At 35.3% G+C, this 59593-nt stretch overlaps 4 protein-coding genes across 9 annotated transcripts; 2 read left to right on the top strand and 2 right to left on the bottom strand.

The window, feature by feature from the left end:
• The first annotated feature begins 4079 nt into the window (after window positions 1–4079).
• On the top strand, window positions 4080–10610 carry LOC132191947 (BTB/POZ domain-containing protein At3g05675-like). Of its 5 annotated transcripts, XM_059607090.1 has the most exons (5): window positions 4080–4176; window positions 6991–7039; window positions 7555–7619; window positions 7978–9292; window positions 10447–10536. In XM_059607090.1, the coding sequence occupies exons 3-5, from the start codon at window positions 7608–7610 to the stop codon at window positions 10521–10523; spliced, it is 1404 nt and encodes a 467-aa protein (XP_059463073.1). In that variant the 5' UTR covers window positions 4080–4176; window positions 6991–7039; window positions 7555–7607; the 3' UTR covers window positions 10524–10536. The 5 variants fall into 5 exon arrangements, with proteins under 5 accessions (XP_059463073.1, XP_059463074.1, XP_059463071.1 ...); XM_059607091.1 differs by lacking the exon at window positions 6991–7039 and having other exon boundaries at window positions 10520–10610; XM_059607088.1 differs by having other exon boundaries at window positions 6991–7619.
• On the bottom strand, window positions 10567–12272 carry LOC132162248 (BEL1-like homeodomain protein 1). Its single transcript, XM_059572510.1, has 5 exons — window positions 12260–12272; window positions 11853–12132; window positions 11583–11643; window positions 10699–11294; window positions 10567–10633 (listed from the first exon to the last, which is right to left on the bottom strand). The coding sequence occupies exons 1-5, from the start codon at window positions 12270–12272 to the stop codon at window positions 10567–10569; spliced, it is 1017 nt and encodes a 338-aa protein (XP_059428493.1).
• Window positions 12273–17631: 5359 nt separating this feature from the next.
• Window positions 17632–23167, top strand: LOC132192055 (BTB/POZ domain-containing protein At3g05675-like). The gene is made up of 3 exons (XM_059607247.1): window positions 17632–17721; window positions 21077–21141; window positions 21505–23167. The coding sequence occupies exons 2-3, from the start codon at window positions 21130–21132 to the stop codon at window positions 22834–22836; spliced, it is 1344 nt and encodes a 447-aa protein (XP_059463230.1). The 5' UTR covers window positions 17632–17721; window positions 21077–21129; the 3' UTR covers window positions 22837–23167.
• A 1233-nt stretch (window positions 23168–24400) lies between these two features.
• On the bottom strand, window positions 24401–28722 carry LOC132191473 (BEL1-like homeodomain protein 1). 2 transcript variants are annotated; one of them, XM_059606500.1, is made up of 7 exons: window positions 28508–28722; window positions 27982–28026; window positions 27564–27695; window positions 26645–27468; window positions 25987–26360; window positions 25821–25881; window positions 24401–25560 (listed from the first exon to the last, which is right to left on the bottom strand). In XM_059606500.1, exons 4-7 carry the CDS (start codon window positions 27422–27424, stop codon window positions 24709–24711), a joined length of 2067 nt encoding a protein of 688 aa, XP_059462483.1. In that variant the 5' UTR covers window positions 27425–27468; window positions 27564–27695; window positions 27982–28026; window positions 28508–28722; the 3' UTR covers window positions 24401–24708. The 2 variants fall into 2 exon arrangements, with proteins under 2 accessions (XP_059462483.1, XP_059462482.1); XM_059606499.1 differs by lacking the exon at window positions 28508–28722 and adding an exon at window positions 28179–28320.
• Window positions 28723–59593: the final 30871 nt, after the last annotated feature.

Consider the following 59593-nt stretch of genomic DNA (forward strand, 5'->3'; position numbering starts at 1 on the left):
TATCTTTGATCTTCTCTCTCTTGCTGCAGAATGGCCGGTGGAAGTGCAGAATGGCGGTAGAGAGTTCTCTCCATCAGTCCTTTTCCAATGTTTGAGTAAATTGTTTTTTATTTCTATTTGTCTGCCACGTCGGTACGTAAGTTTCTGTTTGTAAAAGCTGTTTGTATCTGTAGCATTTCCCTAAACAAATAAGAAGCAGACTGCTGACCAGCGTCGTTTTTATTATAAAAAAAGTATATATATATAAATAGACGAGTGGATTGAAAGCATTTTACGAGAATTTGACAATCACATCTTCTAACCATTGAAAGATAAATAAAAATAACATTCAAGTTAATAAATTGTGACAGAGTTTTTCTTCAAATTAAGTTAGAGAAAATTATGTTACTCTTCTTATTAAACTGTCATTTGTCTTTAGAGCATAAAAATTGATTTCAGAGAGTAAACTGTTATTTTGGCCTACCATGAAAACCTATAAATTATTTTTTATACCACAATGAGTGATTTGTAATTTAGGCCAACTACATTGGCCTATAAATTATTTTAAAATCTTAAAATAATAAAAAAATTTAATTATTTTAATTAATATTTTAAAACAATTGTGGTTGTAACTCATTGCCAAACTAAGGTACTTTGTGGTCACAAAGCAGTATCTTTTCCATACCAGTGGATGAGAAGTTGTACACTTCCTAAAATTTGTTTTTAAATGTTAGTTTTCTAATGATGTGTCACAATCTCACAAGATTTATTATGAAATAAGGAGGAAAAAAGTAAATATTAGTAACAAAAATGAAAAGTAAAAGTGATTATGAATTTCAATTTTGAGAAGATTAATGCAATAGGTTTAGGTGCTTTAAAAAAAGTACAGTAGATTGTCTACAGTTTTTCAACCGCACATATTTAAGAAGGATAAATATAAAATTCGTCCCTATGGTTGGCCTAAATTACAAATCACTCCTTATGGTATACAAATAATTTATAGGTCCTCAGGGTATGTCAAAATAACAGTCTACTCCCTGAAATCAATTTTTGTTAAGTAACTTAAAAGAATCCGTTACTTTTTTCACGTCATACCCAATAAAAATGTGACACATGTTATTATTAATTTATGAATTTAAAAAATGACAACTAGGATTTTTCACATCATTTTTGTAACGCCTCAAAACTAGCATTGGCAAGCCTGGCAAGGTTACTGGCAATTGCCCCAATTAAACCAACTTGTGGCTAAATAAGGAATCGCTCATCTAAACTTTATCAGAGTTAATGCATAGAAATGTGAAAATATATCTGAGAAACTATTAATCATTATGGGAGAAGTGTATTCCTCGAAATTCAAGACATGGAGCAACTAATAGCAATATAAACAAACATGATGATAGCATGAAGATTCTTAAGCAAAGTCCGTAGTGGCATCCGTGCCACTCCTGGGTTCTAGAAACATATTTCCTAAGAGAGTAATAACAGCGTAAGTCTAAAGACTTAATAAGTAAACCTCACAATTAGGTATAACATGAGCTAATTATTAAGCAGAAATAAATGTGCAGTTTGGGTAAACACTTAAAAGAGGTGTTGTCTCCGTTAATACACCTTGAAAATATCGTTTGGTTTGATAAAGGGTGGTGTACTCCCGACAGCAATCACCTAAGTATTTTAATGTATAAAAATTAATACTTTATAGGTCATAACTCTTATGTATAGTCTTCCCGAGATATTACCCTTTCTTAGCAGGGTTGGCGCTGTCCTAAGAGACTTGTAATACAATACCAGTGCCCCGGATATTGTACGCTACCATCCGTAACACTAGTGGTACGACCGAGTCCGACCTTAGGTGGCCCACACCACTAATGATGTGCATCATGTAGTGACTGGACGTTAAGGTTGTGCCAGTCAAGAAACAACCATTGGATCCAAGGCCCCCCCACACACACTTGACTATAGAATCAAGTATATATAGTAAGCGCATGGCCATTATGCCGCACGTACCGATGTACCATGTCATATGATGCATCTTATAAATATGTTATTAAAGCAATTACTAAGTTATTACAAAAATGTAGACATGCTCATATCATACGTGTGGTTAGTCAACAGACATATCCCACGTTTTTAAAGAAAATGTTCGTAAGCGTTTACTTACCTCGTACACTCGCTTAAGTTTTCCAACATCGCGAATCCCTGCTATAATAAAACATGACTCATTGTTATAAGCTATACTAGTGGATTCTACAAGGGTCCATATGATGAAAAAAAAGGGGGTTACGACCTTGTAAGCATTTATGGGGCTAAGGAGCACAATAGCCGGCCTCGGGTCGAGCGCTCATTTCCTAGGACGAGCGTTCATCCAGAGGCTATGGTTTAGCCAAAAGTGACCAAAATGCTCCTAGGCTCCTATTTAAAGTTATGGGTTGATTCCTACTTCCTAAGCTCTTAATAAAGCAAGTAAAACACAAGAATTCAAGAGGTGTTAAAAGCTTTTGAAAACGCTTCTTTGTTTATAAGAAATATGTTCGTTTCAAGCACAAAACATATTGCAAGTGTCCTTAATGGCGGCTTTTGAAAACACTTTTTGAAACAAGTCTTGTTAAACAAAGAAATGGTGCAAAGGCTTGCCGTAACACTAAAATGCTTAAAACATTGAAAGGAGTAATCATAACTTTAAGAAAACATTTAGGCTATTGTAAAACAAAAAAAAAATCAACATAATAACAAGAAGGCGTAAAGATTATCTCAACAAGTAAGTCTCCTAAGAGTGCTCCTCCTTCCTCCAATGTTACTTACAAAGCGCACACACACTCAAAAATGAAGGCAACATGGTTTCTCTAAGGCTTTAGAGGCTAAATGAAGGTTGGGGTCGAATGGGGATATAGGGTATTTATAGGGGAAGAAGCTGGGGGCAAAATGGGAAAACTTCTGAAAAAGGGCGAGCACTCGTGTACTATTCACAGCTTTTGTCAGGTGATTTCTGAAAAAGGTGTGAGCGCTCGTGTGGTCCACAGTGAAGTGCTCGTGTACTGTTCACAACGAGCTAAAAATGCTTTTCAGGTGTGCGTTTCAAGTATTAACCAAGAGTTTAAAAATGGTCAATGAGCGCTCGTATATACTATTCATACGAGCACTCATATACTATTCACAAAATGCTAAAAGTGTTAAGAGTACGATTTCACAAGGGTGGCGTGAGGTTCATACGAGCTCATCCAGTGAAGGTGATCTTAGACTTTTGCTTGCTAAAAGGGCCAAAGAAGGTTTTAGGGTTTTCTGTTTTGGGCCTGTTTAGAAGACTAATAACTTGTTGAGTAAGGAGTTAAAATTCTTTTTAAAACGATTTAAAAAGTTGGGATATTACAATTTTAGGACACTAGCTAAGATTACACATCAATCATCACTCCAAGTCATGCTGCTTCAATAAATTAATCTAATCTCTTATATCCCCAAAATTTTAGTCTATGCATAACCTTCTCTCATTTTCATCTTCCTCGCAACGATTTGAGAGCATTTTGCGAGAATTTGACAGTCACATCTTCTAACCATTGAAAAATAAATAAAAACAACATTTAAGTTAATAAATTGTGACAAATTTTTTCCTTCAAATTAAATTGGAGAAAATTGAGTTACTCTTTTTTATTAAACTTACATTTGTCTTTAAATCATAAAAATTGATTTCAGAGAATAAACTGTTATTTTGGCCTACCCTGAGGACCTATAAATTATTTTTTATACCATATGAAGTGATTTATAATTTAGATCAAGTACAATGACCTATAAATTATTTTTTATACCACATGGAGTGATTTGTAATTTAGGCCAACCATAATGATCAATTTTGCATTTATCCTTATTTAATAATACTATTTCTCTATTTTTTTCAACCCAGAGCAAATTGGGCTTGGGCCCACTTTTGTCATTTGAATAGAAAAAAGAGCAAGTTGGGCTTGGGGTTATGGGGGCCCAACGTTTTTAGGACTGTATGAGAGGCAATACGGCTCTTTCTCCATCCTGGCCCAACTTTTGGTAACAATATGTTCACCAGCAAATAAAACAACCGAAAAGCTCGTTGTAACCCACTTCACCCTCATCCTCACCCTCCGAGAGAGAAAGAGCTTTCTGGGTTGCTTTTCTCATGCGAAATATAAATAAGCTTCTTTTCAAGAAACGAAAAAGATTGAAAATAAATATGAGGTACCGATTCTCTCTTTCTAACTGGGTTTTAATTTGTTTTCTTTTTTCCTTTATTGTATTCTTTATTCAGTTTTTGGAAAAAGCAGCTATATTTAGCTTCACTTTGAGCTTCGCTTCTGGTTGATTTTGGCTTCCAATTGTTCTTCAAGTACTTGTTTTCTATTATACAATGGATGAATTTCAGGTTTTTTGTGTCATACATATTGTTTAGTTTCACATTGCTTATTAGGCCCAGAATGTGATTGCATTCTATAATTACTGCCTCCAGAAGTTGCTTATAAAGCCTGAGAATTTGGAAAAAAGCAGGATTATTTTGGTGAATGGTGCACTCAGAAGATAATAGGAAATCTAAATTTTATAAGTAAAGGCCGAAATGTGTGCCCACTTCCTGAAACTACTTCATTTGCCCTTCACCCACTTGCTTAATCCAATCAATTGTTGCATAAAATTTGCTGTTTTTGGTGCATCCATCTGCTTGTGCAGTGTTCTAACAGAGTCCCGGTACATTACATGTGTTCTTTAAAAACATTTCAGTTCCTTTAGCTTCGTAGAAGCTATGGCCCCAGAAATCGTCTTTTATCGGCTACTAGAGAAGTTGTAGGCAATCACATATTGAAGGGGATGCAAATATTCGTATTTAATTGTAACTGAAGAAAACAGAATATTGCTTGGAAAATTAGTCTAATTTTCGATTGTCAGAATATTAGCCAAGAAGAAAATTTGAAGGCTATGGTTTCTTATGTCTATGGAGAAACAAAATAAGCTGCTGGTTCGTTAGCTAGAATATGGCATCTCATGAAAGAAACAAAAGTTCTGAACACGAGTTTCCAGGGGATTTCTTAGAGATAGAGACTAGATTTTATGTGTCATGTAGTTCTGGGGTTGGATCCTTAGTTTCTTTCTTACCCAAAACAGAATAGGAAAAAAAAAAATTATACATGCTCAATAAATCCTTTGTAGACACTTGTTTGTGTTATAACATGCAAGTTAACTGCCTTTCTTTCTTTCCTTTATTATTATTTTTTTGTTTATTAAAGAGCGTGTATCACTTTTGGTATTGATGTAAAATTTTAGATTAATTTTAGCCTTAGAAAGACATTTTGAATGTAGATTTGAAGAAGAATATAAATTAATGATAAAATATGTTAAGCAATCCCCTATTTCATCTACTTCTCCATAAATCAATTCTCCTGTCATGATAGAGTCCGTTCCTCATCTTCCTTCTGTCCCACTTCATGATCCATGTTCTGATTTCTCTGTATTTGAAGACATTGCTCCTTTTCCATTTGTCTCTCAAACTAATTTACAACCTGAATCTGCCTCCTTGCAAGGGGCCCTCTCTCAAACTGTCTCTCTTACAAAGCTCATTCAGTTGGAGAAAGTCTATACTCTGGAGCATGGATTTGATTGTGATGACATTTTTGCTCCTGTTGCCTGAATGACATCAGTTTGTACCTTAATTTCAGTTGCTGCCTCCCGCAAAGGGCTATCATATCAAATGAATATTACAAATGTTTTTTTAATGGTTATCTTCAAGAAGTATACATGCAGCCTCCTTGATTTTCTTGTGCTCCTAACCAGTTTTGTAGACTGTAGTTGTTCTTTGTATGGTCTCAAAGAAGCACCATGAGCTTGGTTTGAGGAGTTTAGTCGTATGATGCAATAAATTGGCTTTTGTAAAATTTTGCATGACTCAAGTCTCTTTTACTCCTCGTCAAAGCATGGTTTGATTTTGTGGTTTATGTATATAGACCATATGATCATTACTAGTGGTCATAAAGTTGAGATACGTCACAGTTTTTTTTTTTTTGGGGGGGGGGGGGAAAGGATGCATCACTTGAAACAACATCTTTCCTAGCCTTATAAAACCAACTTCCAAACCGATCCATCTTAGGTTTTTTTTCCAACCACCAACCCAACATGGTTGGAACCTAGCTGATGTTGGTTGGTTCAGATGAGTGGGTCAGGTACTCGAATTCTTTTTCTTTTTTTCTTTTTTTTTAAATGAAAAAAAAAACTCTATATGCTAGTGAGATCACTAATCATGCTTGTTTATTTTATGAAAACATGTTAGTGATACACCTCCTAAACTTAATGTTAAGCTTTGAGTTACTGATAGATTTTCGTTGCAGTATCCCACTCTATGTTGGCAAATCATAGCTTGTCTTGCGTATCTTATGGTTGCCAGGCCTAATATTCTTTATGTTGCCCCTACATCATTGCATTGGGCTGTTGTTTGTATTCCACAATATCTTAGTGACACCTTGTTCTGTGCTTTGTTACTTCATTCATTCTTCTCCTAATTAGGAGTTGCATGCATATTACATGCTCTACTACAAGAAATTTTTTTTTTTTTTTTTTTTTTTTTTTTTTTTAAAAAAGACTCCCTCATATCTTGGAGAAGTAGGAAGCAAAATGTTGTTTCTCAATCTAGTTCAGAAGCTAAATACTTTCATGGCTCATACTATTGATAATACTACTTTTCATGGCTCATACTGTAGAAATTATATGGCTTAGATGGTTGTTTCAAGATATGGGGGTCAATCTATTCTCTCCAACTCCTATAACTTTGTGACATAAGCGCCATTCAGACTATTGATAATACTACTATTCATAAGCTACAAACAATATTGAAATTGACTGTCATTTTGTATGTTAGCACCTTGAGCAAGGAATTGTAAGCTTACAGATCATCCTCACTGCAACTTGCTAATATTTTTACAAGGTCCTACATTATTGCCAAGTTTAATGTAGTTTCATTTTATCATTAAGGGTAGAATAGTATTTTCTTACGTATTTTTATTCCTTATATAGTGTTATGAGGTGTAAAGGAAACCTGGAGAAATCCAAGATCATTCTGAAGGTTGTAACACCTATCTTCCATTCGCCGTGCAAGTCCAAATTTCTGCTGCTTGATTGTTTATATTAAGGAATCCCACATTGGTTGGCTGTATACTTGTTCATAGAAATATGTACTTTTTGGACCTCTCCACTTACTAGGTTCAGTTTTTGGATTGGATGCTTTAACAAATACACCTAGGCTGCATGTTACAACTTCACTATCCATTGGAACTATTATATTTGAAACATAACAAAACCTCCTATAGGTATCTGTCAGGTGGAAACATAGCAAATGCAGGAATTTTACAATTGAAAAAAAAAACTTTTAGACAATGTTGGAGATCTGTGCGTGACATTCCTCTGGGTCACTCATGAGGTCTGTTTTGATTATTGTGGATTATCTTGGATTTTATTAGAAACGATTATTTCAAGATTTTGACGTGTCTTGTAGTTCTGTAGCTGTTGCTTTTGCCATTAACGTGTTTGTAATTCTACAATCATATTGATTTTTCATGTAGATTCTTCTTTACGGTACAGGTGCCATAATGTTAATGCATAAAAGATAATACTCTTAGGTGCCCATTGCTTCAATGGTCTCTCCTGTAAGTTTATCCACTTGCTTTTTTTCATTTTGTAATCATGTCACTTTGTTGTACCATTATTAAATGTTAGACTGCTAAAACTTTCTTTCTTTTAGGCTCTTGGCTGTATAATTTACAATAACACACTCTAACTGAAACATTTCACTGTTGTTTTAGTACTGTCATTGTTTTGGTCCAGTACCACAATCAACTTTTATGAACGTTACTTTGTTTTGTTTATAATACGGCCTACTTGGAATTTAACTCGTCAAGTTAATGCCGTCTTATTCATTCCAAATGTGTCTTTTGACCTCCACTGTTGCCCACGAACTACTCAGTTGCCCATTCTTTTGTACCTCGTATCTTCCCTTGCTCTCAGGATAATGAAACACGGGTTCCTAGCAAGATTGGTGACCGGTCAACCAGTGATGTAGTTGTGAGACTACGAACACAGGATGGCCGAGATGACTGGATATACTGTCATTCCCACATACTCATAGAAAAAAGCAAGTATTTTGCTGACCGCCTCTCTGAGAATTGGCCAACGTGTCAGATTCTTGATTCACGCAACTGTGTTGAGGTTTACTGCCATGAACCTGACTTTGACTACTATGTCAATGTTGTACGCCTTCTCTATGCTGTCATAGATGGCTCAATGGATGAAATGTGGCATGGTGTTAGAAATGCCCTTGGCATACTGCAGGTGGCTGTCAAGCTTGGGTGCCCACAAATTGTTACTGCTTGTGTGAAGTACTTGGAAGCTGTCCCGTGGGAAGACTCTGAGGAGGAGGAAATTCTAAGAATCATACCAGGCATGGGATTACAAACAGAGCCCATTCTTGCCCGTCTTCAACCGGTGAATCCATCAGCTATCATGGGGTTGTTTCTCTCAGCCCTCCAATTTGCCACATCATCCCCTTCACCAATGAATGATCTTAAAATTTCAGCACAGGAGCAGCTTGAGTACATGATAACTGAAGATGATGATGCCCCTCTATTAACTGCTGATGACGAGATAAAATTGGAGGTGAAAGAATGCGTAAAGAGGCTATTGTCCAGATTCAACAATCTATTAGAAGCTTCGTTGCGTGAACCTGTAGAATCGGTTTGTGGGCCTGGAATAATGCAGTCATTTCAATCCTATCTCTCTGATTTGTCATGGGCTAGTCAGATATTGAATAAGCTGGAAATTATGAGAGAATTTGTCAACAACTGGATTGATGCATCAGATACGATAGTCAATGTTGTTGAGCATGTAAGTCCAACTGCTGAAAAAGCTGAAATTGCTGAGACAAGGTACAAAGTTATTGAAGTTGCAGCCAGAGTTTTGGAGGCAATAGGGTATGGCACTGTTATATTGCCAACTGCGAAACGGCTTTATGCAGTGAAGGTGTGGCTTCCATTCGTGAGGGTTACGAAACCTTTGATTGATTCTGTCATAACTAACAGTGACGGTGATGGAGACAGTGACAATGCTCTGGCAATTAAAATAGATGGCGAGCTGTGGCAATCCTTGGAATCAACATTGGTATCAATAATTGTTGCCTTGCCGTCTGAGAATCAGGCAGAGATATTAACTGAATGGCTAGGAAATGAGCATATTCAGTATCCAGACCTGACTGAGGCATTTGAGGTGTGGTGTTATAGGTCCAAGGTTGCCAGGCGAAGGCTATCATTGGTAGTGGGAGATCATGGTACGACCAACACTCACTAACCTTTTTGCATATTTTTATCAGTACACCCTTTAGGAATCAAGGCATCTAGAGAGGAAAATTATCCTTAAACAAATCAGAGAATGGTTTAGAAGGAAAATTTTCTTGCTTTGAATTCCTTGTTGAATGTATAGTTTTAGGGGTGTTATAATCATGTGATGTAGGGCTTGTTCAATTGTAAAAGTAGTCACATTCAAGGTTTTGATTTTGTGGAAGAACTGAAATCATATTGTCAAATTTACTTAGACCAGTTTTATCATACAGGACAATTAGTTTAATATGCTTGTATGCTATGATGAATGAGCATGAGGTCCTTGTTTTGCTTATTTTAAGAACAGCTAATGGATAACATCTGCTGGGGATGATTGAAAGCTCAGATTATTTAATGAAGTCTGTCCCCTGAGCAGCAAATGTTTTCCGTCTAATTTGGGCCTATAGAAAAATGTATGGTTCTAGATTCTAGTCTCCTGAATAAGCGTGTCATGTTCGGATTGAAATTTCCGGCAATTGATTAACCAAATTAATAATTTGGTGGTCGAGCAGCTCAAAATTTATTTAGGCAAATGGTTTTATATGGGACTTCTCACATTTTTTTTATTTTTTATATGCATTTTAAATAGGATTAACAAAGCAGGTGATATTTAAAATGCATTTTTATATGCATTTTAAATAGGATTAATAAAGCATGTGATATATGTTGTGTATATACATTCATAATATTATTTTGTTACTTATAGGGTTCCATATTCTTTCTTCTGAGAACCCTAGAAGAAAATTGGCTCCTTGATTCCATGGATCATACACATTCATCACAAGGACATATATATATATATATATATATTATTGGTGTACCCACCAGATAACTAATTTTATGACATGATAAATCCATCTATCCACCTCCAAAACTAACAAAAATAATATACAATCCTCAACCATATGCTCTCAAATCCTAAGCTGTCTTTGAACTCAAATGATTCTATTCCAAGTATAAACCTATACTAAAAAGTAAGTAAATTTTCTTCTTTCTTTTCCCTACCATGCATGCATTTTCCTTGCTCCCTAGTATTTGTGGGAGCAGGAAGGAAATGTGAAAGATATCCTGAAGCCATGAATTTGTTGATCATGTTCTTCTCCAGGCGACAAAGTCAGGCAACAATTGTGCTGTAAACCTCTTTGGGTTCTGAATATTGTTGATGATTTTATATGCAGCTGAAGAGTGAGTGTTGGAAGTGCTTATGCCACCGAACTCTTCTGCTTCACGCATGTAGTCTACTCTTCTTCCCAATTGAATGTTCAGGTTTGGGAGAAATGTGTGATGGGTTCCTAACAAGGAGAGGTTTTCACAGTGGGGAAGACCAAGAGTGAGAGAGACGCCATTGCCGGAAAACCTTGGTGCTGCAAACTGCTCAGGATCAAACCTTCCAATTTCCCCAATTGGTATCGCCCAAAACCTCCAGTTAAGTTCTTTTTGGCTCCCCACGAAAGAGTACCCATCTCTGCTCTGCCTCTCAATATCACCGAATTTCATAGAAATTTGCTCGTTGTCTGCTGCATTCGGCTTGATATCCATGTAGCTTATTGGTGGCACACTGCTTGGAGAATGCAGCATTTGATTGCTCCTCCGTTTCTTGGGACTTCCTTGTGTGATCCCCTTCAATTTCGACGACCCAATCAGACAGAATCCGGAATGGTTCTGAACATTTCTTCCGACTGGGGATGTTGAAGCTCTTGAAATTGAGGTTGCAGGACCACTATTCTGGTTTGCAGAGTTGTCATGTTTGGAATTGAAGCTTTTGGCTTGATGTTCAGTAGCAGGACTTTTCTCATGCTGAGCAGTACTGTTCTTTGATGCTGAATCTTCATTGCTCTTGCTTGTTTTGTCCTCTGATCCATTCTGCTCTTGCTCCTTCAGTTCCTCTATATACATCTCCTCCACCATTGGCTTCCATAGCCGAACTCGAGCATTGATGAACCAATTAGACACCTGCATTATGTCCAAGCTATTCAACTCCAAAACAACATATAAAATAAGGGTATGCTTGAATTTACAATTTCAAAATCCAAGCATTTGGCAAAATTGTAGTTTAGACTTTAAAATCGTGCGTTTTTTAAAACGCATCACCCCTTGCCTGCGATTTTTTTTAAAAATGACATTTTAAACAAACCATTTGCTGGAATTTGATTTAAGATCGAATTTTTTGTCTGGGAATTCTTAATGACAAATGCAATCTAAGACTAAGAGATGTAAAGCTAGACTTTGATGGGTACGTACCTGGCTCCTAGTTAGACCAGTCTGCTTTGCAAGCATGTGCTTGGCTGAGTCCTTGGGATATCTGAACTCCAAATTGAATAATTACATGAAAAAATCAGCAAATCTTTTGAATTGAAGAAGAAACAAGTTCAAATGGGTGGAAAAAACATGAGAATTCTGAGATGCGTACGGGTGGAGAAAGTGGTCGAAAAGCCAAGCACGGAGAACAGAAATTGATCTTTCAGGTAATCCTCTTGGGGTCTCCAAGCATTGTGCTAGATCATTCCCAACTGTTGGAGAGTTCGTTGCTGCCTAAGCTGATGATCAACATATTTGAGTCTTGAGCCTTCAATCTTCCCTCCCAAGCAATCTTCTTCGCCCAAACTCTTATTTGCAGATCGAATTTGGCCCGTTATTGCATCTTTCAAGCAATGGAACTGCTTTGAGATCGTCTGTAAGGCAAGGGCTGTGTATGTTCTTGCACAGCCGATTCCTGCCGCTTGCTCGAATGAGGAGATCACAAATTCACAATCTGCATCTGGCTGTGGTACTGCCTGTACCGTTGATCCACCTTCGTATATATTATATATATAACACAAAATCATGAACAAAATAATTCAGATTAAAAGAATTCATTTACAAAACTAATTAACATCCTTAAATATAGGAAAAAAATATAATTTAGCCTCCCAAACTACCAGCCATTTCCATTTTATCCCCCTAATGTTCAAAAAGTGATAAAGCAGCCCCTAAACTACCAAATATTTGCAATTTGGCCACTCCGATAGTCATTACCGTCAAATAGGATGGAAAATTCAAAACTACGTCATTTTGGCAAGGTTAAGTTACTAAAATGTCCTTTTGGAAAAAAAAAATCAATTTAAAAAATGCCCCCCAAAATGACGTCGTTTTGAGGGAAGAAAAGAAAAAAAAAAAAAAACCGTGGTTTAGGGGCTATGGGGTAGCCGGAAACTTTTTCCTCAAAACGACATCGTTTTTTTTTGGGGGAGGGGGGGGTGCATTTTTTAATTGATTTTTTTTTTTCAAAAGGGCATTTTGGTAATTTAACCTTGCCAAAACAACGTTGTTTTAAATTTTTCATCCTATTTGACGGTAATGGCTAACGGAGTGGCCAAATTGCAACTGTTTGGTAGTTTGGAGGCTACTTTATAACTTTTTGAACATTAGGGGGCCAAAATGAAAATGACTGGTAATTTTAAGGGCTAAATTATATTTTTCCCTTAAATATATTATTCAATTGAATTCAAGCAAAGATAAGCAAAGATGTAGTCAAGAAAAGACTTTGATGTGTCGACGTAAGCCATAAGCCGAATCACCTTAATTCTTTGATTCTCTCTTCTTGTTCTCATCTCTCTTCCATAAATTGTAAGTTGTAATAATAAACACCCAACACAGAGTTGAATTTGAATACAAAACTCAACATCAAAATCCAATTCAAATGGAAAACAAAACTCATTTTTTACATTAAAAATTGGTTTGTATGAATTAGCAACAAACCAGTCTGATGAAATGAAATGTATTCCTTAGCATGTGAGGAGCACATATTTTTCTAATAGCATGTACTTCTCATATGTTTTTTTAGAGGATATCATCAATACGGTCATTGCATAAAAGCCCACTTTTCTACCCACCGATCAATGTACATTTGCATAGAACATGATAAGAGAAAAAACAAAAAAAAACAAAACAAAACACCTTATATACCAAATAATACCAAATATTAGAAAAAAAAAATTAAAAAACTAATTAACTTAAAAAATAAAAAATAAAAAAAAATAAAAATTGGAAGGGTGGCTTGCTGGTCACCCTCTCCCCCCCAAGGGGTGGCCGGCGAGCCACCCGGCTACATGCGGGCCACCCCATTGCCTAAGGGTGGCTCGCCGGCCACGCCAGCCCATACCCCCACAATAATTGCCGTTTTAATTTTGTTTTAAAAAAATTAATTTATTTTTTAATTTAAATTTGGTATAATCAGGTGTGGTTATATTGTTTTCATACGTGTAAGCTTGGGATGATAGGCTTACGTGGCAACTTTTGATTGGTGACAGAAAACCACATTTTGTTATGCCACAATTGTATAGAAGATGCTCTCTTTTTTAATAACATTAATAAAAAAACGTTGTGCTTCTTATATATTTTACGAATTACATGTAACTTTATTAAACTGGTTTGTATGAATTAACTACAAAGTTCATTTTAAATTATTGTTTACTTATCGAGCCATAGACTCACCTTTTATTTGTAAAATGCTATTTCACAAAGAATACAGAAGTAGGTGCGAGCAGATGAGTAGATGATAGTCATGGCTTTCAAGAGTTTTTTTTTTTTAGTGTATATATTTTGGTCTTAATTTTTTTTTGGTATAACAACTAAGAAAAAGGGGGAGGAGATCAAAGATGATCTCTCCCACTCTTGATTCTTACCCAAGATTAAAAGGAAAAAAAAGTGGAAACGCTTCCATAACAATAATGAAAAGCAGTCAATTTAACAATAAAATGTGCCCAAAGATAATTAGCTCTCCTAAAAACTTGATATAATACCTTTTGTTATGCCTATATTTGACTGGAGTAATTAATTCTATAAACTTGGGTATGCAATTAAAGTTATAAACGTCATGTTCTCTTGATGAATGTAATTATGGATGAATGCTATGATGTTCATGACTTAGATCTTTTGTAGCGTTGATGATTATAGTTTAAAAAAAACAAAAAAAAATTATAGCTAAAATTTTGTTGTGAATATACTAAGTGCCTGTTTATAGGGGTGAAAAAGTGGGCGGCTATTAACTATCCGCTAACCGCCTATATATCTATATATATATATAAATAAAGTCGTTTTGGTTTTTTCTTTTAAAAAGCGTTAGCGGTTATTAGGGTTTAACTGCTAGGCGGTTAGTGAATTTTACTAATCGCCTAGAAGGTTATTGTTAGCGGTTTTAGTCAATAACCATTAACGGTAACCACATTTTCATCCTTACCTGTTTAGGTGAGGGCAAAAATGAGAGCAAAAAAATTAGTAGTACTCTTGGGCGTCCGTTATTTAAAAGGAAAAAAAATTTGGGGGCGTTACATAGAACATATATATAAGGGAAAAATGCAAAATTAGTCATTGTAATATAGCTGATTTACAAATAGCTCCATGTGGTACCAAAATGAACTCAAAGGTCCCTAAGTATGCCAAAAAAATAATTTAGTTATAAGTCAAATTTCGTTCACTAATTTAATAGATTCTGTTAGTGTGACACTAACTTAAATATGACAAATATCATAATTTTATTGGTTCTAACGTTTCACGCTATCAATAAAATTTAACATTTCTTTCTATCAATGAAATTTAATCTTACCTATGGAAAGAAAAAGACAATAAAACCAATACAAGTCCACTTAGTATTCTAACTTAATACTAAGTTGCAGCAGAAATTTATGGTTTGGGTATTCCTAAAAGTTTGTGTGTATCCAATATAATATATAGAAGTGGCTGGAAATTCAATATTGATAAAGACATGTGCCTTAATAAAATTTTTGCCCACTGATTTGTAATTTCAGCAAAGATTTGGAATTTCTTGCAAGTTTCAAACATTCACTGATGTGCAAGTTGAGTTCCCAAACATAATTAATAATTGTTGGCCAGTCAACCAGAACATGTTCCAATACTTGTCAAAGGATATATACGTGAGCCACGTTTCTGGGGGCATGACTTCATTAACGATCGATGTTAAACAAAGAACAAGCAGACTGCTGACCGGGGTCGTTTTTATTATGAAAAGTATATATATATATAGTAGACGCGTGGATTGAAGGAGCAAAATTTAAGGAATAAATGCAAAATTAGTTCATGTGGTTGGCATAAATTACAACTTATGGTACCTATAGTTGGCCTAAATTATAAATTACTCCATGTGATATAAAATAAATATAATTTATAGGTCCTCAGGGTAGGCAAAAATTACAGTTTACTCATTGAAATCAATTTTCATTAAGTAATTTAACAAAATCCGTTACTTTGTCACATCATACACAATAAAAATGCGACACATGTTATTATTAATTTATGACTTTAAAAAATGATAACTAGGGTTTTTCATATCATTTTATGACACCAGTTAAGACTACACATCAGCCTTCACTCCAAATCATACTGCTTCAATAAATTAACCTAATCTCTTATATCCCCAAAATTTTACTCTATGCGTAATCCTCTTTCATTTTCATTTCCCTAGTCACGATTTGAAAGCATTTTGCGAGAATTTGAGGATCACATCTTCTAACCATTGAAAAATAAATAAAAACAACATTCAAGTTAGTAAATTGTGACAAAGTTTTCCCTCAAATTAAGTTGGACTCTTTTTATTAAACTGGTATTTGTCTTTAGAGCATGGAAATTGATTTAAGGGGTAAACTGTTATTCTAGCCTACTCTGAAGATCTATAAATTATTTTTTATACTACAATAACTCAATAAGTAATTTATAATCTAGGTCAACCACAATAACCAGTTTTACATTTATCCCAAAATTTAATTACTACCAAACACTACGTAATAATTATGAGAAGAGTATGCAACCAACCACATGGCCTCTATTCTAGTAGCTATGACTGAGGCAAAGCAGCTTTTGTTGAACTTTTTTTTTTTTTTTTTTTATTTATTTTAATTTATAGCTTTTGGTTGGATTATATAATATCAACCACATTAATTTAAACACTTCTAGATGTTTGTTAATATCCATGCACGTCAAAGTTACAGTTGGTCAATGAAACAACATTAAAAAGATAGTTCGATGGTAGTGTTTACATGAGAGCAAATTACAGTTCAAGGGAAGCAATAAATTGGGAAAAAAAAAAAACAAAAAACAAAAACAAAAGAAGAAAATAAAAGCACGATTGATGAAATAATATTTGAAGTGATGGCGTGCTCAGTTTGTTAATTACCATTTACTTATTTAATGAATTGAATAGGTAAAGCTTAATCTAAGAAATATTTAGTTGAAATGAGAGGTATATAAAATACATGATTCAAATTTAAGACATTTACTTTTATATTATATTAAATTACTATTTATCTCAAAAGGTTAAAATAATAAAAAATAATAAATTTAATTATTTAGTTAATATTTTAAAACAATTGTGGTTATAACTCGGTACTTTGTGGTAACAAATCGGTATCTTGTCCATCATACCAGTGGATGAGAAGTGCTACACTTCTTAAAATTTGTTTTTAAAAGTCGATTCTCAAATGACGTGTCACAATTTCATAAGATTTATTATGAAATAAAAACAAAAAATAAATAAATATAAGTGACGAATGGAAAATGAAAAGTAATAGTGATTATCAATTTCAATTTTGAGAAGATTAATGCAACACGTTTAGGTGCTTTAAAAAAAATACAGTAGATTTGTCTTTAGTTTTTCAACCGCACATATTTAATAATAGGAAAAATTACACTTTACCCCATTAAAGTTTGAGCCACTTTTCAATTTGACCTCCAATGTTTTAATTTTTGTAGTACACCCCTTAAACTTTCAAATTTTTGCAATTCGACCAATTTTATCTCAAAATTTTCATATTGCCTCTATTTTTATTTTTTTTTTGTTTTTTTTTTTTTTAAATGGCCAGATGGCCAGCCACCCTGAATTTTTTTTTAAATTTTTTTTATAAAAAATAAAAAATTAGGGGCAATATGGGAATTTTGGGATAAATTGGTCGAATTGCAAAAATTTGAAAGTTTGAAGGGTACATTGCAAAAATTAAAATATTAAAGGTCGAATTGAAAATCGCCAAAAACTTTGGGGGTAAAGTTTACTTTTCCCTTAATAATACTATTTCTCTATTTTTTTAAACCCAAGCAAATTGGGTTTGAGCCCTCTTTTCTTCTTTGAATATAAAAAAGAGCATGTTGGGCTTGGGTTATTGGGGGACCAACGTTTTCAGGACCGTATAAGAGGCAATACGGCTCTTTCTCCATCTTGGCCCAACTTTTGGTAACAATACGTTCACCAGCAAATAAAACAACTAAAAAGCTCATTGTAACCCACTTCACCCTCACCCGCCGGGAGAGAAAGAGCTTTCTGGGGTGCTTTGCTCATGCGAAATATAAATGAGCTTCTCTTCAAGAAACGAAAAAGATTGAAAATAAATATGAGGTACCGATTCTCTCTTTCTAACTGGGTTTTTGATTTGTTTTCTTTTTTCCTTTCTTGTATTCTTTATTCAGTTTTGGAAAAGCAGCTATCTTTCGCTTCACTTTGAGCTTCGCTTCTGGTTGATTTTGGCTTCCAATTGTTCTTCAAGTACTTGTTTTCTATTATACAATGGATGAATTTCAGCGTTTTTTGTGTCATACATATTGTTTAGTGCCATATTGCTTATTGTGCCCAGAATGTGATTGCGTTCTATAATTACTGCCTCCAGAAGTTGCTTATAAAGCTTGAGAATTTGGAAAAAAGCAAGATTATTTTGGTGAATGGTGCACTCAGAAGATAATAGGAAATCTGGGTTTTATAAGTAAAGGCCGAAATGTGTGCCCTGAAACTACTTCATTTGCCCTTCACCCACTTGCTTAATCCAATCAATTGTTGCATAAAATTTGTTGTTTTTGGTGCATCCATCTGCTTGTATAGTGTTCTAACAGAGCCCCGGTACATTACATGTGTTCTTTAAAAACTTTTCAGTTCCTTTAGCTTCGTAGAAGCTATGGCCCCAGAAATCGTCTTTTATCAGCTACTAGAGAAGTTGTAGGCAATCACATATTGAAGGGGATGCAAATATTCTTATTTAATTGTAACTGAAGAAAACAGAATATTGCTTGGAAAATTAGTCTAATTTTAGATTGTCAGAATATTAGTCAAGAAGAAAATTTGAAGGCTATGGTTTCTTATGTCTATGGAGAGAAAAAACAAGCTGCTGGTTCCTTTGCTAGAATATGGCATCTCATGAAAGAAACTAAAGTTCTGAACACGAGTTTCCGGGGGATTTCTTAGAGATAGAGACTAGTTTATTTTATGTGTGTGTAGCTCTGCTGGGGTTGGATCCTTAGTTTCTTTCTTACCCAAAAACAGAACAGGAAAAAAAAAAATTATACATGCTCAACAAATCCTTTGTAGACACTTGATTGTGTTATAACATGCAAGTTAACCTCCTTTCTTTCTTTCCTTTATTATTATTATTTTTGTTCATTAAAGAGTGTATCACTTTTGGTATTGATGTAAAATTTTAGATTAATCTTAGCCTTAGAGAGACACTTTGAATGTAGATTTGAAGAAGAATATAGCGTAATGATAAAATATGTTAAGCAATCCCCTATTTCATCTACTTCTCCATAAATCAAGTCTCCTGTCATGGTAGAGTCCGTTCCTCATCTTCCTTCTGTCCCACTTCATGATCCATGTTCTGATATCTCTGTATTTGAAGACATTGCTCCTTTTCCATTTGTCTCTCAAACTAATTTACAACCTGAATCTGCCTCCTTGCAAGGGGCCCTATCTCAAACTGTCTCTCTTACTATCCCTCCTTTGACCTCCTCCTACTGAATCTAGGTATCCTTCTCAATCTTCAATCCCCCGACTTTGCCCAAGGATTATAAGACTTGCTTTTCATCTTCATATCAGTCATTTTTGGCATCTATTCATCCTCCTCATGAGCCTTGCTCTCAAGAGGCAGCTTCTATACCTCATTGGAAAAAGGCTATGGTTGAAGAACTAGATGCTCTTTTAGAAAACATGCTCTGATCGATCTATTGAGTGCTACAAAGCTCATTCAGTTGGAGAAAGTCTATACTCTGGAGTATGGATTTGATTATGTAGACATTTTTGCTCCTGTTGCCTGAATGACATCAGTTTGTACCTTAATTTCGGTTGCTGCCTCCCGCAAAGGGCTATCATATCAAATGAATATTACAAATGTTTTTTTAATGGTGATCTCCAAGAAGTATACATGCAGCCTCCTTGATTTTCTTGTGCTTCTAACTAGTTTTGTAGACTGTAGTTGTTCTTTGTACGGTCTCAAAGAAGCACCGTGAGCTTGGATTGAGGAGTTTAGTCGTATGATGCAATAAATTGGCTTTTCTAAAATTTTGCATGACTCAACTCTCTTTTACTCCCTGTCAAAGCATGGTTTGATTTTGTGGTTTATGTATATAGACCATATGATCATTACTATTGGGCATAAAGTTGAGATACGTCACTTCTTTTCTTTTTTCTTTTTTTTTTTTTTTTTTTTTGGTGGGGGATACATCACTTGAACCAACATCTTTCCTAGCCTTATAAAACCAACTTCCAAACCGATCCATCTTAGGGTTTTTTTTCCGACCGCCAACCCAACATGCTTGGAACCCAGCTGATTTTGGTTGGTTCAAATGAGTGGGTCAGGTACTCAAATTCTTTTTTTTTTAAAAAAAAAAGAAAAAAGAAAAAAAGAAACTCTATATGCTAGTGAGATCACTAATCATGCTTGTTTATTTTATGAAAACATGTTAGTGATACACCTCCTAAACTTAATGTTAAGCTTTGAGTTACTGATAGAGTTTCGTCGTAGAATCCCACTTTATGTTGGCAAATCATAGCCTGTCTTGCGTATCTTATAGTTGCCAGGCCCAATATTCTTTATGTTGCCCCTACATCATTGCATTGGGCTGTTTGTATTCTACAGTATCTTAGTGACACCTTGTTCTGTGCGTTGTTATTTCATTCTTCTCCTAATTTTGAGTTGCATGCATATTACATGCTCTACTACAAGACTTTTTTTTTATTTTTTATTTTTATTTTTTTATCTTTTTAAAAGACTCCCTCATATCTTGGAGAAGTAGGAAGCAAAATGTTGTTTCTCAATCTAGTTCAGAAGCTAAATGTAGTTTAATGTTAGTCCAACATTATTCCCCAGTTTAATATAGTTTCATTTTATCATTAAGCGTAGAATAGTATTTTCTTACGTATTTTTATTCCTTATATGGTGTTATGATGTGTAAAGAAAACCTGGAGAAATTCAAGATCATTCTGAAGGTTTTAACACCTATCTTCCATTCGCTGTGCAAGTCCAAATTTCTGCTGCTTGATTGTTTATATTAAGGAATCCCACATTGGTTGGCTGTATACGGGTTCATGGAAATATATACCTTTTGGACCTCTCCACCTACTAGGTTAAGTTTTTGGATTGGACGCTTTAACAAATACACTTAGGCTGCATGTTACAACTTCACTATCCATTGGAACTATTATATTTGAAACATAACAAAACCTCCTATAGGTATCTGTCAGGTGGAAACATAGCAAATGCAGGAATTTTAGAATTGAAAAGAACTTTTAGACCTCTGTACGTGACATTCTTCTGGGTCACTCGTGAGGTCTGTTTTGATTATCGTGGATTATCTTGGATTATATTAGAAACGATTATTTCAAGATTTTGATGTGTCTTGTCGTTCTGTAGCTGCTGCTTTTGCCAATAACGTGTTTGTAATTCTAAAATCATATTGATTTTTCATGTATATTCTTCTTTGTGGTACAGGTGCCGTAATGTTAATGCATAAAAGATTATACTCTTAGGTACCCATTGCTTCAATGGTCTCTCCTGTAAGTTTATCCACTTGCTTTTTTTCATTATTTTATCATTTTGTAATCATGTCACTTTGTTGTACCATTATTAAATAATAGACTGCCAAAACTTTCTTTCTTTTAGGCCCTTGGCTGTATAATTTTTAATAACACTCTAACTGAAACATTTCACTGTTGTTTTAGTACTGTCATTGTTTTGGTCCAGTACCACAATCAACTTTTACGAACATTACTTTGTTTTGTTTATAATATGGCCCACTTGGAGTTTAACTCACTAAGTTAATGCCGTCTTATTCAAAATGTGTCTTTTGACCTCCACGGGTGCCCACAAACTACTCAGTTGCCCATTCTTTTGTACCTCGTATCTTCCCTTGCTCTCAGGATAATGAAACACGGGTTCCTGGCAAGATTGGTGACCGGTCAGCCAGTGATGTAGTTGTGAGACTACGAACACAGGATGGCCGAGATGACTGGATATACTGTCATTCCCACATACTCATAGAAAAAAGCAAGTATTTTGCTGACCGCCTCTCTGAGAATTGGCCAACGTGTCAGGTTCTTGATTCCCGCAACTGTGTTGAGGTTTACTGTCATGAACCTGACTTTGACTACTATGTCAATGTTGTACGCCTTCTCTATGCTGTCATAGATGGCTCAATGGATGAAATGTGGCATGGTGTTAGAAATGCCCTTGGCATACTGCAGGTGGCTGTCAAGCTTGGGTGCCCACAAATTGTTACTGCTTGTGTGAAGTACTTGGAAGCTGTCCCGTGGGAAGACGCTGAGGAGGAGGAAATTCTAAGAATCATACCACGCATGGGATTACAAACAGAGCCCATTCTTGCCCGGCTCCAACCGATCAATCCATCAGCTATCATGGGGGTTTTTCTCTCAGGCCTCCAATTTGCCACATCGTCCCCTCCACCAATGAATTATGTGAAAATTTCAGCACAGAAGCAGCTTAAGTACATGATAACTGAAGATGGCGATGCCCCTCTATTAACTGCTGATGATGAGATAAAATTGGAGGTGAAAGAATGCGTAAAGAGGCTATTGTCCAGATTCAACAATCTATTAGAAGCTTTGTTGCGTGAACCTGTAGAATCGGTTTGTGGGCCTGGAATAATGTCATTTCAATCCTATCTCTCTGATTTGATATGGGCTTGTCAGATATTGGATGAGCTGGAAATTATGAGCGAATTTGTCAACAACTGGATTGATGCATCAGATAAGATAGTCAAATTTGTTGAGCAAGTAAGTCCAATTGCTGATAAAACTGAAATTACTGAGACAAGGATCCATGTTATTGTAGCTGTAGCCAGAGTTTGGGAGGCAATAGGGTGTGGCACTGTTATATTGCCAACTGAGAAACGGCTTCATGCAGTGAAGGTGTGGCTTCCATTCGTGAGGGTTACAAAACCTTTTATTGATTCTGTCATAACTAACAGTGACGGTGATGGAGACGGTGACAATGCTCTGGCAATTAAAATAGGTGGCGAGCTGTGGCAATACTTGGAATCCACATTGGTTTCAATAATTGTTGCCTTGCCGTCTGAGAATCAGGCAGAGATATTAACTGAATGGCTAGGAAATGAGCATATTCAGTATCCAGACCTGACTGTGGCATTTGAGGTGTGGTGTTATAGGTTCAAGGTTGCCAGGAGAAGGCTATCATTGGTAGTGGGAGATCATGGTACGACCAACACACACTAACGTTTTTGCATATTTTTATCCGTACAGTACACACCCTTTAGCAATCAAGGCATCTAGAGAGAAAAATTATCCTAAAACAAATCAGAGAATGGTTTAGAAGGAAAATTTTCTTGCTTTGAATTCCTTGTTGAATGTATAGTTTTAGGGGTGTTATAATCATGTGATGTAGGGCTTGTTCAATTGTAAAATTAGTCACATTCAAGTTTTTGATTTTGTGGAAGAACTGAAATCATACTGTCAAATTTACTTAGACCAGTTTTATCATATAGGACAATTAGTTTAATATGCTTTTATGCTATGACTAATGAGCATGAGGTCCTTGTTTTGCTTATTTTAAGAACAGCTAATGGATAACATCTGATGGGGATGATTTGAAAGCTCAGATACTTTAATGAAGCCTGTCCCCTGAACAGCAAATGTTTTCCGTCTAATTTGGGCCTATAGAAAAATGTATGGTTCTGGATTCTGGTCTCCTGAATAAGCGCATCATGTTCGGATTGAAATCTCTGGCAATTAATTATTCCAATTGTTAATAATTTGGTGGTCGTGCAGCTCAAAATTTATTTAAGCAAATGGTTTTATATGGGACTTCTCACATTATCTCTTTAAACTGTTAGCAATTTGGACATATAAAAGATCCTTATCCGTCCATCGTGCTCATATTTTGTCTTGCTTTTGTCCTTTTTTCCATGGAGAATGTCATGTGTTTTCGTTAATCCAAGTAGCGTAGATTGTTTGAGGATATGGTTTTTGGTATTCTTTCCTCTGTAAAAACAAATGCTAATATGCGGACTTCTCCGCTGGAAAAATGTTTTTGAAAGCTTCTTTCCGCAGTCTCTGAAATAATTATAAATTATGAGTCCCATCATCATTAGTTTATTGTCCTCTCTCACCAGCCACTAGTGCTACTAAATTTAGTCCAAGGCTCGTGCATGACTAAACCAAAAGATTATATATATTTAAACCAAAAGAAAAAGCTTAAGTGGAAAATTTCTTCTTGGCAGTTACATATTGTAGTTAAAGTCCTACAAAGAGGCTTAAGGAAAAAAATAAAAAAATAAAAAAACAAAAAAACAAAACAAAAATAAGAATGGTATTACAAAGATTCCAGTATCCTAACCCGTAAAACAATCTCACAATTTATGTATCATTTATTTATCTTTTAGCCCAAAAATTGAAGTGTTTTTTTTTTTTTTTTCAAAATAAGTTGGGAGAGTTTTTTTAAGATGGGTTTTAAATAGGATTAACAAAGTATGTGATAATTCTTCCATGCATTTGAGAATCATGTGCTCTAAAAGCATATGTCAATTTAATAAACTAGATTAAAACTAATTTGGACAAAAAACTTTATCCCCGTTGAAATACTCCATATATATATATATATATATAAATTTGTATGATAATTATAGTTATTGGCAATAGGCATCTGCATTTTGTGTCTATAAATTCATAATATTATTTTGTTACATATAGGGTTCCATATTCTTTCTTTTGAGAACCCTAGAAGAAAATTGGCTCCTTGATTCCATGGATCATACACATTCATCACAAGGGCATATATATATGTACTTACAATCATTAATATTATTGGTATACCCACCAGATAACTAATTTTATGACATGATAAATCCATCTATCCACCTCCAAAACTAACAAAAATAATATACAATCCTCAACCATATGCTCTCAAATCCTAAGCTAAGAACTCAAATGGTTCTATTCCAAGTATAAACCTATACTAAAAAGTAAGTAAATTTTCTTCTTTCTTTACACTACCATGCATGCATTTTCCTTGCTCTCTAGTATTAGAGGGAGCAGGAAGGAAATGTGAAAGATACCCTTAAACCATGAATCTGTTGATCATGTTCTTATTTAGGCGACAAAGTCAGGCAACAATTGTGCTGCAAACCTCTTTGGGTTCTGAATATTGTTGATGTTTTCATATGCAGCTGAAGAGTGAGTGTTGGAAGTGCTTATGCCACCGAACTCATCTGCTTCACCCATGTGGTCTACTCTTCTTCCCAATTGAATGTTTTGGTTCGGGAGAAATGTGTGATGGGTTCCTGACAATGAGAGGTTTTCACAGTGGGGAAGACCAAGAGTGAGAGAGACGCCATTGCCGGAAAACCTTGGTGCTGCAAACTGCTCAGCATCAAACCTTCCAATTTCCCCAATTGGGTATTGCCCAAAACCTCCAGTGAAGTTCGTTTGGCTCCCCATGAAAGAGTACCCATCTCTGCTCTGCCTCTCAATGTCACCGAATTTCATAGAAATTTGCTCGTTGTTTGCTGCATTAGGCTTGATATCCATGCAGCTTATTGATGGCACACTGCTTGGAGAATGCAGCATCTCATTGCTCCTCGGTTTCTTGGGACTTCCTTGTGTGATCCCCTCCAATTCCGACGACCCAATAAGATGGAATCCGGAATGGTTCCGAACATTTCCTCCGACCGGGGATGTTGAAGCTTTGGAAATTGAGGTTGCAGGACCACTATTCTGGTTTGCAGAGTTGTCATGTTTGGAATTGAAGCTTTTGGCTTGATGTTCCGTAGTAGGACTTTTCTCATGCTGAGCAGTACTGTTCTTTGATACTGAATCTTCATTGCTCTTGCTGGTTTTGTCTTCTGATCCATTCTGCTCTTGCTCCTTCAGCTCCTCCATATACATCTCCTCCACCATTGGCTTCCATAGCCGAACTCGAGCATTGATGAACCAATTAGACACCTGCGTTATGTCCAAGCTATTAAACTCCAAAACAACATATAAAATAAGGGTCTTCTTGAATTTTCAATTTCAAAATCCAAGCATTTGGCAAAATTGTAGTTTGGACTTTAAAATCTTGCGTTTTTTGAAACGCATGCTTCCATTTTTTAAAAAAAGGCCATTTTAAACCATCCGTTTACTGAAATTTGATTTAAGATTGCATTTTTTGCCACAAATACAATCTAAGACCAAGAGATGTATAGACTTTGACGGGGACGTACCTGGCTCCTAGTTAGACCAGTCTGCTTTGCAAGCATGTGCTTGTCTGAGTCCTTGGGATATCTGAAATCCAAATTGAATAATTACATGAAAAAATCAGCAAAGCTTTTGAATTGAAGAAACAAGTTCAAATGGGTTGAAAAAACATGAGAATTCTGAGATGCGTACGGGTGGAGAAAGTGGTCGAAAAGCCAAGCACGGAGAACAGAAACTGATCTTTCAGGTAATCCTCTCTGGGGTCTCCAAGCATTGTGCTGGATCATTCCCAACTGTTGGAGAGTTCGTTGCTGCCTAAGCTGATGATCGACATATTTGAGTCTTGAGCCTTCAATCTTCCCTCCCAAGCAATCTTCTTCGCCCAAGCTCTTATTTGCTGATCGAATTTGGCCCGTTATTGCATCTTTCAAGCACCGGAATTGCTTTGAGATTGTCTGTAACGCAAGGGCTGTGTATGTTCTTGCAGAGCCGATTCCTGCCGCTTGCTCGAATGACGAGATCACAATCTGCATCTGGTTGTGGTACTGCCTGTACCGTTGATCCACCTTCATATATATATATATAACACACCATCATGAACAAAATAATTCAGATTAAAAGAATTCATTTACAAAACTAATTATCAACCTTAAATATATTATTTAATTGAATTATGTAGTGAATAAAAAGTTTTGATATGGACGTAGGCATAAATCGAGCCACCTTAATTTTTTAAGTCTATTATTATTAGTTTAGTTTTAACAATAATAGACTCAACATGAAAACTCAACATCAAAATCCAATTCAAATGGAAAACAAAACTCACATATTTTTTACATAAAAAAAATACCTCATCAAGCATGTTAATAAGCTTTGCCTTTTTCATCTGAATTTCCTGGCGCTCGGCGGTAGAAAGCTCAGCAGCACGCTTACCGCTTCCTTCGCCGCCGACGGAACCGTCGACGCTGGCCCCGACCGAAGATTCTCCAGTCACCTTACTCCGTTCACCCTTCTTCAGTATCTCACTCTTAATTCCGTTACCGACATTCACAAACTCGTCCAGAAGCTCCTGCGCGGCCTTCAGGTACTTAGAGCTCATCAGCACACTCCGCATCCCACCGTTGGTAACCCCGGAAACGGAAGACGGGGAACCGGCCGAAATTCGCATATCGTCGCCCGAGATAGCCGGCGCTTGAGCCTGAGATGACCCGTACCCGGGCTGCTGTGATGAGAGGCTCAAAGACAGTCCTTGCTGCGCGCGTGGGGTATCACGCGCCGCTGCGTTGGGGTCAATTGAGTTCCAGAGATTGTACTGAACACGTGGGATGAAGCCATGCAAGGCGGAGATGTCGTGGTGGGCGTGCATGGACTGTGAATTGGGGTCATGGGGCGTCGCGGGAAGTGGGATCCCCACAAATTGCTGGGTGTGTGGCGACGGCGCGTGAGGGAGATTCATAGAGTTTGCTGCCGCGGCAGCGACAGAATTGAGAAACATAAAGTTGTTGGCTGCGGAATGCGACGGTGGGGGCGTGTCGGAGTATTGGACGTAGCCACCTGGGTTCATGAGCACGAGGGTTTGTAAGCCATCGGCTCCTTGGATTTCGGAATTTCCATGAAAGTACGTCGCCATCGGAGATTCTTTTGGAAAAATATGTATCTTCTTTCTTCGGGTTACTTCATTGAAAAGAGACCACGTTAATTAGTCACCCTCCACATCCAGATAACACACGATCGAACACACACACACACACACATATATATATATATACCTTGTGAATATGTGGGAATTAAGATGAGTCAACCCATGAAAGAAAACTCTGCTGGAAATTAAATCGGTTGGTGAATTTGTCGACGATTATGGAGCACTCTGTGAAGGCCTCGTACTTCTTCTCAGACAAATCCTGGAGAAATTAAGAACCAAAAAGAATTTCATAAAATTGATTATGTAATGATCATCATCAGACAAGTTTGCGCACAAACCCATCAATCTATAGCTTAAAGCTCCCTCAATTCTGATCTAGAAGAAGAAGAAGAAGAAGAAGAGGAAGGAGGAAAGGGACTAAAATATGAAGGTAAACCGGTATATATATATATACTGAAAAAGCTAGAGAGAGAGGAGAGATAAAGAGGTAAAGATATTGATGGAGAGAGAGAGAGAGTCATTAGTTAATAATAGATCAGTGGTACCTGGTGTGACGAAAATCCGAGTGTGCACGTGCTTCATGATCATCTCTGCGCAAGAAAGGAAAGGAGAATTTGGGTTACAATGACCCAGAAGAAACCATTAAAATTTGAAAGAGAGAGAGAGAGAGAGAGAAGATCCAACGGTTATGGGGAGAATTAATTCATAGAAGGAAACATCAAAAGAGAAGAAGCACACCCACCTGTCTATATATGCATGCTCTATCTATAAATCTACCTATAGGATTCATTCGTCTATATAAGGGAATAGCTCTCTGTCAGACTCAAATCTCTGCTACTGCCCAACTAAAAAGGCAGAGAGAGAGAGAGAGAGAGAGAGATTGGGGTTAAAAGGCCGAGAAAAAGATACCCATCTATATATATATATATATATATATATATATATTCATCTCATTATCCAAACAATTTTTATGGCCATTTTAATTAGAGAGGAAAAAGAAAAAAATCAAATTAAAATATAATGTTGTGTTGGTGTATATATCTCTCTTTTATGAGCTTTTGAGTGAAGTACCTGCGAACAGATCAAAAACAAGAGGGGAGGGGGAACTTCTTGGTGATTTGACCCTCCTCCCTTTTCAAATCATTTGATGCAGGCAGGCACCCTTTGATGAGCAACAAAAGAACTTTTTAGAGAGAGAAAGAGAGAGAGCGAGGTGTCTGCGTTTATGAAAAGTAGTAAAATATGATGAAAATGCAATCTCGAAGCGTGTCAGAAGATACAAACAGCTGAAAAACGAGGAAACGTCTCCTTCCACCAAAGCTTAATTATATAAGCAAAATAAATAAATAAATAAGTAAAAGAGAAAAAGAAAAGGAAAATTGGAAAGAAGATGATGGAAAACAAGAGGGGGTGGAGGGGTCCTTTTGTTCAATTCACTATTAAATATCTCCTTGTCCTTTTCATATTTTTGTTTTTTCTTATCATCTTATTGATATTTTTCTGTGGTTGGATGCCAGAGTTTGAAGATAAAGCAATTAAATTCCTAAGGAACATAGAACCAACCACCATAACACCCACTTTAATGCTTAAAAAGTTATGAGAATACAATTTTTTTTCTTCTTGTATTTTTCCTAATTCATATATATGTATCTACTACAAATACGTATTCATGAGCATCCATTTTCCCAAAAATATATAATGGGTCCTGATTACACCAATTAAGTATATATATACAAGGGATTTTTTTTTTTATTGTATAAATATTTTTTTGATCACTTTTCATCTTTGAAAGCATGAAAGAGTGTCCTCTAGCTAGCATAAACATATATATATATAAAGAAAATAAAGTAACTTGACTGGAATGCGAAAAAACGAAGGCATAAAACGAAAGAAAACAAATAAAATGATAAAATAAAAGAGCAAAGAACCCTTTTTAATCTAATGCAAAAGGCAATCCCAAGGCTTGCAACGGTTTGACATGTGAAAGGACAAGAGACATCGTCACCTCCAAACAATGAATCCCCTATTTTTCTATTCCAATATCACCTTCGTTTACTATAAGTTTTCCATCAACATCAGTAACAATGATGGCATGAGAATGAGCAGTGACAAAGCAGCTTTAAAGTTTCTGATGTTAATGGGAGTACTTTTTTTCAAACCTACACATTCATGTTCATCATCAGCTAAACAATGGAGGTGGTGGTTGGCGAGGGGTTTATTTAATTTGTGTGTGCATGGGCCTCTAACTCTGTGATATATATCAACTGTCATTCTCTCAAAATCAATATCACTATTATTATTATTATTATTAATTTTTTCATACTTCCTAGGATGTTATAATTCATCGAAACCTATTGGAAATCTCCACATATATTTCTTTTATTTTTTTTAATGTTTTTCCGGCAACTATCGAGCAGACATTAACTACCTAGTGGAGTTTCACTGCCAGTGCTATTGTTAAAAGCTCCTGTCACAGAATGAGTGCTTAATCATCTCATTCATCTGAAGTACATGTACATTATTGGACAGCCTCAGGCTCTGCTTAAATGACCATTAATTCATCTACCCTTATCAACAAGTCAATTTATCCAAGGGTTATACCGATGATTTCAAATTAAGTTGACCTTCTGGGGTATATTATACTTTTATAATGGTTTGTTTGGGAAAACTTTTTAAATAGTTATTTTTGTTCTTTTGGTTGTAAAGTGGCATTTAGGTTCCCTTTGTTTAAATGTAAAACTTTTTTTAGAAAATGTTTTAATTTTTTTTTAGTATTTGGCACGGTTAAAAATTTTGGTCAAATTGAAAACAGTTTATGAAAATGTTTTTTTTTTTCATAAACCATTTTTTGACTTTGAGTTTCTTCTTCTTGTAGCTCATTCCTCGCCACTGGCGGAAGTTGCTAAATGTCACCAGCTGTCTTCTCGCCATTGTGGTTATTACCACTACTAATTTTTCGTATGAGCTCAAACAGAGAAAAATGCTTTCATCTAAAATCATTTTCCAACATAAAACATTTTACGTCAAAACAAACGGATCCAATTGTAAAAATATTTTTGAGTGTCTTTTATTTATTTTATGGAGACCTTGAAAAATAATTTAAAAAACATTTTCTAGTTTTTGATTAGCACGTACGTACAAAAGGTATTGTTTATCCATTACTTACGTGACAGGTGGACAATGGGTGATAGGTGGAGGATGGTGACAAGGGAGGTAGCCAATCAGGTTCAACGGTCCAAATTTAATACTTCTCTCTTTTTCAAATAAATAATTTGAATTAAATATGAACAATTAAAAAAACTACAATACGTACATATGTTATAATTTTTTTTACCGCTTCTAAGCCAAATCCATTCCTTTGTTAGGATTGGATTCATTGTCTTAGGGTGGTAGGGGGGTTATACAATGAGGCTAGAAAGATGGTTGGTGAAAGGTGGATGGGGTGATGCCGGACGGAGAAGGGTGGCTAAATTACTTTGCAAGAGTGGTGTTATGGTTTATTATTATTATTCCATGAAAAAAATAAAGAAAACAAATAAAAAAAATGCTTAAAAAAGGCAACTTGAAGATAGATAAAATAGGTATTTACAAATGAGTAAATAGTATTACCAAATTGAACTAATTTAATAGGTTATTGAAGAATGAAGCAAGGATTATTAATTAGGAATTCATGAGATAGCAAACTTGTACATGGCCGTACTAAGATGTCCCCTTAATGGTATTATCAGTTGATTTGGAACATATAAGTGGCGCACGTACATCACATCATAGCAAGCCCCAGGCTTCCCTTCCACCTTCTTGTACCCTTTCTCTCTCTCTCTCTCTCTCTCTCTCTTCTATCTGTCTTTCTGTGATCCCCTTTGATGTACATATGAGAGATTATATAATATAGTTTGTAAGTGGGCATGGCCCCTCTTGTGCTCTATATATCTATTTCAATATTGTTATAATGGGACTTCCTTGTTGCCTCTTGTCTCGTCTTCACAATTTCCAGCTTCTTTTCAACAGAAAATGACTTCCAGTGAAGAGAATCGTACATATATATCTATCTATCTCAAAAGCTTGGGATTTCTTGCTTAAAAAATTCCCATGTATGTGTCAAAAAAGATTGCAAAGATGATCCAAGTCGATGGGGGCATTTGGAAATCAATTGCACAACCCACTTGTGTATCATTATCAATCACCATAAAACTTGAAAATCAGTTTCATCATGATCACCATCATCAACACTAATCCGACCCTACCCACCCCCCTCTCTCTCTCTCTTTCCTAAAGGAAATATAAAGAAACACCATCATTGTATTTGTATGATGAAATATGAATTTCGCTTTTAAATTTCTCAAGATGTGTGTGTGTTTTCATGTGGGGGCTATGGCTATTGCAAAAGTAAGTTTAGGGGGCCTACAATTCTCAATCTTGACCATTGGTTTGGTGACTATCTTTCTCCTCAACCCGCCACAGCCAAAAATCAACAACATTACCAATAACGTGACCGCATTTGCCCTTGAAGCTTATTGTGGGGCTAACAATTCGTGTTAACGTATTAGATTTGCCTTAGGTAAATTGAATAGTCAATTTGAACACAACCCATTTAAATAGGTGGGACAGGTGATATATATATATAAGACATGATCCATATAACTCGTTTAATAAACGACGACTCACATAACTTATTTAATAAACAATTTATATTGGATTGACTAAAACACGATTCATTTCGACATGTATATGAATTTATGAACTTAAAAAACACACTTATAAGAATTTCATCCTTTTAGGTTTTTTTTTTTTTTTTTTTAATTGTAAAAAATTAAATTAATTTATACGGGTTATGCGGGTCACTTGTGAATTAAGCGAATTGATCTGGGATTGACTCATTTATTAAACGGAATAATTCAAGTCGACCCAAATTGACCCGAACCCCTTTATTCAAAACTCTAACTCATCAATTTTGTATTGAATTTGTATCAAAATTGCACGTTTTGTTAAAAATTATTAGTTCTTGCTTATTGTATAAACTTGGCTTGTTAATGTGTGTGTATATATATATATATATATATATATATATATATATATATTCAAAAGATATTTTGAGGGAACAACCACATAGTATTTCTGAAGCCGAGGTCGAATGACAGTATGACATGGTATGGCGAATTTCCTTTTCGTATCCTATGGATTCAACACACACACCAGGCTCCTTGTCTTCTTGTTATGCAATACCCAATTCGAGCTGTGATTTTCAAATAAATAAAACGATCGATCCTATCCATCATCGATGGATCCAAGCTTGTTGACCACAACCACAAACGAAAGGGAGAGTGATGTTCCTTTCAAGGGTGGACCCCATTTCTTAATTAGCTACAAAAGCGGCTGCTCCTTTGCTCTCTACTATGTCTTTCCTCCTCCAATACCCGTCCCCAGACGCAACCCATTATTATTGCATTTTTCTTCCTTCCAAGACTAAACACCCCCCCTCAACAAAATAAATAAAAACCCAAAAAATTTTGCACAAAAGTTATTGGGCCCCCCATTACCAACCAATGGGGCCACTGCCTCTCCCCTCCTCTCACGCGCTCCCCATGCTGTCTATGCATGTATGCACACTCGCACAAATCTTATACGTGGGTGGATCATCATGCATGTGTGCGCACACTAACTTATATATTTAAACCATCATATATATATATATATATAAAATTATTTTGTTTGTTAATTTTGTTTGGTTTTTATTTATTCCTGCGGCTTCCAACCCTTTTTACACTAGGTTAAGTTGTTGTCATTAAGCAGTACTTGTAGATTCTACATGTCAAATTCATCCAATTATCCCAACTTTTGACATGCATTTCCCATCATTGTGTTTGTCTTCATCCTTTTGGTTTTTTTTCAAGGATAAAGTTTGATGGAGTACTGTTTGAGGTACCTTGTATCCAGTACTTTTAAGTCTAATTGATCAGACATGCAGAAGATTCATATATATATATATATACAAAAACCTGTGTTGTATTTTACAAAGTTTTGTAGAAATTACTTTCTGTGAAAGAAAGAAAGAAAGAAAAAAAAAATCAATAGAGAATATTGTTTGCGATTGCTTTGCTTAAATGTGGCTTATATATAATTACTTTGTATGGTAAGAAAATTATTTCATTCAAATTTATATCATTTATGAATTTTCAAGTATTGCGGGACAAAGTAAAATAATAAAGTGAAAAACGAAGAATATAGTTAACCTTCTATCTTTAATTTCCGACAAAATACCTCTTAAAGCTTACCTCAATTGGAAAGGGCAACGTAACTTTCAGAGATCTCATGCCTCTTAATTGCAAGCCCCAAAAGTTTTTTTTTTTTTTTTTTTTCCCTAAGAAGCCACAAAAGTTTTTATTTCATCCATTTTCGAACTGTTAATGTTGGGGAGGTTGAAATGGATATGAGGTCAGTTACAAAAATAGAAAGTGGTTCAATGGTAAAGATTATGCCCAATTGTATTGACCCTTCAATATATTTTGAATGAGTAATACTAAGGGTTATACAACTTTTATTACAAATCTCTTACAATATCATATCAACCACTAAACAATTACATTTAACTGTCAAATTTTATAGCTTAATTTTTTCACCACGTGGCACTTACCCATGGCAACCACTATAGTAAAAGAAAACTTATAGTAAAATCAATAGTATCCTAAACATTTTTCTTTTTCTCCGCACATGCATGATCAGAAATGGGAACATATTTTCATAACATTTATTATGGTCGATAGTATATCTTAATTAATTAATTGGATCTCATCCTAAATGACTTAATTTATGATTTCTGATCAATATAAACCAATGGCATTGAACCATTTTGATTTAGTTAAAATTAAGTCAAGTAAGATTAATTATGTACAAGAACTCACTAAAAATTATGTTGGGAATAAAAATTATAGGTGAACACACTCAAGCACCCCCACTACATTGGAAATTATTGCAATCTCACTATGTGGAAGATAACCCGCCCATTACTCTAAATGGGAAGCAGAATCCCAAAAAATAAGGCATCTACATAAATAGCAATTGTAAAAAACAATATAAAAGGTAGCATAGCACCATGTAAAATGGGACTTTTGGGTCTCCTCCCAAAAACTCTGCCTTATTTCAAGAATATTTTTCAACCACCATGTTAACTTAAGCAACGGAATATCTCATGAGCATATTACATCAAATGAGATTATGCATGGAACATATGATCAAAACCTGCCTTTCCCAAATCAATCAACAAACAAAACTCCTCTTTTCCAATTCAATTGGCAGAACCCCACCGAGCCACCCAACCATTGCCCAACCTATAATTGTTCTTCAAGTGTGATTACATGAAAGAAGAGTTGGCTTCAAAATCCTATAATTGTTCTTGCCAATCAAAAGAGGTTAAGCACTTAACCCAACAACACAGACAACATACATTATGGTTTCCCACATCGCCTGGAAATGGAGATGTGCTTATATGTATATTCGCACCTTTCTTGACAACAATGTGTTTTAAAGCCATGATGGTTATGAACCCATTAAAACTCTACAGTTAAGCGTGCTTCTGTGAGAGTAGTACTGAAATGGGCGACCTCCTGAAAAGTCTGATTAGGAGGAGTTAAAAGCAGATAATATTGTGTGTCACTGGGGTTGGAGCGTTATATACATGATCCACAAACTTTCCTTCAACTTCCAAATCAAACAAACTTACACTTGAACATTGTGGTGGTGGCAGAAGCGATAGAAAGAAAATAACTTTCCAAATTGGGTGAAAGAGCAGCGACATTCTTGGTCGGCATTCATTAGTAGGGTTTGGCAGCAACGTGTCTCAAATCTCCTGGTGGCGCTGGAATCTTTCATGGGGGAAAGGAGGGGTTTTGTCAATGAGAATAACTTTCCAAATTCGGTGGGAGTCCAATGCTGATAAACCTGGTGAAGCAACAAGAAAGGACTCGCTAATGGGGTTTGGTGGCATTAATTAGGCGGTGCCCAGTGGAGGAGAGGGAGATGGGTGGGTAGTGGCTCGGTGGCTCGCTGGAGCTCTTGCTGATTGAATGGGAAAATTAGGGTTTTGTTTGTCGATTGATTTGGGAAAGGGGGTTTTGACCGTACGTATGTTTTCCGCAAAATATCATTTGATGTAATATGTTGACGTGTCTCTTTTTTTATTGGATGGCTTAAAAGAAATGAATTATATCAAGTCCTTATAGAAGTTATTCTCTTGTCAGACTATTATAACTTTCACATTGAAATTACCTTTTCCTTTTTTTCCTTCTTTTTATAATAATTTTTCTTCTCTATTCATTTCATAAAAATAGAGCATGGTGCTCTAACAAAACAATATCATGGATACAATGAGAAACTTCTTCCATCGAAATTTGATATATGCTTTGTTTAACTCTTTGAATGTCACCATTCCAATCAGTTTTGAGATCTGCAGCATATTCCAACGAATTGCTTCTCTGACCGCTGCCCAATCCATCACAACTTTCATAACTAGAACAATGACTTTCTAGCTTTTTCATCTCCGCGGCAAGTGCATTCCTAAATGCAATTCCCTTGGTTGCTTCTACTTTCAGTGACAATTCTTCCGTATACCTGATAATTTCTTTGCCATGGGTCAATGATTTGCTCCTAGAAAAAAAGTAGAGAGAAAACAAAAGATAGACCGAAAATCTAAGATCGTTACTCTTAAGGTTTCGTGTAAACAAACCATTAGAAAATTACTAAAGGAAATCGAAAACCAAAAAAGCAGAAAACACTTCACACCGTAAATTACTGCTGAAAGCAAATCTAGAGAGAAAACAAACAGGAATTGATGCAGTGACTCAGCATCAGCATATTCACCACCGTATTATTAAGAAAAAAAATTGAAGAGTTGGAGGAGGGCTTCCCTCCTCCTAGAAAGGTTCTCAGGTGTCTAAGGTTTTTTGAGCCTTTTTTTTTTTTGGTAGAAGTGTTTTGTAGTACGAGGAGATATCACATTGAAATTACCTTAGCTTGATTGACATGTCAATTTTATTAAAGGCTCATGCATTTAATGATAATAAAGCTATCAAACGAAGAACGCTAGAGAAAAATAGATTCCATATATAATATAAATTGTAAGTGATGATAAATAGTATGACACTAAGTTTTTTATGTTAACTCCACATCAAATATAAGTTTACATATAACTTGCTCCAATCTCTTTGATAAGAATATGAATCATTCATTTTTAAAGTATTTGTTTACATTTAAATCCAAATTAAAAGTTAATTAAATAAGATTAATCATTTTACAAGAAAATGAAATATGTCTTGTCAATAAAAGATTGAGTTAGGTTTTGATAACTCTAATTATTTCATATTCTCAATATATTGATATGGAGTTATAAACTCTTAATTAATTCTTATACGAATTTTCTTGGAAGCTATATATATATATGCCCCAAATGATAGCTATTAATCAAATGCATTTATTTGTCTAATAGGATGAATGTATTATACGCCACAAATTATGTTGATACATTTGTCTAATAGGATGAATGTATTATACGCCACAAATTATGTTGATACAATGACTACACGCCAAACACTTAGAGGAAGAAGTATTTGAGGAAGGCAAAGGGTTAGAGAAGTTTATCGAAGGTAACAATGAAATCACATTTGATGTTTAAGTTAATAATCGAAAAAAGGTAGAATCCTGGTCGGGAAAAATGTACGTACATAATGAAGACACTCCCTCTCCATTTATAGGTTCACTATTATCGCCTCTTCCTAGTAGGGCTTCAGGGGCTCCCGCCCATTTTCTATTGGCGACGTGAGAGATTCCCCTCGAGAATATCAAGAGGTTATGAAATGTGGTTTCATGGGTTACCTGACATAGCGAGGGGAATGTTGATGAGTAGCTGAGTGCGGTCCTAGATGGTTTATATGACGTGGAGCGGGAGTGATCCAATGCACCACGTCTCATTGATCAATACTAGGTGTTTCCTCTCTAGAGGGCAAAACGAGCTTTGGACTTCGGCCATGGCCTCTTGTAAGTTTGGGTGGCTCGAGTTTCCTTGTTAACCTTTGAGCTTGTAGGTTGTCTACACTTGGTTGGAGATGACCTCGTAGTTGCCAGGCGCAATGGGCCTTTGACGGATGGGTCTCATAGGCCCTAGGTAATTTGGGCACACCAAATTGAGTAATGCTAGAAGGATAATTAGAATTTTCATTGTATCAATCTAAATGTGATGTGGCGTTTGAAATTACCATTGAATCTGAGATGTTCATTATTGAATTTTGATCTATTGTTGACTTTAAAAGACACATCACATTTAGGATGACTCTGATCCTCTTTCTAACATTACTCTAGCTCCAAATTATATTATAAATGCACAGTAATATTTTAATTAGATGTTTAAATTATTTCTATTGTTATTATTTCCTTTTCCTTAGTGCAAATTATTCAACAATCATCTAGCTCTTATATTATAATTCATAACTAGAGGGTTAGTACAACAATTTCATCATAAACAAATAAATCAAAGAGACATGGGCCCTAACATTTATACAAAGTTTCACCAAATAATTTAGATATATTTGGAAAAAAAATTTAAAATTATTTGTGCTACTCAAACACTAAAAACTATTCGTTTCACCTCCCCTTTAATCATTTCCTGTCTTTAATTAGAAAAAATAAAAAATAAATAAAATTAACAACTATTCTCAAATATCAATTATCCAAATGATTTTTTTAGATATGACTATACCTTTAATACGTACATTTTTCAAAACAAGCCACAAAACACTTTTCATAACATACTTATCAAAAAATTAAACTCGAAACACAAGGTTATTTCTTTTCATGTGTAGCTAGATGTTACTTGTTACACATAACAAAATTAAAAATTAAAACAAAAAAAAAAAGACGACTAGCGTGGTGGTGATTCTGGTGAATACCAAAATCGTTGGCGGTCCTCCAGCCACCACGTATGGACTTGCTCCAACAATCTTTTTAAAAAAAAAATTTTGAAACATTAAATATATATATTTTTTGTTTTAAAGAAAAACTTCTCAAAATTTTACAAAACAAATTTTCTTTTATTGACTCACATATATATAATACTTTTCCAAATGCAACTCCCACCAAAATGATATCCAATTTTTCCTCTTTTTTTCAAAACTCTGTTTGAAACTTAAAATAAAAAAAATATATATTTTTAAAAAATTACCAAAATTTCTTTTAATTTAATTATAAAAATTTGAAACCCAATCCATGGGGTGAAGGGTTAAGAAACTGCCACATCACGCAAGACAACAAAGGGGTAGAGTTAGGCAAGAAAGCGGGTCCCACCGCGTCGATTCCACGTGCCGACTCTCTAACGTAAAGCACTTTGCCAGCCCTTTTTTCAATTAGAGCTGGGCTTGGACTTTTGCTAGCAAGGAGCGGTCCCAACGGGACCCACTCAACTGTACACGCGTCAACTGTACAGGGCCTATGCCCTAACCCCTTTAACGAAGATTCGCCCCCTCCTTCTTCCCCGGGTCCCACCGTCCCATCAAAGCCCTACTTTAATTTTTTAGGCGTGTAATTCCACGAATAGACGGGACCCACGTGTTCACAAGGTCAAGAAAGCAACCAATCAGGAAGAGAGCTGGCTCTCTCGGCAACCGCCTTTTCTTTAATGCGGATATATCTACGAGCTTGTCGTTGTCGGCTCTATGATTGGACACGTGTCGCTCGTTTATAGCACATGAGGTACTAACCCCCGCTCTACCCCTACTGTGACGTTGCGCTGACACATAGTCTGGTTCGTCTCTTTCTCACAAAATGACGGTTTAGCCCCTGCCTTTTGTTGGTAAACTTTTTGATTGCAGCGTGACAAATTTTTAAATTTAATTATTTATAATTAATATTTTAATACTTTTCGTGTTGCTAAATAACACCCGTTTGGCAACGCTTTTTAAAATAATTATTTTTTGTTTTTTTAGCAAAATAGCAAAATTATTAACAAATTCAAAATAAAACAGCCACAAAACACTAAAAATTATTTTTAAATTTATGTCATATAACAACTTAAAAAGTAAAAATAGTCAAATCCAACGTAATCTTCATCATTCTATAATTAACATTCAATGCATGAAATATTTAATTAAAATATAAATAAATTGCATAGTCGAGTTCACGCGAATCACCTTTTGTGGGTGGGGCTGCGTGGCTGAGAATCTACCATCACCAACGGTGTTGGTTGTTTCAGCCCATAACCACCACCTGCCTATTTCTTTTTCATTTCTTCTATTTTTTTATTTTTGTTTTGAGAAAATTACAGTTTATCTCCTTAAAGTTGACAGCGTTTTTCAATTTGAACACCAAAATTTCAATTTTTGCAATCCACCCCCAAAGTTTCAAATTTTTGCAATTTGACCAATTGTATCCTAAACTTTCCATATTGCCCCTAATTTTTTATAAAAAAATTTTAAAAAAAATTGGCCACCCCATTAGCCATCTGGCCATTTTTGCACCCCAAATTTGGTTTTTTTTTTTAAAAAATAAAAATTATGGGCAATATGAGAATTTTGGAATAATATTGGTCGAACTGAAAAAAAAAATTGAAACTTTGTGAGGGTAGATTGCAAAAATTGAAACTTTAGTGCTTGAATTGAAAAATATTGTCAACTTTAAGAGAGTAAACTGTAATTTTCCCTTTTGTTTTTAACTAAAAAAAAAACTGATATGCTAATATGACAAAAATGGAAATGTTGCGATGTTTTAGTGGTTTTACAAAGTGATCGAAATAAGTTGCATAAATCCATTAACTCTTTTAACCGAAGATGGATGCAAGGAGTAGAACAATAAAAAGTAAAAGCGCAAAAATTATTTCCATCACTTATGAAAATCAAGGAAGCACTTTAATAAAAATGCAAAGCAAAAGGGCAAACAAAAGTATTTAAACCTAATATTTTAATACTTTTTCTATAAATCTATATTTTCGGTCGAAAAAATAATACTCAATGCATTGAATATTTTATTAAAATAACAATAAATTACCATTTATCTAAAAATTAATATTCTAACATTGAAAAATACATTAATTAATAAATAAAAACATGAATATTTTTATAAATCTATACTATTCCCTTGTTGTAGGAATATTTTGACAAAACAAGTGCTTAACTTTTGTAGAGATAAAAACTAACTTATTATTTAAAAAAAAAGAAGAAAAGAAAGAAAAAATAGGGTAATTGTGTGGTCACTCTAAGTTGAAGAAAGGGTGTTAAAAACAATTAAGATAGAAGTGTGGGCATTCTAAGTGGAGGAAGCAGCCACCCCAAATAAACTTTTATCTTTTCTTAATTTTTTAATTTTTTTTTTTTTTTATTATTATTATTTTTTTTAAGTATGGTTATACATATATGTTTGAATTTCTCAAAATAAGTCGATGTACTCTATAAAATCCATTTTCTAAAATGCGGAACCCACCAAAAAATACTTCTAAAAATAATTTTTACCTCTATGCGATATCGACACAGTTTTTCAAATAAATTTCGTCCAAAAGAAAATGACACTTTATCTATAGTAAAATTCTTCTCTTCAGCTCTTTTCTTCTAGATAACACCAAGAAGAATTTTAAGAGGAGGAAAGTTCTAGATCTAACTTCACTCCTCCCCTTTCATTGTAGCAGTGCTCGATGTCTTCTCTATAGGCTCCAACGGTCTCCGTTTCTGAAGGGTTGCTTTAGATCTAGTTTGTAGATCTAGATCTAGATTCAGATCTAGTCTCTTCAACCTTAGATCTGATCGTCTTCTTCGCCTAAGGTGTGTCTTCTAAAGAGATGTTTATGATGCCGTGTTCCTCCACTGCTGCTTGTGGGGTTTTTGTTTTTTATTTTGTTTGTCTTAGCCTTCGGGTTGAGGATAAATTTATTGTCCTGGCCTTCGAGTTGAGGGTAGAGTAGATCGGTGTTGGGGCTTAACTCTAATGGCCAGATTTTTAGTTTCTAGTTGTCTTTTATTTTTGTTTTATATTTGGGCTATGTTAAGTGCTAAAATATTCATATTTTTAGCCCTTAACTTACATGTTTTAATCCTTTAGTTTTAGTTAATTTATGTCATTTTAGCTCTTTTATGTGTTTTCCTTGCTTTTGTACGCTTTTGGAAGAAAATGAAGCAAATCTGGAAGATTTGGGCTCAAAGAGAGAATTTTGGAAAAATTTGAGTTTTTGGTAGTGTGATCGATCGCACACGGGTTGCGATCGATCGCACCTGTGCGTTGGAGAATTCTAGAAGCTGCGAACAGACTCCCTTTCCTTCCATATTAGGGTTTTTCAAGTTCCACTTGTAATAGGACTAAAACCCTTCAAATTTTCTAGGTTTACTAGTGTAACAAGGACTTCTAAATAGATTTCTAAACCTTGAGAATAATCAAACTGGAAAAGACACAACTTTGGGAGAGGAATTGGAGGCTACCTTTCGGTTCTTTCTTTACCTTTTCCTTTTTCTTTTATTATGTGTAACTAATTTATTTAGTAGGGTTAGATTGAAACCCTAGTTATGTTTAATTAGTATTCAATATTGGTGCCCTTGTGATGATCTTGTTGTGTATCTAAATTGATTAATTCCTGTTTTCATGAATTCCTCATATGTGTGTGCCTAATTAACATATGCATGTGGTATGTACTAGTTAGTTAAATTAATTTGGATGACCGAGTCCTAGGTTTAATAAAAGTAACAAGAGAAATCCACACCGGGTTCTTAGGTTAATCAACATGGGGAACCGGGAGTAGACACCCATGCCCTAGGCCTCATGTGTTTGTCGATTTTCACAGTTTTATACTTTCTTAAATAACAACTTAGTAGACACCCATGTTAAATCATTTAAAAAATAAAAGAATTAGAGTAGACACCCATGCCTAATTCGTTGCTTAGGAAAATCAATAGTTTAAGGAGTAAACATCAATGCCCTTAGGTTGATAAACATTAGATATTCATAACATGATCAAAACATTATCATATTGATATATTAGCTAAATATAATTAGTGGTGGATATCAAAGCCCTACCCTTTTATCATTATCAATTCAATTCCAATCTTTATTTTAGTTTAATTTTGGAATTAATTTGAAGCAAAATTCAGCAATCCTCGTGAGAATAACCCCATACTTGCACCCTATATTATTGTGTTGACTTCGTGCACTTGCGGGTAAAACATCCAATTATTTGCCTGTTAATTTAGGTAGGTAATTGTGACAACAAGTTTTTGGCGCCGTTGCCGGGGAATGCGGCAAATTTTGTTTAAAATTAATTTCCTTTAGTCCTGTTATTCTAATTTTCAATTTTCAATTTTGCTTCTCCTTTAATTTATTTTTGTTTTAAATTTTTCTGTTTTTCTATTTTTTCTACAGTTCCTGTTTTGCTTCTGGAGGTGCGCTCGAGCGCCCAACCAGGGCGATCGAGCGCACCTTATGGTGCGATCAATCTCACATCCAGAGAGTAGCACAGTTACTGCACTAATTCTAGATCTGATTTTTTTATTTTTTATTTTATTTCATGCAGGGTCATTCGAGTCTGCATATTAGTAAGTTTTCTTTTTTAATTTTTGTTTTTATTTTCCCTTTTAATTTTAAATTTTTGTTACTTTATTTGTACACATGTGGGGAGGCATTCCGACACTCCATGGACTATGTTCTTTATGCCATGACCCTTATCACCATGTTAGAGAATGTCTTATAATGAGACAAATTTCTAACAAATTTAATGGGCATAAGAACACATCAATCTCTAGACCGAGGAACGGCCGCTATTTTGATTCTTGTAACTCAACATGGAGCCAACAGTCAAATCTCTCATGGTAAGCTCAAGCTCCCAGAATTCATGCTCATCAATCTCATGGACCAATACATCACTCATATCAGCAGTTCTATGATCATGCATACTCCTCTCAATCAGCTCCACAACAACAATGTCAGGCTAAACCACCTTCTCTTCTAGATATGATAAATACATTGATTAAGACTACTCAACAAGCATTTGAGGAAATGAAGACCTACTTCAAACCGAAAGGCAATAGTCTCAAAGAAGAAGAAGCATATCAAGAGGAGCCATCGTCCACCTATTGGCCTCCACAATACCAAGAAGAGGAGCCATCTTCCATATATGATCATTTGGATTCTTCTTCACATCAACAATATCAAAAAGAACCACCTCCTCCAAAAAGGTCTACCTTACAAAAAGTAGTTGCTGCATTAGAAAAATAGTATGTTGACTTTACAAAGCATGCGGCCGCTCATCTTAACAGCATGGAGGAAAGGGAGCAATCATTTGAATGGATGGAGGCTCACCTCAAGCAAAAATCAGATACACTTAAAGAAGAAGAAGAAGAAGAGTGTCAAAGTCAATTGATGGCCAATCTTAATGAGCATTACACGGAGGAAGAATGCACCTACTATCATGCACAAGCTGTCACACTGAGGAGTGAAGAGGTGGTTGAAAATCAAGTGGAAAAGGGGAATGGGGAGCAACCCAAAGTTCTAGAGGAGCTACATCGGGAAAAAGGAAGAGAGCACTGAAACTTCTTCAACATCAACTCCTATTCCTGAATTACTAAGAATCCATGAGAGAAGTCTGTTGGGGCTATGTGATGAGCAATTTGAGGACATTAAGTTAGACAAGCTCCCTGAGCTTTCTTCTTACTATATTCTAGTTCATGATTCCCCACCGAATAAGCACCTGTTTGAGAAAACTCAGATTGGTCTTCCCCGATCTATAGATATCTGGAATCACCTTGCAGCAAAAAAGAATCATTCCCTTTGGTGCAAGAAAAGGAAAGATTGGTGCTTCAAGTTTAAAGTACCAAAGTTTGGCTGAAGACGTTAAACTTAGCACTCATGGAAGGCACCCCATAGTTATCTTTTTATTTTGTTTAAGTATGTTTTCAGTTAATTTAATGCTTTGTTCTTTTTACTTGTCTTTATTTTTCTTATTTTGCAGGGACAAGTGTGCTTCAATTCAAGTTTGGGGGTGTGCTATGAGTCATACTATTCCAAACAATTCGTCCATCTCCCGGGTAAATTCTTTCCATGTTATAGACACATTGGGGACAATGTGTAATTTAAGTTTGGGGGTATGGGAGACACTTTACACACACTTTGTTCCAGTTCTATTTTATTTTTATTTTTATTGTTTATGAAAAACAAAATTGTCCCAATTTTATTTTTGTTGTTTGTGAAAAGAATATATATATATATATATATGCATGTTTATGTTCGTCTTTAAATTTTGGTTGATCTTAAAAATTGTGATTTGATTTCATTGGTGAGCTTAAAATTTTGAACACATGATCTGATAATTGAGTTTTTCAGTTTGGTTACTTGCTTAGGACAGTTGAGAATTCACATGTTTGATCTAATCTTACACAAGTACATTAGCACATAATTTGTAGGTATGACATGAAGTCTGATGTGTGTGTTTTTATGTCTTGGGTGAAACTGGATGATTTATTAGATAGATACTTTGGCATATATATATGTGAAGAAAAAAACAATCATGATCAGTGATAAGCTTTTCACTAAGTAACTGGACCTCTTGCCTCAAAGCATTGAGTGTTCACGTCAAAAGGTGAATAATACCTTTTTGACTCGAGTTAGTAAGTCCTAGGGGTGTCTTTACACCTAATGCCCTAAAACCATCTAGTTTGTGAGTCATTGACTTAACAGTCGTTACATGGGTCAATTAGAAAACTTAAGGGATCCAAGTATTGCACAACCTGACGAAAAAAAAAAGAAAAAAAAGAAAAAGAAAAATATGCCATTGTTGTTCATTCTAACAGGGATTTTAGTGAACTTTGAGATATGGCGACATTGCATATTGGAAATACTTGGAAGCTTCATATTTATGTGCTAGTTCACTTTACATTGTTTCGAACTTGTAATGTTTTAGCATGTCTTTTGTAAGTAATTGAATTTTAAAATTTCAATTCATTGTGAAGATGAGGTTTATCTTTTTAAGCTTGTTAATGAATGAAAATCATGGTTTTGAGTGATACCTTAATTTTTGGGTAACATGAACTCTTGCATGATGTTTGTGGGTAACATTTCTGAAAAACCCTCACGAGACTTCACTCGTCCACTAGGGAATTCCTAGGGGTTTAAAAGACTTGTTGCATACGCTAAATGCAATCGTACATCCCATAAAAGATGGATTTATTTTTTTGTTTTCTGTTTTTCATTTTTTCATTTTTTTGTTTTGTATTGCTAAGGGACTAGCAATATGTAAGTTTGGGGGTATGTTAAGTGCTAAAATATTCATATTTTTAGCCCTTAACATACATGTTTTAATCATTTAGTTTTAGTCAATTTATGTTATTTTAGCTCTTTTATGTGTTTTCCTTGCTTTTGTAGGCTTTTTGGAAGAAAATAAAGCAAATCTGGAAGATTTGAGCTCAAAGAAAGAATTTTGGAAAAATTGGAGTTTTTGGTAGTGTGATCGATCGCACACGGGTTGCGATCGATCGCACCTGTGCACTGAAGAATTCTAGAAGCTGCAGACAGACTCTCTTTCCTTCCATATTAGGGTTTTTCAAGTCCCATTTGTAATATGACTAAAACCCTACGAATTTTCTAGGTTTACTAGTGTAACAAGGACTTCTAAAGCCCTATAAATAGACCTCTAAACCTTGAGAATAATTAAGCTGGAAAAGACACAACTTTGGGAGAGGAATTGGAGGCTACCTTTCGGTTCTTTCTTTACCTTTTTCCTTTTTCTTTTATTATGTGTAACTAATTTATTTAGTAGGGCTAGATTGAAGCCCTAGTTATGTTTAGTTAATAGACGCCCTTGTGATGATCTTGTTGTGATATCTAAATTGATTAATTCCTGTTTTCATGAATTCCTCATATGTGTGTGTCTGATCAACATATGCATGTGGTATGGACTAGTTAGTTAAATCAATTTGGATGACCGAGTCCTGGGTTTAATAAAAGTAACAAAAGAAATCCACACCGAGTTTTTGGGTTAATCAACATGGGGAACCGAGAGTAGACATCTATGCCCTAGGCCTCATGTGTTTGATGATTTTCACAATTTTATGCTTTCTTAAAGAACAACTTAGTAGACATACATGCTAAATCTTTTAAGAAAGAAAAGAATTAGAGTAGACACTCATGCCTAATTCGTTGCTTAGGAAAATCAATAGCTTAAGGAGTAGACACCAATGCCCTTAGGTTGACAAACATTAGACATTCATAACATGGTCAAAACATTGTCATATTGATATATTAGCTAAATATAATTAGTGGTGGATATTAAAGCCTTACCCTTTTATTATTATCAACTCAATTCCAATATTTGTTTTAGTTTACTTTTGGAATTAATTTGAAGCAAAATTCAGCAATCCTCGTGGGAATGACTCCATACTTGCACCATATACTATTGTGTTGACCTCGTGCACTTGTGGGTAAAATATCCAATTCTTTGCCTATTAGTTTAGGTAGGTAATTGTGACAATGGGCTACCCATGTCCTAGATCTAGTCTGCATGAAGCAGATTTGTTTCTTAAATGTAATTGTAGATAGGTTAGCGGAAGCTTGAAGTTATTTTTATGACTTTATAATTCATAGCTTTTGGCTATGATTTTTCAGAATTGTATGCTCTATAGCATAAGAGCTTTATGCTCATTAAATTTCATATTTTTCAAAAAAAAAAAAGAAAAAAAAAAGAAAGATACTCTTTAAAAAAAAAACACTAACAAACATACTACATAGTTCTCCCAATTGTTAGAATATATGATCACATTTAATTGTATTTAAATCTTATAATTATTGGTTAATTTCAATATTTGATTGTAATTATCTGCTACATTTTAGGTAATCAGATTTGATTGTACTCAAATTTGATTTGATATTATCTTCACCTATGATTTTGTATTCTCTCCACCTATCACAGTTTTCCTTTAAACGTGGACAGTTTGTATTGTCATTGATTATCAAGAAATAAGAGCAAGATGTAGCCCTTTGGGTTCTTCCCTAGTAGTGGACGTAGGTGTTTGAATTTCTTTTGTTTCAATTCTCTCTTTATTTTGCTTTTTATATTTAATTCTCCATTACTTCTATGAATTTCTTCACCATTTACGCACTCTAGACAATTATTAGCTCATATCAAACTTTTGAAGAAACCGATGAGATAATCATGTTAGTAAAGTTCTAAAAGCTTGACTTACATTATACAAGATGTGAGTTTTTTTCAAGAACATGCATATGAATTAGGATCCTCTATACTTAGGGTATCTAAATTGCTAGTAATTTGAGTAGCTCCATAGATTGGGGTTTCAAAAGCCTACCTAGCCTAGACAACTCATGGTGCAAAGCCTTCCTACCCCCACAACCCCCCTCTTTATGTGGTAAAGGCAGGGGATCTTCATTCCATGCATCAATATTGTTCTATGATTTTTTTTTTTTTTTTGTTGTATTAAGCACCTATTTTGAGGGCACATTCAAAAGATACTAATGTGCAAAGTAATACAAATAAGTACAATTTCAAAATCTCAATCTATGTCACGTTTTACAGCCATGATCAATACCATTGAATAATTGGTTTGTAGTAAGTACCTATCTTTAGTGTTAGCAATTCATGTTTGTGTGTTAGCTTCGGGTCATGTCGAGTTATGGATATAAGACTATATGGGTTAACCCAAACATGATCAATTTAATTAAATAGGTCAAACCCTTCAACCCTGATACAACACATTTAAATAAGCGGGTACTACACGACCCACATAAGCCATTTAATACTAGGTCATATTAGGTTGACTCAACATGACTCAACCTGCATAACCCATTGTTTTTTGTTGTCAATGACCAAGGCACGCAGGCTCCCAAACTAGGATACTAGTGATCATCACAGGAAGTTTTTAATGTTGTTACTTGTTATGGTCGCCAAAGCCTCCACTTTAACCCATTTGGTAAAATAGTTGATGGTCACCATAGCAAATTTTACTTCTCTATTTTCAGAGGAAGGCACTCGACGATGTCAACCCCTTGTTGGGTGAAGGGCCACGGTAAGGTGATCAAAGTCAATTCCTCTTGCGGACGCTTAGGAATGTTTGCAAAATTTTGACATTTTTGGTACTTCTTCACCATTTTCAAGGAGTCCTACATATTACGCCAATAATATCCCGCTTATACAACTTTGTGGGCGAGAGATTGACCTCCCGAATGATTATCACACTCCTTCATGTATTTTTTGGAGTACATAATTAGCCTATTTCTCAAAGACACACCTTAGAGGTGGTAAGGTGAAAACTCATATAAAATGTTTCCTACCAAGGTAACCTTAGTCACTTAGAATCTTGCCTTCTAGGCCTCAAATTTAACTTCTAGTAATATGGCATACTTCAAGTAGTCCATAATCGGTTTTGCCCAAATTATCTCGGTCTTCACTTGATTAACTTGTGTTCCTTCTTTGGTTAGTTTCGGTTTTACTAGAATTTACACAAGCACTTTTGAAGTTTCAAGGTCTTCCTCAAGTGGTGAGACTAGGCAGGCAAGCTAATCTGCTCGAGCATTCTGCTCTCTTGTAACTTGCTTTATAGAAAATTTCTTGAAGTGGTTCTTAAGCTCCCATACTTTGGCAAGGTATTTCTTCATACATTCTCCCTTCGCTTCTAACTTCCTTGTCACTTGGCCTACAATCACACGAGAATAACTCCATATCTTCACAGGTTCTACTTCAATCTCATTGGAAATTATGATTTAGCTGTGACGACCTTGTGTTCGGCTTCGTTATTTGTAGTTTTGAACTCTATCCTCCCCGCATACTCCAACTCTATTTGTTTGGGGAGTTCATACCAACACCCGTTTTGATGAACTTCTTATTGGAAGAACTATCTACATTTACTACCTAGGTTTGTTCCCTCAAGAAAATCCTACTCACCTTTGGATGGAAAGTTGGTGAATTCCACCAAAAAGTTGGCAACAAACTATCCTTTGATTGCCATCCTCATGTGGTATTCTATATTAATCTCTTCGAGTTCTATTGACTAATTAATCCCCGATGTGTAAAGCTTATATAAGGCTTTCTTTAGTGGGTGCTTGGTCAAAACCCTTATGGTGTGTGCTAGAAATAAGGATGCAACCTTCTTGCCAAGGTGACCAATGCAAATGCTAGCTTCTCAATCTTCAAATACATCTCATTTGCTCCTCAGAGAGCTTTGCTAGTATGGTAGACTAGTTTCTATACCCTATTCTCTTCACGCACCAAGGCAAAACTAAGAGCCAATATGGACATGGTCAAATACAAGTATAAGGGTTCCCCATTCTTTGTTTAGATTGAGTGGGGAATGACTTAGGTATTTCTTCCATTCTTAGAAGGCCTCTTGGCACTTCTCATTCCATTCAAAATCTTTTTGAGAATCATGAAAATTGGTAAACACTTATGAGTTGATTGGGAAATAAATATGTTCAAGGCAATTATATGCCTACTGAGCCGCTATAACTTAATGTTCTGAGGGGACTGCATTTCGAACATCACCTTTATCTTCTCAAGATTTATTTATATCCATGAATCAAATGATTTTTTTCAAGGACACTTCGAATGTATACTTGGTAGGATTTAGCTTCATTTGGTACTGCCTTAGGGTTTCAAAAGTTTCTTCCAAGTTAGAAATGTGGTCACCAATTGTGACACTCCGAACCAACATGTCATGAAAGTAGACTTCCAAGTTCACTTCTACTTGTTTTCAAAACCTCATATTAACACACCTCTAGTACGTTGACTCTGCATTTTTTAACTCGAATGATATTACCTTGTAACAATACAACCATTGGTCAATGATAAAGGATGTATTCCCTTGATCAAATTCCTGCGTCAAAATTTGAATATATTTTGAGAATGTGGCCATGAAACTAAGAATGTCATGTCCGGCAGTAAAGCCCACAAGGAGATCGATCTGAAGGAGAGGGATGCTATATTTCGAACAAGCCTTGTTCAGATAAAAATGAAAGTATAGAGCTTCCCCCTTCCCCCCGCATACCAACCTCCATTGCTATAGCAGCTCTAACCCTTGTCTCGCACTAATGCCTTATTGTGTTGTGTACTCGACGCTTTCTATACCTAGTTAGCAAGCACAAGAAAAAAAAAAAAAAAAGGATCCATGTTGGTGCACTACCAAATTCCCTAAGACCTCATTGTCCCTTCATCCCAGAAGCCTGCATACTTAGTCGTGTTCCCCTCCCATTATCTTCCTCGTTAGAAAGCCTACACATATTCTCCATTTACTGTTTGACTTTTTTTTACCACTATTATGTTTGCCAACCAATTATCTAGGTACTGAACTTTTCTTATAAACACTGCATGCAGAAGCTTGTTCACTTCTTTGGCTGCCACTTGATTTTTCCCAGGAGCAAAACTCCATCACTTCGGCTTAACCATTTTCATCATTGTGTCCAAATTTCATATAAGCACCATCATTGCAAGGTCAATTTTGGTGATTTCTTCATGTGTTCAGGCGAAGAAATCTTTGTTTTCTCGAAGGAAAGTCTTCAATCGCATTGTTTGATCGGGAAGCACACTACCGATTGAAACTTCTACCAATTCCTCTCTAGGCTCCTCGTGCTTCAAAGCTTGCTCATATCCAACCTTGACTCCTTCTTTGTCTAGTGTTTCTCTCTATGCCATGTACTTTAGAATAGTGTTGTAGCATTTTCGGGCCACAAGTTGGTCTCATTTGATTTTTCCAATCTCATTCTTCGTCGCGAACTTCATTTTGAAATAATTGTTGGAAGTAAGAACTCTAAGTTTGTAAATGATTTTCCTTCCAATAATGGATTATATGCCGATGGGCAATTTACAATCAAGAAGTCTACCATTATGGTGACTTGATTTGGGATGCTTTTGATTGTTACGACTAAAGTGATTGATCATATCACTTACACCCTTTCTCTAGCAAGTCCTCAAAGGAGCGAGACACAAGTCACACCCTCTCCCTTCTAAGCTTCATCTATTCGAAAGTTGGCCAGATAGTGCATGTCCATAAAACTTACATTATCTATTGAGGTTCTTCGTGTGGTGTAATGGGCCACCATCATCATCACCACTAAAGCATCATCATGTAGATGTTGAACCACCTATGCATCCTCTTATGTGAATGTGATTGACCAAGACTCTGTTTTGTGTACCTTTGGGGGCCTTTCGAGGGAAAAGACCTCTTTTGCCTGAACCTTCTAAGCATACACTTTTCTTGTTAAGCTAGATTCTCCTTTTGCAAAGCCCCCAACAACTATTCTAACCTCCCTAACTTTTTCTTGGGAGCCCTCAATCACCTCTCTTCTCCTCGGTTTTCCTCTCAATCCTCTCTTCGTTTGGTCTTCTTCTCGGGTCACTTGGTTGCTTTGCGACTGCTGGTTAGCGACAAACCTCAACAACTTCCATTTCTTGATCATCTTCTCCAATTGATTTCACAAAGCTTAACAATTTTCAATTTCATAACCATGATCTTGGTGGAACATGTGATACTTATGCTCGCCACGGGCTTGAATTATAGGGGAGACCTCATCTTTCCCTAGAAATTTGGTCCTAAATCATCTAGGATGTACATCAACATTTTAGTTGTTGTGATGTTAAAAGGCATGAAGTTGAAAGGCTGCAGAGAAAGGGTCTTGCCTTTGCTTGGATCACTCTTGTATCCTTTCAGGCCTTTGAGGGTGCCTCTCCATGTCTCCTCAGTCTGTTATGGACTTTTTTTTTTTTTTTGAGCAATTGTCTTCCTGTTGATTTGGCTCTGTGAGAGCCTTGATGGTATGGTCGACATTCATGAACTCTTTGGCCTTATCTATGAACTTTTAGAGTGAGGTTGGGGTCCTTTGGGCCAAATCTTCCATGAAAGATTCGTGGGGCCATACACACCCTTGAGAAGGGTTACCAAAACTATGCTTTCTTTTGGTTCGTCTATGTTTAGCTTCCCCTCTTTGAAATGCATCATATAGTCTTTGCGGGATTCATTCTCCCTTGGTTTTAAGGTCAAAAGGTAAGTTATTTGTTTCCTTCACCTCTGGCCAACTATAAATTGGGTGAGAAATTGATAAAAGATTGAAGCATACGATGGATCTAGGTCCAAACCACCTCCTACAGGTCCTTTAAGTGATATTGAAAATGGCATGCATGTTATCTCATCTAGGATCCCGTAGAGGGTTATGTGTACTCTATAAGTCTTGATGTGTTTGACGAAATCGTTGGACCCATCATACATGTCAATATGTGGGACCTTGAACTTTTCTAGTAACGACAACCTGATCACTTTGTCTGTAAAGGGAAGGCTAGCTACTTGCAATAAGCTCTTCATAACGGACTGCTTTCCCTTCATCTTTTGAGACATCTTCTTAATTTTGTTGACAAGTCAACAATATGAGCATTCACCTGACTCTCTGTTTTGCCAAATACTACCTAAATTAATAGATAATATTTAGTACATTTTATTCACAAGTGCACAAGATCAAATGATAGTATAGTACATCAAGTTCGAGATTGATCCCACGATGATTGTTGATTTTATTTAGAATTCATTAAAAATATAAAGTTGTCACTAAAAAGATATAAAGATAAAGTAAAGGTAGGGCTTTGATATCTACCACTAATTATGCTCAAAGAATACAACAATATGCCAATGATCCAATCATATTATGAATACCTAATGTTTGCCAACCTAAGGGCATGAGTGTATACTCCTTAAGCTATTGATTTTCCTAAGCAACGAGCTAGGCAATGGTGTATACTCTAACTCTTTTCTTTCTCAAAAGATTTAGCATGAGTGTATACTAAGTTGTTCTTTAAGAAAGCATAAATCTATGGAAATCGAAAAACACACGAAACCTAGGGCATGGGTGGTGTATACTCCCGGTTTTCCATGTTGACTAACCCAAGAATTCGGTGTGGATTTCTTTTGTTACTCTTATTAAACCCAAGACTCGGCCATCCAAATTCATTTAATTAACTAATCCATACCACATGCATATAATGGCCAATCACATACATATGAGGAATTCAAGAAAACAGGAATTAATCAAGTTAAGTAACACAATATGATTATCATAAAGGCGCCAATATCGAAATATTAAATAAACATAATTAGGGTTTCAATTTAGCACTCCTTAAGAGTTAGTTACACATAATTAAAATAAAACTAAAAAGAAAAGGGAAAGAAAGAACCAAAAACCGTTCCTAGAAGTAGCCTCAAAATTCCTCTCCCAAAGTTGTGTCTCTTCAAGGATCCTTATTCTCAAAGTTTAGAGGTCTATTTATAGGGCTTTAAAAGTCCTTGTTATACTAGTAAACCTAAAAAATTCGTAGGGTTTAGTCCTATTACAAGTGGGACTTGGAATACCCTAATATGGAAGGAAATCGCATTCTGGCCGCAGCTCATTGTTCTCCAGTGCACGGGTACGATCGATTGCAGCCCGTGTGTACTCGATCACAGGCTCTGTGTGCTCGATCGCAGGTCTCTTGCGATTGATTGCACTACTAGAGATTTCAGCTTTTCCCAAATTTGTTCTTTAAGCTCAATATTTCCAGGTTTTCTTCATTTTCTTCTAAAGGCCTACAAAGACACAGAAAAGGAATAAAATGGCATAAACTAACAACACTAAATAATTAACACATGTAAGTTTAAGGGCTAAAATATGAATATTTTAGCACTTAACACTCCTTTCCCCTCGATGACTTGTAGGTTGAAAGCGGGATATGGCTAGCAAATTCTGAGACATCTCCTTAAATTTTGTCGACAAGTCAACAATATGTGTTGCATAATTCGAGGTTATGTTATCATAAGATTTCCACATTCTAGGACATTTGTATGAGATGGGCCTCAAGCTAGTGAGGCATTGGTCTTGGGGGTTTGGTGGGTTATACGTTCCAGCGTCGAGTGGGTTGGAGGTATTGCCATCATTATTCCTAGAAATTATCGATTGTGTAGTTTGTATTTGGATTTTTTTTCAAGAACTAATACTTGTTTACCGCCAATGGCACAAACTTGTTAGAGCCTCGTGCTAAATACCAATCGATCCTTGCATGGAAAAAAAAAAAAAAAAAAAGAGTGAAACAGAGTAAGGGTATTTGGAGGAGACAAAAAATCTCTTACTAGAGCACTCACATTAGATTAGCCATATTGCACTTTTATGCATAATGGCTGAGCAAATGAGTAAAAGTGCTACGACATCTGATTAGCCATTTAAAATGAATTTTGCATTTTAGATACATTTGTGCACACAGTGTCATGCTACATGTAGCATGCACTATTCACATATCCATATAATTTATTTACTATTTATTTCTCTCCCTCTCTCTTTCTTTAATTTTTTTTTTCTTCTTTCCCTCCAACAATTTTTGCCTCTCCCGCCTCTCTCTCTCTCTCTCTCTCTCTTTCTTTCAAGCAACGATTTTAATTTGTCATTGATTAACATACTTGTGTGCAGATACACATCCTTGTACATTGCATCTGAATATATTAGCTTAAGAAGGAACTAGAGAGTAACTCATTCACTAGGGCTACTTTTTGAAAAAATAAGTTAACTAAAGTAAAAGAAAAAAAAAACTACTTTTTGAATAGTCAAAATAAATAATGCCCTGCAGCATATGTTTATCATCTATTCCAATGCATGATTGTAAAGCAACCCCTCCAAGGCTTGGACGACTCATGTAGATTCTAAATTGGGGGGAGGGGTGAAGGACCTAGACACTAATTAAGACACGTATCCTTCCTCTCTCATGGCCTGGCACCAAGCAGCAGTGATGATTAGATGGTCCATGCTTTATCTGGTTAGGACACCCCCGGAGACTGAATCATGCATTCATGTGGCCTAGCTTCTTGTGGGAACGGAAATGTTGGGCTTTGGCAGGAGCACTATTAAGCTCTGGAGTTGTCTTCAAATACCCTTTGTCGTTGGCTCAAAACCCTTCTCCTACAACAGGATTTTGTGTTCAATGTTTTAACCTTAGATCGACAAACAATAATGGTCTACTATGCTAACAGTATTGTCGTTTCCTTGTCCAAAATATTCATTATCTGACAAGCTAGCCCTCGGGGATCGACCATATACCAATTAACCTCTCAAACTCATGCAACTATTGTATATTTTTAAAACTTCAATTCAAACATATTTTTAATTATTTGAGATTATTTTTATTAACATTTATTGTCAATTGATGATCAACGTGCATTTCAATCCAATTTGAAGTGTATCCAATCTCGTTGCATTCTTTAAGGAGAGCACATAAATAACGCAATCAATATTATATATTCGACCATTTCAACCAGAAAGGAATGAGTTAAAAAAGAGCAGAAGAAACAAAATCTATATATATATATATACACACATACACTTGTTCTGCACTGGAACATTTGTCTGAAAGAGTCCACTTTTCTTTCCTTGCCTTGGGTCTTAATTCCTTGCAACCATTGAATGGGGGGGGGACACTTGCTTATAAAATCCAACTTTCCAACTGCAATATCTAATTTATTATACATTATTTTTTTGAAACCCCATTATTTATACCCAAACGTGGCCTTTCTGCATCCACCAGCTGGTTTGTTAGGCGGGCATAGCAGATAGCAAAAGCCTCGCCCCGTACGTAATCTGTCTTTGACCCTGCCTTTTTTTCCTTTAAAGATAATGACACGTGCTAGACAAGCATTGCCCATCAATTCAATAAATAATTTGGACTTACCTAACTATATGTTATAATTTTACTTATAATTTAAGATATATATATGTCCAGATGTTATAAAGGAATGGGATTGTGCCATTATATATAGATGGATTCCTAAGATAAATAAATACAACATAGGAAGACAAAAAATAATTATCTATTGAAAAGATAGAGAGCACTAAGACTGGATTTCGATAAAGTGGGGGATCATTGAAAAGCAGTAAATGTTTGGGGAGTTTCCTCTATACCGTTTGATTTTGGTTCCTGGATCTTGAGGCACTACGAAGTCAATGATTTTGGCTCCTGCACCAACAATTGATATTCATTGAACAAGAACTAATTTTTTAAGCTCTTTCTTTCCTGCCCTTTTTTCTTGTGAAATGGTGCCTCGGAAAGTATAGACAGCCCCAAGTCACATGAAGTATACATGATTCACTATCAAAATCATCCCCATCTGTATCTTTCAGTCAATCTTTTGTTTGTCATATTAATATATATTTAAATAAAGCTGCAAAGTTTGTCAGAGTTTAAGGAATTAAGAATTAATAATCAAAAGAAACAGTTGGGTGAAAGATCTTTAGGGGCATTAGTTTTTGAGCATTTATAAGCATTTATTTTACTTGAATGAAGGAAAATAAATATTTTATTTGGTATTCAATTAGCATTAGTTGCCGTTAAATAAACTACAGAAGATCTCCTCCGTCGGTCGTTTTTTTACGGCACTTAAGTCAAATCCAACTCACCTATAAATGGCTCATTCTGAAAAAGATGTAAAAAAGGTTTCTGTATGAAATACTGAAAGCCAAAACGACCCAGTTCCCAGTATGCAAGGCTGCTCCATGTGTCAAGCTGTCGAGTGTAGAATGAATGATGGAGAGACATGGGGCCTGGGTTGTTTTTATGAGATTGCTTTGTGTTGTTCAATCATGAGATTCCCATTTTCATATTTTGGAGAGTGGGATCCTCATCCACTACTTTTTTTCATCATTTGGGACCTTCCTTCCTACTGTAACGAGGTTTTTAGCCAAACTTATCAATGTATTAGTGCATAAAGTTAATGTCTCATTCTCTAATGATCTGTTATTTCCCTTTTTTTTTTTCTCTTTTTTTTGGATTTTTGGTTGGTATCTATTCTCTTATCTCTTATCAGGAAGGAATATTGAGGTAAGGCAAATAATTGGATCATCAATAAACCCAATAGGCCCAAAAAGAAGTGTTCGATTGTAATATCTGTAATAAACCCAAAGCCCAAAAAGAAGTGTTTTGCTCTTTTTCTTTTTCTTTTTTCAAAATTTTATTTTTTTATTTTTATTTTTTTATATATTTTCATCAAGATCTTCTGTTGCTTTTTGGGCAAGAAACGAAAAAGGAGGTTGTTGATGCATTAACTTTGAAACTAGTTTGGAAATCCAGAATAATATAAACCCCGCTTTGAGTAAAAAAAAGAAAAAAAATTGTGAAACCATTGTCCAAGGCTATTAATTAACAAAGCAGCTCAGTTTCTGGGCTCAATTGCAGGCCCTATCTAGTCCTGCAATGTTCTTGAAGACCCAGGCCTGGTTCCTGCTGGTCCTGCTTTAATGTAGTTTTTTAAGGTTAGTGGGAAAACAAAAGAGGCATTGACTAACCACGAATGCGACTGCCATTTTCATGATTAATATTTGGGAATTATTGTGCCAATATCTTTGTATAAAATGTCATTTTCATGCTCAACAAATGAGAATTTTGTTTATTAAAAGGGTTATGCGAGTCGGGTAAAAACGTGTGAAGTCAACCTAACATGATTTGTTTATTAATTAGGTTATGCGGTCCAGGTCGTGTCACCTATTTATTTAAGTAGGTCATGTCGGAATTAATGAGTTTAATCTGTTTAATTAAAAATGAATTGTGTCAAGGTATATGGGTTTAACACGTTTAATTAAGTTGTATTCAGATTGACTCATATAATTTTATGCTCATAATCCGGCACGATTCAAATTCGACATGCGAACATAAATTATCACCTCCACACTTCAGGTTGTTGGCTTGTTAATTTTGACACGGGCTTAACCATATATATGAAGGGTGAGATTGATTTTTGTTCTTGAGATAATAGATTAAAATGTATTATCTTTTTTGTTTTCTTTTTCAAGTTGCTTACGAAAATGGAACTTTCAAAAAGTAGATTTTTGTAAATTTCAATATCCTATCAATTTTTTTTAATCGTAATTTTTTTTTTTTTTTTTAATAAAAGTTCAATGTCGCTTTTAATATAATTGATATTTAAAAATATCATATAATATTTTTATTTGTGAAAACAATAAACCTCATAATAAAAATCAAGATTAATATAGAGAGGCCAGTCAACATGCATTCTTTTGCCAATGTAGAGATATATAACGCTATGAAATTTTTCACGAGTAATATTTGTAAATGTTAGAATAATTTACATACTAAGGCTTGATTTAGTTTTTTTTTTTCTTTTTTTTAAGGTCTTTCATCAATTTTCTACCATGCCTAGTTCACCACAACTTTTAATTTCTTTATAAATACCATACATTGTAATGCAATCATATACAATTCAATACAATAAAGATGTAGTTGTAAGGGCCTTATTAGTGGTGGATGTATGCTTCTAAGGCTAAACCATTCCAAATTATCTTTCTCGTTTCTCTCTCTTTGCTTCCGGTTCCACTATATTTTCCCTTTCTTTTTATATTTTACATAAATTTCTACATGATATCAAAGCTATCGTTTTCTTATAACCTCTAATAATCTTCACGTGATAGTTGTAGTTATCATATATATATATAAAAGCCGAGTTTTGACGTAGGGAATGCTTAGAATTGCAACACGTGTCCTCCTAACTCCATCTCCCACGTGTCTCTCTCTCTCCCTTTATCTCAACTTAAATGTCTTAAACTAATTATATGGTTTAAGACATTTAATTAATTGTGCTAACTCCCACTCTCCCATAATTTGTGTTTCAACCGTTTTTTTTTTTTCTCTCTCTCTCCCTCTATCTCTACTTAAATGTCTTAAACTAATTCTATAGTTTAAGACAATTAATTGTGCCAACTCTCACTCTCCCATAATTTGTGTTTCAATCATTTTTTTTTAATTAATTGTGCTAATTATCTCCCATAATTTGTGTTTCAATCGTTTTTTGTCAATCTCTCTCTCTCCCTCCATTTTCACTTAATTGTCTTAAATCTCTCTCCCATAATTTTATATTTGAATTCTTTTTCTTTCTTTTTTTTTTTTAATTAATTTTGCTAACTCTCACTCTCCCATAATCTCTTTCTCTCCCATAATTTATGTCTCCCTCTATCTCAACTTAAATGTCTTAAACTAATTCTATGGTTTAAGACATTTAATTAATTGTGCTAACTCTCACTCTCCCATAATTTGCGTTTCAATCGTTTTTTTTTTTTAATTAATTGTGCTAATTCTCTCCCATAATTTGTGTTTCAATCGTTTTTTGTCAATCTTTCTCTCTCCCTCTATTTCCACTT

The sequence above is a fragment of the Corylus avellana genome, chromosome ca9, assembly GCF_901000735.1.
Source record: "Corylus avellana chromosome ca9, CavTom2PMs-1.0".
Lineage (NCBI taxonomy): Eukaryota > Viridiplantae > Streptophyta > Magnoliopsida > Fagales > Betulaceae > Corylus > Corylus avellana.

What these genes read in the sequence shown, in the direction of transcription:
- LOC132191947 (XM_059607088.1), top strand. An exon ending in ATTGGTAGTGGGAGATCATG is followed by an intron (nt 9,293 to 10,446) that starts GTACGACCAACA and finishes GTTCTTCTCCAG; the next exon opens with GCGACAAAGTCAGGCAACAA.
- LOC132162248 (XM_059572510.1), bottom strand. An exon ending in CAGCAACGAACTCTCCAACA is followed by an intron (nt 11,644 to 11,852) that starts GTTGGGAATGAT and finishes TTTGGAGTTCAG; the next exon opens with ATATCCCAAGGACTCAGCCA. An exon ending in CTGGTCTAACTAGGAGCCAG is followed by an intron (nt 11,295 to 11,582) that starts GTACGTACCCAT and finishes GACATAATGCAG; the next exon opens with GTGTCTAATTGGTTCATCAA.
- LOC132191473 (XM_059606500.1), bottom strand. Translation starts at nt 27,424, where the DNA reads ATGGCGACGTACTTTCATGGAAATTCCGAAATCCAAGGAGCCGATGGC. An exon ending in TTATTAACATGCTTGATGAG is followed by an intron (nt 26,361 to 26,644) that starts GTATTTTTTTTA and finishes ATATATATGAAG; the next exon opens with GTGGATCAACGGTACAGGCA. An exon ending in CTGGTCTAACTAGGAGCCAG is followed by an intron (nt 25,561 to 25,820) that starts GTACGTCCCCGT and finishes GACATAACGCAG; the next exon opens with GTGTCTAATTGGTTCATCAA.